Source organism: Falco punctatus, assembly GCF_963210335.1.
Source record: "Falco punctatus genome assembly, chromosome: 4".
In the NCBI taxonomy this organism is placed as follows: domain Eukaryota; kingdom Metazoa; phylum Chordata; class Aves; order Falconiformes; family Falconidae; genus Falco; species Falco punctatus.
This window is the reverse complement of record NC_137583.1, coordinates 53,323,170-53,384,117: the sequence shown is the minus strand read 5'-3', so window position 1 is coordinate 53,384,117 and position 60,948 is coordinate 53,323,170. Positions and strand designations below refer to the sequence as shown.

Sequence of the window (60,948 nt, the reverse complement as noted above, 5' to 3'; positions counted from 1 at the left end):
CATGCAGGTATGTACCTGTAGGTGACCTGCGATTTGGCTGTGACACTGAACTTGTGATTTCCACTGCAGTATCAGTTACTGAAGGAAACAGAGCAGAAAAAAAGACAAGAAAAATAGTGGCTTAACTGAGTCTAGCAAAAGATTGTATTAAGAACTGGAAAAGTGAATCACGTCTGTTTCTTCTGATAAAATGTGTAAAATGGGTTGAACAGAACAGCAAATGGCTGCTCTGCTATTCAACGTGTGTTGCTGCAAAACTTTTATTCACTTCACTAACCTAGAAATCTCGTGAAACCTGAAGTTTAACACAAGGCTTGAGTGAAATTACCTTATTTTTCTCTGTTCTCTGTCATCTGTCATCACCTGGAGTGTGGTACCTCTTCAGAGAAGCTTTCATCTCACAGGGATGACATTGGTGAGAGATGGCACTGGGAGCTATGAGACCCCTTTTTCTTTCTCTCCTATCTGGGTCTGGACAGCTGGTAATCCAGCACCACCACAGGCTTTCCTCCTAGCCCTGCACTGGCACTGTCATGGGCAGGAGGAGGGGCGGTGCTGTCTGAGGAGGTTCACAGCTCATGATGCAGGTAGCATTAGCTCCAGGGAATGGAATGATGCCTCAACAGCACTGCCAGGTGATGCAGGTTCACTCAGGATAGCTACACCACTGAATTCTTTTGATGATGTAAGTCATTAGTAGGGCAATTTGTCTGGAGGAAGAAGACTTGGTGTTTTCACATGTGAGTGCTGTCTACCTAAGTACAGATGCTTAATTGCCAGCCTTTGAGTTCGCTCATCTGCCTCTGATACCAAAACCAGGCTGGAACTAGAGGGAAAATAGGGTGGACTGAAAGTGGCTGCTTCCCAGAGCCCATTTTATTATGGAAATACACCTTTTGCCTATCAAAGTCAAATCTGTTAATGCCTTTACTCACCAAACTGAAACTGTTAGCTGCAAACTTACTGGCTCATTTATTCTGTCTAATTCTGGGTCCCTTGGTCTTCGCCTACCTCTTTGCTTACCTCCAGGCATGCCCCTCGGCTCAGGTGGCCATGGCTTGTCCTTCCAGAAAGGTGCTCTTCGGTTCCAAGCCCTGTGAGGCTCCGCACAGGCAGGAAGGCATCGCAGCATGTTACATATTTGGTTCCTCTCATCTTTGTTCTACTTGTTTTCTGGACATGAAGACTGCAGTCCTGGCTCAAACTAGAGATCCAGAACCTGTTCTGACTCTCGAGCAGGGACAAGTGCCATCTACTACAGAAAAAAACACAAAACCCTCCTAACCAACAATTATGGAAAGCTACCACTGGAAAGTTTCTCCCTGACTTTCATTAGCAAGAAATCAATTTATTCTGAGCGTTTCCATCCCCTCGCAAAAGGCATGTTAAAATTCCTCATTAATCTTCCTACAAGGTCATTATTGATCAATATATATTTTAAGTACATAAGGACGACAGTAGGATTTGGGGAATTATTAGACTTTTTCCCCCCCTTGGTAACTTTTCACAGCTCCTCACAGAATTTGTTGAGCAACCCCTGAGATTAGAGGCTATTTTGGACTTGGTCCTAGAAAACAAGCCAAGTATGATAAATAAAATAAAACATCTGGAGGTCTAGCCATCAGAATATCATCAGATACCCACTGATTCTGAGGGAATGTAGTGTATGAAAGGTAATAATCTGAAGTATTGGGCTTTTCATAAAACATAACTCTCTGAAAGAATGTAGAGTGAGACAAAAAATAATGTTGATCCGAGTTGATCGTCTAGAAAATTTACTATGGAAAATCATGAGGTCTGTAATGAATAGTTGGATCGCTTTAACAAGCATCTGTGCCAATAAAATCTAAGCATATATTTAAAAAACAAAGATAACAGGAGTCAATCTTGCTAAGCAGAGATGCAAGGAACAATGCGAAGGGTAAACACTGTTGAAAGGGGGAAAAAGGCAAATAAGGTTCTAATTAGTGGGAGGGACTGAACAGATTACACAAAGAAGATAAAAGCAAGGAAACCTAATTGGAAACACAGCGACGCAGTATCAAACAATCCAGTGTGTGTTATCTAGTACAAATGGGTTGTCAACTCTTTCCACAGGCAAGTGGTGAGTAAAAAGGTTGATGCTCTTGAGGTTAGGAGACAGGAAGCAGAGAGAAGAAGAAATATTAGTCATGACTAAAATGCCCAATTCCCAAATTGAGTAACAGCACATGCAACCTTTCTCCCACTGTGAAGACTGCAATTTCACTCTCAGTGCTCATGGAAACACACGAGCACTGACTAATATTGAATGTTCAAGGCATTCATCAAAAACATGCTGTTTCTTCATGTCTTTCAGTGCTGGTGGAAATCGACAGCTAAGTTCAGCCTGACCGCTGCTACCATGTCATCCCTCTGTGGTGGCTGACGCAGAAAAAGTATTTCTCCGAATTTGGCCATCCCATTGAAGATACTAACCGTAGACCTTGTCAAGTGGAAGCAAGAAACATTGGTGGGGCCTCTCACTCCCTACCTAGAAAATGGTGTGGTAGGTGCTTCTTCCAGGGTTAAAATGGTTGGAGAAAGACCTTATGTTCAGTTAGGCATGGTGTGTATGAACAGACATCTAATCAAAGGTTTTGGTGCTCCTTTTGGGAGTCAGCCCTAAATCCAGATTCTGAGGAAGGGTGGACAATTAAAGGAGCAGGAAATTGCTCTCCTGAGTTTATGGTTCCTGTGTCTATCTTGGCTACGTTTCATCACTTTCTGTCTCCATGGGTTATGATTTTCTTGAATTGATACCCCAACTTTGACTCTCAATACAGAGAGTGAGTACTCGCTAGTGAGAGGTTGGTTTTACAGAGTTCAGCAGTCCCTGCGGGTGAGCTGCTTTGGTGGGGTGCCCGAGTTACACAGCAGCAGTTTCTGTTCTTTGAAGTGACATGCACAGCTTTTTGCAAGTTGCTTTGTAAAAGGAAGGTCATCTTCTCAAATGGCTTTCTGCAGCGCTGGCTTGGATGCCGGGCACTGCCCGGAGAATCCCCCCTTGCGGAGAACACAAGGGCGCCTTGCTGCACTTCTGTAGGTTTGGCTGCTCCCTTTCCAACCAGCAGACTACCAGGCAGTGCCAGCTCCTCTAGAATTTAAAACACGGCATATTTGTGATCATTTCTACTTCTTATTTCATAGGGCTTTACTCAGCAGTACTCGGAACATGTTGGCCTCATAGATTTCTGGCAGAGGGTTGTAGTGCTGTGATCCCTTCTATGAACGAAGTGTCTGTCTGTATATCTATCCATCCGTCAAGCTATTCTATCTCTACTCTGAGCAAGCTCAGTTATGCCTGGGGTTGGAAATCTGCCTTTCCTTCTCAAGGATCAGCATACAAAGGCCCAGCCCCTATTTCAGAGGCAGCTGCCCTGATTTTCCAGATTTTGCTGTTTATTTTAGTAAACTAGACCACGGAACCATCTTGCTGCGAGTCCCCTTCAACCTGCTGCTACAGACAGCTTACTTTGCTTTTGGATAGAAGCTGCCTTGCATTTTTAATCTTTCAAAAAGGAAAATATATTAAAAAAATTGAATTTGGCCTTTTCCTCTGCTGTGCTATTCCTAACAAAAGTGTCAACAATGCTTTTCACTCCTTTGCCCCTCTTCATTTTTTTTCCTAAATCTTGATGAGTGAACAGATATAAAAAGAGGACAGTTCCAGCCTTCCCTAATGACCAGTGTTTTTAAGGGCCTGTGCATAAATAAAACTTGGCAGCACTGTTCACAGCACCTTTGCTGTTGTAAAGACATGCATCTCTGATTAACAATGTGTAAATAAGGTTTCACAGCCTTGACCGCTTGCCCTGTGAGCCTGGTGACACTAGGTGACCTGACCACTCGAGTACTGACCAAGAAAGCAACAAGCCAACAGTGAAGTATCTCTCTAGATAAGGACAGGAAAGATGGCTTCAGAAAATGAATGCCGTCTCGTCTTAGCATGTGGTAAACTTTTGAGGTTATTGCTATTGGCCATATATAAAAGGCAGGTCTGCCATATGTTTTCTTGATAAATTCCAAGCAGGAGACCATGCTGTGGTTGAGGTTTGCATCTCAGATATGAAGTGATAGAGTAGGAGAAAAATTTGGCACAGCAGCTAAAGGTCAAGAATGGCGGTGCAGACACTGGCGGAAAGTTTCGAGGCAGGACAAAGGTTACGAAGTTAGCAATGGGATCAGATAGCTGCAGTAGCAAGACTCAAATGCAACAGTTAGAGTGACTCATTCATGCACAGTTGTTCCCCACAGGAACCAGGATGTAGTTTGTCCCCTCTGCATTCAGTCTCCTCAAGCTGAACTTTAGTGGGTTGCTGATGGAGCTTGCTTGGTTTGTCAGGCTCCCTGCCAAGTCACTGCATGTGTGAGCTCAGACTCCTGTGGTGATGGTCTCCCTTTCCTCCTCACTGCCAAACCAACCTTTACCTTGAAAGCCATACCGTATCATGGGCAAATTCAGGTCAGAGGAGACTGGAGGTCACCTTGTCCAACCTCTTGCTCAGAGCAGGGTCAGGGCTGAGGACAACCCACTGCTAGTGAGAGGTTGGGTGAGATGAGCTGTCACCTTAAGCTCAGTGTTTGGGAAAAGGCAATGAAGCTTCTGCAGCAGCTGACAAGGACAGGCTTTCATGAATCAAGCAGGATGGCATTTTGCTTTTCATCCCCAACCCTGTGACAAATGACGATGCCCATCTGGCAGCATTCCTGTTCTGACCAGCAGACCCTTTCAACCACTGAAAAAGCGACCGATTTCAGAATGACCCAGAGTGGTGAAGAACAGCCCTTGTTTGTCAGATTTCAGGGATTCATCCAATTTGGGTGTCATTCTGCATTTACAGAGAACAAAATAAAAAGATGGACCTCTGCGAGCAGAATGAAGGATCTAGAGCTCAAGTAAAGAGCAGACGCAGCACTGAAGACAGCACTGCTTAAGCCTGGCTGCTATAGAAAGAATTTTCAAGGTCTCCACTGCCACTGTATTGGTTTTTATGGCTGGTGAGCTTTCGGTACACCAGCTGAAGTGTGGCAGTCCTAATATCCCCGCTCTGCAAGTGGGAGCTGGGTTGGTATAAAAGAAAGAGTAGCATTCATTTCGGTCACTATGAGTGATCTACCATTTGATACCTTGTCTAAGTTGTTTTTCTACTTTTTCTGGAGTAGCTGAAGCTCGCTATGCATATTTAGAGGTCAAATTAACTGATTTCACAGGAACCTATTTTAATGAATCCTTGTCAGCAGACCGTACTGATGGTTAGATATGAAATGGAAGAGAGATGATGCAGTGAACTCAATACTTGGTTTCAGAACATTGCCTCTGGTTTGAAAGACCTGTTTTGATTGGAATTCCCTTTTCAACACTGAAGAAATAACACATTCAGTAATAACAACTACATAAACCTTCAAATTATTGTATTAGTTCATTAGTCCTTGGACACTCTAGGTTCTGATACAACCGAATTTTCCAATAAAAATCTTTAAAACCTACGATTTCTGTTCACCGCTCTTGATGACAAGCTTCTCACTTGGGGCAGGTGAGACTGCAGAACCGTTTATCACGCTGTGTGTGTGATGGGTGCCCTTAATGACTCATGCTCAGTGATTCTTCTAACTTCCTTCCCTCTGCCTGATGTCCTGACCTCATTGTACCAGATCTACAAAACTGCCACATCTTCAGGATGACTTTGCAGACAGCTCCTCTAAGCATTTCTCTGAGGCTTGCTTATCAGCCGTTTTCCATCTCATCTAGCTTTTTTTAAATTATTTTTTTTAGTATTATTAATATATTTTTTTTCCAGTGCCTTTGTTTAGATCCAGAAAAATCAATAAATATCCCAGCAAAAAGCATTCCCGGAAGGTTGGAAGGTTAGGGTGCATGGAGCCACGTTAGCCATTAAAAGTGTCTGCAGGGCACAGTTCCCAGTCAGTAGATGTGGGGGTGGGATTTCTTTCATTTTAATATCAGATGTCTGCAAATTATTTAAGTCTGTGTTAGTCACTCAATTCTCCCTTTATAGTGAAGGCAGCCTCCAGACACCCGTTCACTCCTTGGCCTCCTGGTTCAATTTCATGAAAGGCCTCTATAATCCTGTTTAAAAGAAAAGAAAGCAAACCAACCACACAAACTAGCCCCCCACATGGGTACTCCTTTGCATCAGGACAGGTAGAATTTGAAGACTGCTAGCCAGTACTGTCTCTGAGCATCTCAGGGATTTTTAAGTCTATTTTACTTCCAGCTCCTCTCTCCTCTCACAGTTTTTTCTTACCAGAGACTCTCTTAACCCCAAACCATTGCAGCTGACTTAAAACCCTGCAAGTCAAATAAAGAGCAGCTAAATTTTCAGCAAAGTAGGGTCAGTTCCGCTTTCACTCAAAATGTAAAGCCAGGTGCTTTAAATGCACTTTGCAAGAGAGGGTTAAGTTACAATAATAAACTTGCACTGGCACTAGCTCGTGTAGAAGGAGAAAAAGAAAAATTATGCTCATCCAATTCTATACGGCTTGGCAGGAGATGGGAAAAGCAGAGCAGGGTTTCTAGGAAAGCGTAAGGAAAGTCACTGCTTAGAAAGCTGATCTGGTGAAATTTGCTTTTTTAATATTTTTTTTTCCTGGATTCTCACAAAACCACACAGGCCAGGAGGGATTTACTTCAGTGTGTGCCACAGTGCACAGCAATGAACACTGGTCCAAAAAGAAGCTTTTTACAGATGATGTTATATGTGCTGAGCATTTCTGTGGCCCTGTTCAATTAGATGAGAAAGTCCTGCAGCGCAAAGAGCACCAAAATGCTTTTATAAGCTCCAACCATGTAGAAAGCCAGACTGCAGTTCATGCATATCTGTATCTATACTGGTAGATAAACATATATTTAAGTTATGACCTTAAAATAAGAGTCAAGACTCTACACATCCCTTGTCAAGTCAGTCGGAGACTAACAGCTCTGTTTGATTTGGAGATGTGAAACCCGTCCCGTTCTCCTTTGCCTCTCAGGCTCTTCTCCTGTGATATGCCTGGATTTTCTCCAGGTACACATGGTCCTGGTCCTGGTTATCCAGAAGTGCTCATCCAGTTCCCTGCCCCTGCTTGGCAAAGGGTTTTGGTGCACACTAGTATAAGAGGGCTGGGATCCTGGCAGGGTTTTGCTTCCCTTCCCAGAGTGCTGGCTGATAAGCCTGTGACTTTTCCTCTGGTACAGGCATCTACAAACTGTGGTCCTCTGGAATAGGTGAAACCAGAGGGGACAAGGATTTCTTGAGGTTTTTTCCTTCATGACCCCATCAGCAAAATGGAAACTCATGGAGAATTCATTTATGGATATTTAGAAATAAGTACAACACGAATAGAAAAGTCAATGCTGATGTTCAGAATTAAAGATCGCTTTACAGAAAAGTAAAGTGTGATTGGTGTTTTAGGGATGAAAAATCCTCTGTAACTTTAGCTCAGTAACTAGGTACAAAGAAAGCTTTGGGGAGACTGTAGATGAAATTTTGTCGTGAGCACAGGTTCAGGGCTTTAGGAGCACTGTGGTGGAATGGAGACTTTCTCTCACTATCTCATCACAAATACAAAATGCCAGGATAGTATTGCTACTAACTTATATAATTTGTATTAGATAAGCATCTACATCTACTGCAAAAATAACTCTGCTTATTTGGTATAAAAGAAAATATATATTTCTCTGCTGCTTTGAACAAGCTGGCTTTCTGATCTCTGCAAGGGAAATACTCAATATTTTCCTTAAAGATGCATTTGCAGGCCAATTATTTATATAATTTAATTTAATTTTTTTGTATTTTATTTAACACGTTTATCTTACATTTCCTATTACCATATCTAAAGGAAAAATAAGCATGCACATCTATTATTTTTATTCATGTTCTGATTGCTTTCTTGCATTATTTTCAATGATGTTTTACGCTATTTAATACACAAAAATCTACTAAATTAGTTCAGATTAATGGATACTTCTGCAGCCTTGTCAGACAAGTTTGGCAGTGAGCTAAACATATAATCTACTCCAAAGAAGTCTGAGAAAAAAATTCAGGATATATTCTTGTCATTGAAAAGGAATGGTCCAGCTCACCATGTGATGGACCCCGCTGATGGGTGTTGTTTTCACAATGGTTAATGGGAAATCTGTGGCAAACTGACTGAACAGCCACCAATCTGAACAGCCCCTGAGATACTCTAATTAACATGGGGGTGAAGAAAAGGAAAAAAAAAAAAAAAAAGGCTGTATTGGTCAGGGTTTGGTTTGCAGAAGAAAACCAGCACATCTTGGGTTCTGCCACCAGGAGAATATGGCTATACAATGTGCTCCCTCTGCTCAGAAACTTATGGTTTAAGTAGGGGTCTAACACAAGCTACACTGGCAGCGGCAGAGGAAAGCTCCCAAACCTGTCCAAAGGGGCTTTGCAGTGTTGTCATAAATAAGAGAGAGACATCTCCCTTGTCTTGACAGGTGGGAGTGGGGGAGACAACCGTGTCACAGAAGTTTCACGGATTTGGAGAGAAATGGTTATTTGGCCAAAGCTCCACTCCAGCAAACACGTTTGTCTGGGGACTGTGGGTGGAGGATGGTGAATGGTTTAGTAGAAACGTAGAACCATTTAGGTTGAAAAAGACCTTAAAGATCATCCATTGACCTAACACTGCCAAGCCCACCACTAAACCATGTCCCTAAGCACTGCATCTATATAGCATTTAAGTCCCTTCAGGGCTGGTGACTCCACCACCTCCCTGGGCAGCCTTTTCCAGTGTTTTACAGCCCTTTTGGTGAAGGAATTTTTCCTAATACCCAATCTACACCTCCCCTGGTGCAACTTGAGGCTGTTTCCCTAGGGAGCCAGGACTGCTGAGAAATGATTGAAAGTGGCTGAGTGAGCACTGCTGCCAGCTCCCTCAGAGCCCTGGGGTGATCCCGTCCAGCCCCATAGACTTGTGTGTATCTAAGTGGTACAACAGGTCGCTGACCATTTCTCCTTGCATTATGGGGGCTTCATTCTGCTCCCTGTCCCTGACTCCCCCCAGCTCAGGGGGCTGGGTACCTAGAGAACAACTGGTCTTACTATTAAAAAGTGAGGCAAAGAAGACATGAAGTACCTCAGACTTTTTCTCATCCTTAGTCACTATGTTTCTCCTTGCATCCAGTAAAGCTTTAGCCCTCCTTTTGTTGCTAATGTATTTATAGAAACATTTTTTACTGTGTTTTATGGCAGTAGATAGATAAAGTTCTAGTTGGCCTTTGGCCCTTCTAATTTTCTCCCTGCATAACCTCATGACATCCTTGCAGTCCTCCTGAGCTGCCTGCCCCTTCCTCCAAAGGTCATAAATTCTCTTTTTTCCCCCCCCTCAGTTCCAAGCAAAGCTCTCTGTTCAGCCAGAATGGTCCTCTTACTCTCTAATTCGTCTTTCTGCACATGGGGACAGCCTACTCCTGCATCTTTAAGACTTGCTTATTGAAGAAGGATGTTCTCATGCTGTTGGATGAACTGTAACTTGACCACAAGTCCATGGCAATGCAAAGTTCTAATTACTTTAAGTCATTTTCAGAGCCCATTTACATAGATCTCAAAGCACTGGGGAAAGGGCACACAGCTCCCTAAAAATAGATGTCTAGTGCTATTCGAGGCTCTTGGGAGTCTAAAACATCCACATGGGGCTGATGGGTACCAGACAGGTCTTGCAGAAGACTCATGGTCATTCAAATGCTGGAGATCAGCTGGAATACCCTAGAGCATCTCAGATAGCATTGGAACCTATGTTTAGGCAAGTGAATAATGGTCCTTAATCACCATGAGCAGCTTTGAGGAAGGACAAATGATTGCCTTTAAAACGGCTGAAAGCTTTCAATTTGCTCCAACATACATTTATGAGGGTCTGGCCATGTCCTCAATACAACTGCCATCCCAGCTGGGAGGATGAAACAGTAACCACAGCATTTGCTTACTTGCATATTCCACATACGGAAGAAAAAACAGGTAAGACCACATGGGCACAATCAGAATGGGGAAATCCAAGGACTGTGTGTGCTCTTCCCCTTGTCTTTACTGGGACAGTTTTTTATGCACCCCTCACTCTGAAAGACAAGTAATTATGAGGAAATCTCAGGCTTTTTTTAAAAAAAAGAAAATAAAGTAATAATCCTCAGAAGTGCAGAAGAAACCTTAAAAAGGCAAAATGGAAAAAAAATCCAGTATGAGAAGGAAAATAAAAAGAGCCTACATTTATTTTTGTAAAAGTCTGATGAAGTTTGCATCGGTAATATGGGATGGGAGGGGGGAAGGTAGAGAGAGGGCTGACTCATGTTTTTTGAATGTTTGGGGTTAACACCAGTGTGTTTGGCAAATTCTTGTGTGTACTTAATATGTGTGAAGGAAATTATAATTGGTCCATAGATGATTTGTTAACTAAAAATAGGGCTAAAGCTGTAAAAATATTTGTAACATAAAATTTCACCAACTCTTCATCATTCTTTAGTGCTTTTCTCAAAACACATGGCTAACTATGGGGTCTTTAAACACCTCTCCATAGTAATTTATTTGAGAGCTGATGGCAAAGCTGAAGATGCATTTCAGCACGTTGGGAGAGATCTGCAAAGGCAGTTAAACCAGATGAGGACCCACCAAGCTAATGGAGCAACTCTTCAATCACAACAGTGAATTGCCTCACTGATTTCAGTGCCTCTACCCTCCCAGTGCCTCTTGTCAGACTGGAAGCTTGCTCTGGTCCTGTATTTGTGAGTGAAGGGGCAGCAGCTGAGATCTGAGTGCCTGGCTGTCTGAGCAGTCTGTCCTTGGTGGTTGAAAATGTCCCTAAAGCAAGGAACTCATCCCAGGATTTGCTAATCACCATATTACCTTTCCAGCCCTAATTTTGCATATTGTCTCCATGTTTCAAACATCTTCCTGCCTGTGAGATTGTCTTGGCCACTTCTTCTGAGGCAACAGCAAAAAGCCTTCTAGGACACCCCCTTTCCATGCACCCCAAACAGGAATGTTCCCAGATGTCCTCAGCAAACTTGCCATGAGCGAGGAACCCCAAGTGAGTCACCCCAGTGTGGTCCCACTCATTACATGGCACATCACCTCATTTTCTTGGGTACATGCAAGGAAAATCTCAGGCTGAACATGGAATTGATTGAAAGTCCAGTTGAAGTTGGTGGAAAAAAATCCTCCCTTGACCTTCCTGAGCTTTGGCTGGCATCCAGGCTCATGATGTTCACACCTACTTAATGCAACCTCCGGCACTTGAGTCATGTAAAGCTGGGTTGGGGAAAATGTCAGGTAATGCAGTGTAAGCAGCCACCCTGGAGGAGAGGAGCTGGTCGGCTTTTCCCAGCCCTGCCGCAGTTGAGCGCAGGGTTTATGAAGTGCTCCTTCCCTGAGCGCATCCAACGTGAGCAGCAGCTTTTGCTGTGCCTGAGACCAGAGACCACAGAACATGAGCTGCCACCAACACCTCGCCATTGACCTCAGCCTTGCTCGCCTCCCTCTTCTCTCCGCAAGCTCTGCCCCCTCCCAGCCCCACCCCCCCTTCCTTTCCTCAGTCCCATGACAGCACCGTGACCGGCTCCAAAAATCTGTCAGCTGGAGTTCTTACTCCCTGAAATTATAGGCGATGGTTAGTGAAATGGTGGAGGCCTGCTCAGTGTTATCTCCCTGTCACTCCTCATTTGCCCTTTATTAATAGGTGGATGAACTTGAACAAATCCCACAAATTCCTCTGCTTTCCTCTTTTTGCCTTCCCATTCATCTCACTTCTGCTGCTCTGCACCATTCTACTCTCAACCCACTCCCTTCTCCCCTTTCCAGCCGAAGTCAAAAAGCAGGAGGAAAACCAATGTCCTTTCCCCAGGCTTCTAACCAGCTGTATAAGCTTAAGTCTTGTTGGCAGCATGCAGCTAGAAATGAGAAAGGGGATGTGCGCACACACATGTGCAAAATCATGTGCGTGTGTGTGAAAACACAGTCTGCACACCAAGGTCTGCATCTTCTTGCAGAAAGGGTGGAGAGCTTGGGAGGAAATCTGTCTGGGAATGGGAGCAAACTGCAAATTTTCAGTTCATTTGATTTTTTGTTTCAGTCTCCACCCCAACCCTCTGCATTCAATGTATTTTTTTCCCTCAGGGAGCCGAGTTCTGTTGCTCACAGGCACTAGATTGAATTACAGGTCACATCTCTTCTTGGTGTGAAATCAACAGTTACATGGGTCTGTATGAGCTGACAAGCCAACTTTCACTTATTCAGGTAATTATATGCCCGTTTCCTCCTCCTATTACCAGGGGATGCCTAGCATGGTCTGGTTTGAATCAACCTAGGTGACTGACGTCAAAAACCAAATGCATAATTTGGAGGAGAGAAGTTGGGGTCGTAGCTGAACCACGAGTTAGTTGCCGCGTGGAAGGCTTGGCACAGCAGTATGAGAAGCTAGCATCTGGCAGTGCTGGAGTCATTGCTTTCTTCAGGTTGGATATCACAGTAAGCAACAAAGTCTCTCTTAGATGGATCTAGTAGATTTTTGTTATGACCCTCAGATCACATTGATGCTGATGCCGTAGCACAGGGACAAGTTGTGAGGGAACAACTTCTGCGTAGACTGATAAACACTCTTACCCTTCAAAACTGCTTGGCTGCATGGAAACAGGTTCCTGGAAGGTTTCCTTTCCATGCCACCTCCTGAATAGCACCCAAGAGTTACTCGTGAGTTTGCTGGTTCATCTGGGTTAATATGGTCAGTGTTAACAAATGAGCAACACCAATGACCAAGTCCCAGCATCCAGAGACAGTCCTACAACTCTTTCTTTGACTGCTAGTGGAGGTCTGAGATACTAGTAAGCAAAGGTAAAGCTTTGTGTAAGTGATAGCTCCCTCAGTTAAAGTTGTGACTTTTTGATATTCAGTGCTAATTGAACAGGCTTGGAGATACAGGCTTTAGGCTGAGAGTAAATGGACAGTTTATCAGATAAAAAATGTCAGCTTGGGCTTCCTCACACTAGGGTCTTATGTGTGGCCCATTTTTTCGAGAAGCAAGGTCACTGCTAGCTACCCTCTGTGCATTTGACTTACATAAAATAAGATTCTGTCTTTTTCTTTAGGAAAGAAACATGAGCTGTCCATCAGCATCAGCACCAGCACCAGCACACTGGTGGCAGGACCCCAGCGGACTGTGCTCCTCTCTGCAATGGCTAGGCAAAGCTGGATTTCTTTTGACATATCCCTGTGAGTAGAACTAAAAAATCAAGTTTCACTGGAGGTGACCAGAGCTGTTGCTCACTTTTCCTGCTGGAGGAGCTTTGCCTCCCAGTCTAACAGCCAGATTCATCCAGATCTTGGCTATCAGGATTCTCCTGGATTGTTGGGCTGGTGGTGGAGTCTGGTCAACTTTAAAATAAATATTGCACTTGCTCTCTGGAGATGGTCCCTGGAGGGAGACCCTGATGTCTCTAGTTGTAGCACTGTAAATGAAGGGGCCCCACCTTTCGGAGGGTCTTGGGAGACAAGCTACTGTCAGCTGCGCTAGTGGAAAGCAAGAGGCATGCCTTTCTCTGGAAAAAAACCATACAGCAAACACTCTGGCTATTTTTTCCTATTTCTTTCCAACTTTGCGAGTGTGCGAGTGCTGGATTTGTGCCAATTCAGGTCACTGCACACAGCACAGCAGAAAAAACAAAACCAAACCCCGAAGGAACTCAGCACAGCGGAGCAGCTCGGGCTTCAGTAGCTGCAGCAGCAGGTGGGTGACGTTAACTGGGCTTGGCCGTCTTCAGCTGTTTTGAACATTTGCTGGTAGAAGGAGATGATCAGAGGTCATGTCTGTGTTACAAGGGAGCACTGTTTCCGGTTTGGGATATTAGTCATTAATTAAGAGCAGGTGTTGGTTGTCTAGACAACTATGTGGGCTAGGCAGTAAAAAAAAAAAAAAAAAAGAAAAGAAAAGAAAAAAAAAGAAGTGTATTTTCAGGTGATTATTGGCAAAAGGTTGGGAATTAACCACTTAATAACCTTCATTTTATTTTGTTTTTGTTTGCAACATTTAACCATCGAATGCCACTTCTTTTCCCAGTGAGTCAATGAATAATTTTATAAATCTGGAACATTAGCTTCAGGATTGACTCTGATTCTCCATCATGAAATGCAGATCAGACCAGTACCTGGTAGGATTTAACTCCATTTGAGCTTTCAATCAGAATTATTACATGTTAGAGTGATCTTGCCTGCCTAGTTATGAGTTTTTCTGGGAAGGAAATGACTGACATTGATGGGCTTAGAATGAGGCCAGTGAGCCCATGCTCACCTTCCCATACAGAGTTGCACAGAGGTATCACTAACAGCCACAGGCAGTTAAGAGATGAGCACCACCTAATTCCATTCTGCTTGGATATTGGTTCATATACCTGCTAAATCTTCATCCTCTTGGAGCTTTAATACATTCCAAGTCTTTACACCTTCTCAGCTGGGTTGTGTGTCTTCATATATGTGTGAAAGTATGGTTATAGCTGGGCAGGTGCATGCATATGGGTACATGTATACCTCTATTTTGCCCTGTATTATTCTAAGCTAGCTACTATTTGAGAGGAAGAGACTACATAGCTTGCTGCTTTGGCCATTTTATGCTAATTTCTATGTTCCTGCATTTTGCTTTGTTGAATGTTTTTGCTCATGTGGTACTTGAAAAGAAATTTGTTTGGAATCTGTAACATGCACTTTCCAATAAGTTACAGTAATGTCAGTGCTCTGGATTAAGCTCATTTTAAATTCAGTTTCCCTTTAGTGGTATTTGCGTGCTGTCTGCATAGCCTCCTTAAATGGCTTCATAAGGGACGTAGAAACCCTTTGGCGTGAAAGGTACTTGGTTCCAGCTTTTTGCAGCCTTGGCTCATGCACAGCTCCTACTCCATCAGGTGGTAACATCCCTTTCCATTCACCAAGGAAGGGGGAAATCCAGACCACGAAGTTTGCCCTGTTCAGCCTGTGAGAGCTGGTTGTGTTCTTGGCATGAACCTGAGCTCACTGGATGTGTGCGATGGGGGGCAGCAGAAAATCCATTTGATACTCATGGTTAAATTTATAAGGGGTTAATAACTCATCTGGATAGAGAACAAATTTTACGCTGTGTTTGCGAAGCACTGGCTGAGTCTGAAACCGACTGTTTAACGACCCTCTCTTGGATTTGTGTCTTCTAATCTTAGATGCTTGAAAGACAGCTGCCTCAGCCCAGCCTGACCACAAAGGCTGCCTTTACACCACCTCGCCAGAAGACACTTCCCACTGCACAATACATGCAAGAGCCACCAGCAAAGATGAAAAGCTACAATAAGAACATGACTGTGAGAGCAGGAGAGAGCACCAACATCCTGTGACTTTTTACTAGATTCAAGCTGGGTTCTCCAGGGAAGGAGCTGAAGCTTCTGGCTCACATGCTTTCTCAGTGGGAGTTGTCATTAGTTTGGGCATCCTGGCAGTCTCAGAGCTCTTGAAACCTTTGAGGTACCAATATCTGTGAAGTGGGAGATCATCTTTGAGCTACATCACTCAGTGCTTGCCCTGGGCTCAGGCTTTACAACCCTGGCAGCTGTAGGAGACACAATGTCAGGGAGAGCAGATATTGGAGCTGGTCAGGTATGGCTGTCCCTTAAGACATTTTCCTATTTCTTTTTTCTATTACATGATATGTTAACACCATCTAAGTGTATATTGTTTTTCCTGAATGTTTAGACACCTTTCAACCACATGGAAGCTGCTAAAAAAATACCCCCAAAACCTGTTTTCTTAATAAGAACAACAATTATGTCAGTTCTTTTGGAATAAACATGAAGCTTTCTTCTGTAATTAAGGATCACACTTGACTTGTATGTGTTTTTTTCCAGGACGTAAGCATATGCTAAACATGCAGCACATTTTCAGATTCTTTGCCTAAACAAAGACTTTGATCTCAATTGTTTTCTTGCTTCCCCCTCATCATTTCTCATCCCTTTTCTCATCTGCTACTTCTAATCTAAGCTTGCCTTGTATAAATAAATCCTAAATTGACGTCATTTATCTGTGCTATGGAACACTGTTTGTGTTGAACCAGGTTTGCTGTTTTGTTAGCGTGGAAGGCAACCTGAATGGTCCAGGTGCAGAGGCCCAAAGCTTAGTGACTTAAAACGAGCATGTGAATTGATCTGGTCAAATTCTTACATTAATTAACTGTACTTCTTCACTGTTCTCCCTCTTTTTTGTGAGTGTGTCCCTACCCCCTGCTCTTTTGTTAAATGAAAACATCTTGATTCATGCAGTATAGATTTGCTTTTGGTCTGACATAGGACTGAAGTGGGTTTTGCTTGGCAAAGTGAGGTATGGTGAGGGTTGCTGAAAAGAGTGTGTGATCTCCATGTGATTTTTATTTCTCTTTTGTCTCTTGCCCTTACAGGTGAAATCAACATAGATCTATAAATGAGGTGTGTCTAATTTAAACTACTGACTGCTTTATTGGTGACAAATTTGTTGTAACTATTTCCTGAAAATATTTGGCTTCTTTTCCCCGCTTATGCTGAGAGTTGGGACATTATTTTTCTCTAGTAAGGCCATTTAAAAAGTCCACTTCCAGCTGAAACAGCTCTAGTCTTTGCTAAAATATGTATTTGTTTAAATGACTTCTACAGGAAAAAAAAAATTAATAAAAATAACCCCTGAAAAGTACAGGTCCTTGATCAGAACTCGGTTGTTTGGCCTTCATTAACAGCTTTGCCACAAGTTTCCTCTGTAACTTGGCCATGTTCTGTTACCTCTTTACCTTATTTCTGAATTGGTGAAAAATATGAAAAACGCTCTCTTTGTCTTATCTCTTGACACTGGCCATTCTGCATAGCAGATTTAGTACACACTTTATAACTATCTGTAATTAAGTGTCAATTAAGGGTCCCTTTACAATGCCAGAATAGTGTATACATTTATAGATATATATAAGAATCAAGCCTTTAATCTCTTGATGCCTTGATCTGTAACGACTCTGATAATACCTGCTTTGTCTCTAAGCTCTTTGATGCAGCGTGGTTTCTAGCTCCGTCGCTTTTGGTAGTCCCTTGCTGAGTGAGGACTTTGTTCTTTGTTGGACCTACTACAACATTCCCTATTTCCTAAATCACAGCATATGTCTAAACTCTAACTGGTATTGCAAAACCATGTACTTGCCTGTAAGGTAGGGCTAGAAGAACTCCTGGCCCATTCAGTGTCCAAAAATGAATAGGTCCCTCTTAGAAACTGGCTATTCAGTGTTCTATATTATTGACACAGTCTGGGGTTTTGCCCTTGGCTAATTTTCTGAAAGCTGCTTGAGCCCTGATCTGGGAACAGAACACTCGCTTTCCTTTTGACTTCTTTGTGACACTCATATTTCACAACAGCAACGCAGTTGCTTTCAACCTTTTTGCACATGTGGACATATGGAAAATTTCCAAAGCCAGAGCATGCCTTGAGCAGAAAATTCAGCTCTGTTAACTTGGATCTTTTTTGTGCATGTAAAGCAGAAACCACATCTGACTTTTTACAGAATTAACATGCGTGTTTGGGAAAAAGGAAGACGGTCCCTAATGGAGAAACAAAGGGCTGGTTCTTAGTGCCTGTCACCACAGGGCATCATTACAAAATAATAGTAAAAATATAATAATAACAATTCTGCATTTCTTTAAATCAGACTAACAGCAGGATTGTTTCTCACTTTATATCTGTGGAGTAGACTGCTTCAGCTGAGCTACCCTTTCTCAACTCCAGAATCATACTGCAAGCTTCATTCGCTCCCCTGCCTGCGCTCAGTCCCTGCTGCCATCAAACCCCAAGGGTACTCAGATGAGGTGCCCTGGTGCAGGTCCATCACTCTTGCACTTACTGGAGCACGCTGTGAGACTCTACAAGCAATTCCTACAGAAACCAGGATGCTGGAAAAATCCCTTCTAAAGCACAGTTGTTAGTGGCAGAGGGGTTGTGATGGAGAGCAAATATTTGACCCAAGGGTGGACAAATCTGTTCAACAGTATAACAGTGCTGATTGCTTTTTGAAGGCACAAGTGAAATGGGTGGGTGGCTCAGAGAAGACCTGACTTTTTGTGAGGTTCTTGGTGCCCTCCATGCTCAGTGAGGCTGGTGGGAATGGCTCAGTGCAATGATGGAGCAGTTGGTAACAGCCCCTCTATATGAATTATGGACATTTATATTATTAGGTGAATAAAATTCTGCTCTGATGTACCATTCCCTGAGATGTTTTTTTTTTTTTTTTTTTTTTTTCCAGTGACCAAGAACCTGCCCTCCTGACTAGTTTGGGACTATCAGCTCTAAGGGACCTCAGATGATTTCTAAGCCAAGTTACTCGAACTGGTGCCATGTGGACTTTCTGCTGTTCCGCATCCCCACAACCCAGACCCTGCTTGAGCTGTGAGGGGTTGGTCCACCGGCCATCTCACAGTCCTTCTCTGTGGCACTGTGGTCTGTGCAGCCACCCTAATCTTGCCGTATAGCCTAATCCTAATTGGAGATACTCACACATGGGAAGACAGTGATTGTACAGCAGGGAGCACAGTGACTGGTTCCTTGGAATTAGCTCGGTGCTAATGGTGCTAATGACGGCACCTTGATGCTGCTGCAGTGAATGTGAATTGGCCAGTCAAAGATGGGAAAATCACAAGCTTCCTTCTAAACTTTTTTCTCTATTTTTCCCCTTCACCTAAATATCAGAATATGAAATATTAATTAAAATATATCAAAACAAGGAAAAGAAAAGCAGCTGAATAGAAATTACATTTTTGCTTCCTATGGTTGTTGCTGTTGAAATTAGAATGCTGTCTTGGGAGAGAAGGAAAGGAAGGAAGGAGATAATTTTTTCTATGAGTTTTCATCAACTTTTTTTTTTCTTTTTTTTTTTGAGTAGTTGGCACTATGTGACACAGCTGAAAGCTACTATGATGAGGAAGATAGTAAACATCATATTGCTATGCAGATGATAGAGATTTGGCCTGTGGACATGGCTAAATCCCAGTAGCCTAATGCAAAACCCAAATAATTATATGCTAGAGCATACCTGAAAACTAGCCACAGACAAATTCCTATCTCCTTGGCTTAGTGACACAAGGGAAAACAGTCTTGTCTACTGCCCCAGATTTCTACCTCTTTGTGATTTACTGTCCTCACTGGGATGTTACCACGCCAGCTCTAGCCCCTCCCAGATTTCTGCTGACAGCAGTCCCTTTTCTTCTAGTGCTTAGCAGCTTTTCTGGGGAGCATCTCACCGGGACAGTCTCTGTGCTGTAAGCTGATCCAGGCAGGAGGTTTTAGCCTGCCTGAAGAATTTGAAGGAAAGTTTCTAAACTTCTCCATGCATAAGCCAGGCAAGCATATGGCCATAAATCCTATAAGCTTGGGCACTTAGTGGTGATACAATAGCACTTGGTGGACTACTCTGGGTAATACTGCTGTAATGTCAGGTGGATGCAACAGGGAGAGACTGGAGCCTCAGGGTCGGCTCTGTGGGCTTTGCTGTCTTAGGCAATGTGGCAAATGTCCCCCGTGCACAGAGAGCTCCAGCGTGCAGCAAAACCTCTGGGCAACTGCTTGTTGAACCCCCAACACAGAGGCATAGCACTCTGCAGAGCCTGCCGGGAGGAGTTTTTGGGAGAGGAGGGCTGATGTCCTTGCAGCACAGCTGAGAGCTTCGCCTTTGCCTCCCCCTCTTACTCCCTGGCTGAGGATGAAGATCATCCATCCTTTCAGCCTTCTTATCCCTTCCCTGCTCGCCTGAAGCACAGCTCATGTTAAGGCTCTGGGTTTTGTGTTAGGTGCCATGAGCATCACCGTCCTGAAATGCCAGCCCTGGTGCCAACAAGAAGATATTTTAAAGTTTGAAGGTTTTGGGGTTTTTTGGTGTGTTTTTTTTTTTTTTTTTTTTTTTTTTTTTTTCCTGGTTTCCTTCTATCTGATTACAAGCTGATCGTGCTGTTTTCTACTGGGGCTTACTGAGTAGCACCACCCCCTTCTTCCCCTCTCATATGTCCCAGGGATGAAGGGGCTAATCCTTTACATTAACCAGCCCATTAACTATTGTGCCTGTAAAAACACCCAGCCTGCCACAATTACTTCTGGCTCTGTTCCCTCCTGCCCATCAACTTGATCGAAGATAATGTGTAATGGGATAGCGCAGTGCTGCATGCTGTTGACACTAGGAAGAAAGATCCCAGGGCTGAAGTGCCACTCAGGTTACAGATGAGCTGGAAAATCCACCCACTCATGAGAGTGGTGACAGCTTTGTATACAAACTCTTGCTGCCCATGATACCGAGATTGCAGAGGCTGAAAGTCTGCAAGTGCTTGACAGACAGGGCTTTGATGAGAGCCAACAGGGAGAGGGGCTGGGTGGATGCTGCTGGAGGTCAGCTGGGTCATCTCTTTTTAAACCTTGATGCTGTAGCATAAGTGGAATAAGTTATCGGCTTAAGATAAATCAAATGAGGATATCTGCTTACTGCCCAGCTCATCCTTTTTGTCAGTCAGTGCGAAGAGTGGACGGAGGAGCTGAACGCACAGCTACGCTCCTGTGCCTGCAGGTTGCCCTTGCATACTTGTGCTCATCAGGCTGCAGCTGGATGAATTCCTGTGAATCAAGGCGGAGATGTGTGACAGGCTGCTGCACTACTACGGCATCGAAACCAGAGCATCGGGCATCAGCAGAATCACCCCTGGGAGACCTGCCTTGTCCCCTTGGTTCTGACAGGGCGTTACAGACTCCACTGCTTTGTCTCATATCAGTAGTTTTATAAACGCTTCAGGGCAGGGCTTGAATATTGACTTATTTTTTTAAACTTTTTTTTCCTCCCCCCCAAAAGTATGTGGCTTTTATTTTATTTTATTTTTTTTTTTCATGGGGAAAGGTTAGAATGTCAGCTTCCAACCCGGTGTGCCTCAGCCCAAAGCAGAACATTTCAGCTTTATCAGATGGCACAGAGGTCTGTTCCAAATCATTTTTGACAGCATATTAATTTCTATCTCAGCTTGAAATTGGCCTGCCCATTGGGCCATTCCCTTTCTCTAGAAAGCAGCATGCTTTTCTCCGTCTGCAAACCAGGTAAAATATGTGAGTGGGTGAATCACTGGGACCTGAACTTGTCTCAGAGGAGAGAAATAGGGACTAGGATTTTCAAAACATAGCACCAACAAGGGAGCAGTTTGATTTTCACTTGATCTGAAAATAGCTATTGCAGCCAGGTTTGATAACCTGAAATGCAATATTGCAGAAACCCTGCAGTTCACTTACCTGACATTTATTTACCATTTGCAGGCATAGCAAGACTTCATTATTGACTGGGACTTTGCACGGAAGTGTAGCAGTAATATAAAATAGGGGCTTCTGGCATCCTGTGGGCTGAGTTTTCTTTCCCAGGAAGGATGCAATATCCTGGGACTAGATGCCGTTTTTAGAATAGAAGCTCACATAGAAAGATATCTATACTGTGATGGAAGAAGTTGATCAAAACTGCCTTTATATTTTCTCATACCTAGCTCTTCATAGCTGAAGTTACATAAGGCAGCTCCTCTTACTAAGACAGAGAATGGAGTAACAGAAAATTGTTTGTCGCTGGGTTTCTGGGGACTTGGCACCCACCATGAAGGTTTGATTGGGCATTTCCATTCCTTTCTGGGGTCCCCTAAACCTTTGAGACATCTTTTTTAATGTGACAATCCTTTTGAACTCAAAGATTAAAGAAAATTCTGTAAAGTAGCAGTCATAATACCAGCATGAATGATGTTAGTGGTTTCATTATGAATTAATAGTCATAATAATTGTTGGGCTGAGGCAGGATGAAAAGTAGGGTTCAGCAGGGCAAAGTGAGTTTCTGTTGTCATGAATGCTGCTTGACCTCAGAGGGGTGATTCTGTCACAATCTCCTGTTTCTGGGGTCAGTTTAGGAAGAGAGTAAAGCTCAGGGCACATTTTGAAAAGAACAGCTCTTCACTTGCGTGTCATGGTCAAGAATTCCTGACTCAACAAAGGCAGGTTCAAATGGCTATGCTTAAACAAGGTGAATACCCAACAGATTGCATTTGATATCTTTTCTGCACAGCTTTCTCGGTTCACAGTGACAGGCATATTCTGGATGAAGATCCTCAGAAGCATTTGCAAACAAGGCAGCAAAAGCAATGAGACAACCTAATAACCCAACAGAGGCAAGCAACTCTTTGCATAAAAAGAACATCTTTTTTTTGGGGAGATGGGGGTACAATTTGTGTTGAGAGCTAAGCTTCTCCAGAGTTCAGAAATGGCTTTGTATAATGTGTACTCCCACTGATAATTGTGTTAATTCCTTTTTAAAAATAATGCATATATAAATAAAAGGGACTGACAGTAGATGCATGACTACCTAAAACAAGATGCCTCTGTTTAGTTACTCCTAACCTGATGTCAGGAGCAGGAGCAGTGTGTTCTTGCTCCTGCCCCATCACCCGTGAACAGCTAATGGTTCATGATATGATACCAAACACTTCTTTTCAGCAGTTTGGATGCAAACCAGCTGCTCAGGTGAAGTATACTTTAGAACCCAAGTACAAACTTGCTGGTCCTGTTTCACTCTCGAAGAAAGGCTTGCCTACCAAGGAATTTGTCTGTTATTTGCCTTCCTAGTTTTAGTTTTTCCTAAGCTCCGTGTATCCAATCTAATAAAAACCACTGCTTCTCTCTGCATTCTTTGCTGTTGCAGCAAGATTGTCTTGCCATAAAAGAGCCCAGATGTTGCCACACTCCATGATGAAACATCTGGAAGTTAGTCAGCAACCACCACAAGCGAGAAGCACATGGCTGATGTTAGCACCTTGCTTCCCTCTGTAATGGGTGCTGAGAATAACCTGCTAGAATGAACTGCCCAAAGCCAGAACTGCAGGTGATAGCTACCCTTATCCGATGGAAATAATAAAGGGAGGGATGCTGGAGGTCATAGCTGCTGTTTTAGGGCTATAACTAGTGAAAAAATCAAGTAATAAAATAGTTTCCTGCCCTGAGTAGCTTTCTGGGACATTTCTGCAAAGGGAATTTATATTTTATTTTAGGCATCCGAAGCCTTGACCAGAGACCACTAACCACTAGATTATATAGCCAGATTTCCCTTTGCTGCCTGTCCTTCATGCCCTGCGAATCTTGCAAGCTTGATGCAACTTTCTAGACTACGGCTGAAATTTTAGGGTGCTTTCCTAGCTTGTGCAGATGTCAGTCCATATGTTTGACATTGCTCATGGAAGTTTGTTGACAACTACAGTGGTCTTTGAAAATAGCTTGTTACAAGTGCGTTGGCCCTACCTGGGGAGGTAGCTTTAGGGACGTAAGTGCAGATAGGTCTCTTTTCTTGCCTTAAGGAGGAAAATAGGTGCTGATCAGCCTGTTAATATTTGCTGTTAACATGAAATTCAGCAAACTGAGGACATTGAGTAGTACATGCATAGGTACAAGCCAATTTAGCTTCAGAGACCTAAGTGTGCAAGGTTAGGAGAAGGAAGAGTGTGTGTGTGTGTGATGGTGGGGATGGATTTGGAAAAATGAAATAACACAGAATGGAACAGCATTGCGTTACAAGCCCTTCAGCCTGGAGTTACCAGAAACATGGAGCCTTGTGCTTTTTAACTGCTGGAATTTTACTTTATCGTTGTTCTCTTCTATTCCTTTAATAAAGAATCCTGAGTTGAACTCCTTGCATGCTTACTGCACTCTGCCTTTGGCTGGCTTACCCAGGCTTTCCCTTGCAAACCCTGGAGTGAATCATTTAATCCCCTGGACCGGAGTTAGAGCAACTCTGGAGCAGCTCGTTCGTTCACTGGCGAGGCTGTGCTTCTGCACTGCGGAGGCTGGGACAGCCTATGCATGTTCCTGGACTCAGCAAGCTATCCATTTCACTGGCTGGTTCGAGCTGCGTGCTCCCTGCATTCCTTTGGTCACAGGGGCGTAGGAAACGATCTTACCGCTCAACTTATATAATGAAATGCCCTGGAAAAGCCAGCCACGATTTTGTCATTAAACTTCAGTGCCTCCTCTCTTGGCCCTCTCCTCCTCCCCTTTTCTGCCTTGAGTCTAAGCTTGTAAAACTAGCAACGAGCCTACCACAGAAATCATTAATCCGGCGAGGTAGGGAGGTCTGTACACATATGTTGCTGACACAGGCTTTCATCAGTGTGTTTGCATGGCTTTGCTAGCCTGGGCTTTCCCCTCAAGGGCTTGAGACTGAGCGGTGCTGGGTGCAGGCGAGGACTTGGCCCGACGCAATGTAGGACTTGGTGGTTCCAGTAACCACTGGCTCTAAGCGAAGACAGAAAGCTGGGGGGGGATGCATCAAAGTGAGGAAGGAATTTCCACCACAGCATGATGTTGGCTTTGTGATTCAATACAATCAACATGTGGGATTTTTTCTTTCTTTCTTTTTTCTTTTTTTTTCTGTTGTGGAAGAAAATGGAGGTGGTCACCCTGCAACAGAGAGCACAATCGCTCTGCAGAGCCAAGGGCAAATGGCAACAAAGCTCTAACCTGCCACAGCAGGGAAAGCAGCAGCTCAGAGGCTTAGGGCATGACTGCAGCCGAGCTCAGGATTGCTCAAAAACCATATCCCTCTTGTACAGTAAAGCCAACAAAACCGTGGGCTTAAGGAACAGGTAGGCTCCCTTTTCTCTAAAGCCAAGGTACTGGAGATGGATGCATATGGAACAGCTATGGGGAAGCTGTAGCCTTACTCATTACTTTAACTGTCCATTCTTATCCCAGAATATCTAGAGTTCGGGGGTAATTTACACCATCTAGATCATTACCTCAAATTATGGTGGCTTTATAAAGCAATCAGGTTTACTTTTCTACAAGTGTATTTGCTTGTGGCTGCAAGCTTTCTGAAGAGATTGTTTCTGTGTTGAAAATAGGCTTGTTAATTTTAAATATTTTTGTCACAAATTAAACTTTCAGAAAAAAATGTCTGTTAGCAGGCTGCATTTTACAAACATATGTGTGTGTCTGTGCATATGCAAATGTAGCATTTTGTAGGATGGAAACATTCTGTTTATCTTGTCAGAAAAGAGAATTACCAATTTTCATGTCATCGTGACTTTTCATTTTGAAGATCAATTTTTATGCTGTAATAACCCTTATCATTTCTTAAATTATTTTAATAGGCTATGTCTATTTCATACATCTGAAAGTTTTGGATTTTAATCCAAATTGTTTTTGTCCTCTTCCCTCAAAAAGGGGATACTGTTGACAGTGATTTTCTTTTTGCATATTTTGAAGTATTTCAGAAAATAGAAGTTCATATTTTTATGCAGACCTAAAAGCATCTCAGATGCAGAGAAGATATATGCCACTTTTCTGCTTATGGTGATCATCAAAGCCTCATTAACAATTAAGTACATATTGCTCCACATGATGTAAGAATGTGCACTTTTGCTACGCGTGCACAACAAAAGCCTTACGTGAATAGTGCTGCTATCAAACCTCTGAGTTATGAGGTCTTTCTGTCAGCAGCACAAAGTAGTAGAGTTGATGGCCAGCAATTGCTCCATTCTACAGAAAAAAATATGCAATAGGAAGTAAGGTTTTACTTAATGGTAGAACATTACCAGAGCTGTAGGATCTACTGAGTAAGGTCGCAGGCCATGGAGAAGGAGCAGAGTCACACAAGGTTGTGGCATATGGATATCCTGGTCCAGTTAAGGGACCAGAAGCAAGATGATTATCTAAACGTGCCTTTCTGTCACAGCAAACTTCTTCTGCTTGGTGTCATGAAGTCGTCTCCCAGATTCCATCCTGAGGAACAACAGAATAAGGACTCAGGGTCAGTGAGGGACTGTGAGAATGAAGGACCTGAAAACTAAATTCCACCTGATCATGCTTGAAAACCGTTTTGTGCCTTCTGGGACATGCCACACTGTGGAAAAAAGGCTGTGTGTGATGGCTCTGGAACACTGGATTGTGTATCTTAAGGAAGGGAAATTGCCATGGATGTCAGGAGTGCGGTGATGCAACAGAAGATGTGTGCTGTACATAGCTGAATGGTAGAAAGGGCATAAGAAATATGGTGGGAAGGGAACAAAGGACTTCTCAGTGCATGAGGATGCTTGAAGAGAGGTGAAGATCATCTATAATGTAGATGTGCATGTCTGAGCAAGATACAACAAGAGAACTAGTCAATACAACAGATAGCATCTAGTGTGCAATTCATCCCTAAATATAGATCAACTTAATCATGCTCTGAAAGTACCTTTTTCTCTCCAAGACTATAAAAACAGTTGAGGGTGACCAATTCAGATGGAGATGTAAACACTGCAAGTGAAGGGAGGCAAGTTCTTATTCTCATATTTCTCCTGGATCAAACAGAAAGATAATTCGGCAGCAGATAGACACAGGAATAAATAATGAGGAGTAATCCAGAGCAGAGGTGACATCTGGGAGAGAGGGAAATGTAAGGGAGATAAGAAATCAGGACACACAAACAGTGACATTGGTAGACCTCTAGGTGAAATACTGAAAATTCACAGAGCGCTTTACAGTGCTGGTAAAGACTAAAGAGGGCAGGGAATCCGAGGCTTCAGTCTGTCACGTGTTTAACACCATATCCCTGGTGGGATTCAGGTCAATACCTATAACCCCTCTGATGTGAGGCTGTACTCACTCTCCTTAAGGTTCTCTGAGGAAAGTTTAAACATCCCTTATGATCTGAGACACTGCAGAAAAACAAAATAAAACTTTTTGTCTTGGCTGGCAGATGCAGGAAAACAGCTCTTAATAACCTCTCTGATGAACCCTGGTAACTCATTTCACTGACAGTTTCTGTCTGGGACACAAATACAGGGTTTTTGCAGGCAAATAAAATCCCATCCAGCATCTTTTACTACTCATGGAGACTTTGACCCTGGAAGCTCCCACAAAAAACGACATGATGGGCCAGATTAGTGACTGGTATAAATTGAAATCTCCAGAGAGATGCTGATTCACTCAAAACTAAGGATATATCCTTCTATTTTCTGCTTGGAATACTAGACAAACACCGATGTGCGTGGAGGCGCAGCCCTATCTGGAAATGCCATCTGGAAAGGGTACGGTGGCGCACGTGGCCACAGTTCGGTGGGTAGTGGCAACCACACAGTGATTACCGAAGGGAAAAGGATGGCCTTCGCTTTGCAAGGATCTTCTGTTGAGTTTTGAAACTGCTGCTCTCTTGTGTGTCTCAAGAGGAAAATGACTGAAAGAAAACATTCATGGGTACATCTGTTTGCCGCTCTTTTCAGGTAAACAAGGATCTCCCATTTTTCAATCTGCAGCACATTTCCAAGTAATCTAACAGTAGCCAAGCCTGTCTGTGCAAACTGCTTGTTTTTCTACCACTTCTCCCCAGAAGCACTGGCAAATCCTGATTTCCCAAACTGCCGTGGCCGTGATCCTGGATTGCAGCATTGCTAAGCCTCCCGTTCATATCAGCACCTGACTGGGAGCCCAGGCAGCCACAAAGCTTTCCTCTGGCTGCAGATCTGAGCACACGATGGGTATGGGCTCAGCAGTGGCAGGGTCCTCCTAGCATCCCCTTTCCTACCCTCTGACCACCATTGGTACAGGATTTGCCTCTTTTCCTCCTAACAGCAATGTACAGGGTTGCACCGTCCTGCGGTGAGCTATCCCGTAAACAACAACAAAATGAGCTTATAACTTTAAGCCTCCAAATGAAATAAGAAGCTAATTTGCCCCATCACAGTGCTTGCCATCTGTAAGAATTAGTCCCAGGGGGAAATGAATAGAGCCATTATTCCTACTGTGCTCTTGGCTGTGTAATTCCTACAGTGGTGAAACAGTAGACAGCGAGAGGAAAAACATAATACTTGTGTGACCAGCCTACTGTTGGCTGAACGAGGTTGTGTGTATCTTGTTCGTGAAATGAAGAGTCGGGCAGACAGCTTAAGGGGTGACAGACTTCAATGTCCAAAATGCTTCTTAGGCACCAAGTAATTAAAGCACTGTGTGGAATGGATAATGGAGCTAGAAGGCAAGTTAAAGGTTCATTTATTGATGTCTGAGGCTTGTGAATGACTGCTGCAAACCATGGAAAATATTGGCCTCTGACTGCAATTATATTTATGCTCCCCCAGAAAATCTCTCACTCCCTTTCTATGTCTCCTGTGTTCTCCTTTTGTCAGAGATGATGTTAAAAGCGAAGCATGATGTCCCGTTAACCCTCGCTGGTCAATCTGAGCAGCATTGCTCTTGCCAGGGGAGACTGGATTCTTCCCTGGTGGAAACTGGCCTGGTTCCCGTTTTATACTATGTGAAGATGTGGCCTCTAATTTTTCAGCTGAGCCGAGCCCAAGCCATGAAGTAAAAGGTTCATAAAGTAAGATTTTCCAGTCTTAAGTAAACGTTACTTTATCTGAGAGGAATGAACAAGAATGAGCGCAAGCACAAGAAGCAGGAGAGCAATGTGTGAGACTTCTCTCCAGGGTGAAAAATGGTCCCCAGGAAAAAAAAAAAAAGAATAAATAAAAAAAAAAGAGGTAAAAGTATGCTGTTGCTGAGCACAACCAAGCAAATTCTGCTTCCTGGCAAGGTCAACATTACATCCAGGACAGCAATCAATGCTTGCTACCCAACAAATAGAAATGCCTTTACCCCTTATGACTAAGTCAAGGAGGGAGGCACAGTTAGAGTAACTCACTACAGTGTTAAAGACCCAACCAACATCATACAAGAAGTCCCAGTTCAGGGACTTTGCTTCCCAACCACTTGGTTTTCTTTGTCCCACTTACTTCAATGCTTTTCAGACTTGGCCAATGAAGAAATAAGTGAGTCTACTCATGACATGACCTTCCCAATTTGGATTAGATGCACCAGTTCTGTGTTCAAAATGCAGAATCGTTGAGCCTGGTGGAAAAAAAAATGAAAAAAATGCATCATGGCAATGTCACTTTTTCAGCTGAGAGAAAGGCTGCTACAGCAGGAGTGAGGGAGTCAAATTTTAGGGCTGAGTAAGTGATTCTGCTTGATAAGCAGCTTTTCTTGTGCAGCCCAGCACCACTCAGTGCAGGCACTGGTTCTTGCCAGCTTTTTGCTGCTTACATGACTTTCATCATATATGATCTTTTTTTCTGCTTAGAGGCACCCTGCCTCTATTCAAAGACAATAACATCTCCATTGCTGCTGCTGACCTGTCCTACTGCTCCAGTTTGTCCCTTTCCTTGCTGTTCCATTTGGCTTTATAACTTATTCTGTGCTGCAACTGAATTGTCCCTCTCTCTTCCCTTCCTGTCTCCCTAAATCAAAGTCTTTCAGCATCCTGTGTTTAGCACAATCTTTCTTTCCCAATAGAAATCCTGAACCTTTGTGCCTCCTGCCCTTGGTATATGCTGTGATGCTGGCCTTTTATCCTTTTAAGAAAACCACCAGGAGGATTGAATCATCTCAGCTACCTTTAAGGGTCTGAGCAAGAAGATGCAATAAAGACTATATGTCCCTAAACAAATTACTTCAGCATGCCTCATTTCATGCGCCCCCTTTTCTCCTAGTTTATCTGTTTGCATTGTCTTTAGAATTTCCTCATCTTGGAGACTTTGTTTTATTAGTTTGGGGTTGGTTTTTTTCTTTCTTTTTTTTTTTTTTGCCGAATGGGGCTTCATTTTACACAGGTCCTCTCGGTACTTCTTTAATACAAATTGCAATACACCTGAGGGATTGCAAAACATAGGGAAAGTGTGTCTGAATGAAGGCATGCCAGCTACCAAGCCTCCAGTGGCTTCTGGTGGAGCAAGCAGGTTGAGCACCAGTATGTCCTGAATCTACAGTGGAGTTGGAATATTATTTTGAGACTCAACACCCTGGACTCTGAATTGAAGAAGATCCCAGCATTTGCACTGAGAACGTAGAATAGGAGCACCCGGCAGGAAATTAGCAACCCCTGCTGTGTTTTACTGAGTCATAGCATATTTTGACACTTTCTTTTTAATCTGTGGTGAGAAAGATGGTTTGAATCATAGTGGAAATGGATCCGCAGGGTTATGGCTCCTCGGAAAAGGGCATTTTAGGGTAGGGTCCAAATCACCTGCCTCCCCAAATCTTTTCCTGCTCTGAAGATCAGCAGAAGAAATGCCTTTGACACAGAAAAGGCTTCTCCTGCACGGCTAGTGGGTTCGATGGGCTCTGCAAGCTCAACAGCTGCTTTCACATCACTTGGATCTCAGTGTCCCAGAGGTGAGGTGGTGGTGTTCTGCAGGAATGGTCTGGTAGGGGAGAAAGCAGATTTCACATCTCCCTCAAGACCAGTAACTCTAACAGCTTTAGCTCCTAAAAAAGGAAGCCTTTACCAAATTAATTGCTTATCACATTGGGAACTGGTATGGTGTGTTCGGGGGGATGCAAGTGTATGTTAGATGTCTGGAGAAAGAAAAAGTATTGTGTTACTGACTGAAGAAAAGCATTTTGCAGCCAGTTTGCACAGTTTGAGCTCGTTACCATGGTGTTCCGGCAGGAGTGGGAGTAGATAGGAACTTGCTGTGGGATTTGCAAGTGCTGAAGCCCTGAGGTCTCTTTCTCCATCCACCCCACAACCTCATCCAGCTGTTAATGGTACAGGAGAAGCTTACCAGATCCACTAATGGTAAGCCAATAGTTTACTGGGAAGAGACCGAGACAAAGCGTGGATTTTATAAAAGGCAACAACAGCCATATTGATTCTGTGCCTGCAGGCGAAACCACATGGATGTGCCTATGCACACACTGTGGAAAAGCAGAGGCTGGATTGCTCAGAGCTGCTATTACATTCCCAAGATGGCTCCCCACAAACCTGTGACCCAAAGTCATATGTTCCAACTGGGAATATCACAGCACAGAACATTACGTCAGCCCCACGCAGTTCTCTAAGAACAGCACTGCCTTTCCGCTCAGCGCTATATATTCCTCCCTTTCGTCTCTTGGAGAATTACCAGAACCGCTAGTTCTAGGCACGGAAATCTGCCTCCAGATCCTAAAGCCAGCTAACACATCCCACAGAACACTTGCGTTCCAATGGGTGGACAACGTCATAGGTCAAGGATGTCTGTCTTGTATTGCCTCCTCTGTGTCCACCTGGCATGGTGACAGTGACCTTCTCATGTCCCTGGACATGGTCCAGGCACCTCAGAAGGTCACCATCTCCACAGTAATGAGATGAAAAGGAGGTTAAGGCAAGTGAAAGCTAGGTGTGGAGAAAGATTCCTACAAGAGAATTTCAATTAAGGTGGCAGAAACATCCCCAGAGGCGTGATGTAGGCAGGGCTGTATTATTTAAAAATAGACTGGTCACAGCATGCAGAATCATAAGGTTAATGGTGTCAAAGAAAGGGAACCTTCTACCAGTCCTTTGGAGAGACAATATCCATACTGAAGAAGGTCTTACCTGATCTGTATGATGTTCCCAGGTGGATGGTGTGGGTGCATCCAGCCCACGTGTGTCTCAGGATCAGTCTCCTGGGCTACATTGCTGCTGAGTGACAGCATATTTTTCTTGTCTCAGACCTCTTCTGGCAAGCCACTGCCAAGCACTTAGTTATGACCCAGCAACCACAGTCAGATTCAAAATGTATGATAAAATGCTTTGCTGAATCAGGACCTGGATCTTTTTTTAATCAACATCCAGAAGCTGTTTGCAGTTGCCATTAGGTCTAGATGCAGAAATTGCGAACCTCTGTTTATAAATGATGATCTTGACAACACCCTGAAGTTGGTATTTCCCCTGAAGACTGAAGTCAGGGGACAATCAAAAGGTGTCCACTTCCACCCCTCAGGAGAAAGTTCCCCTTTCCATAGTGGTCACCTGTATCCCATGCGTGAAGAATGGGTTATATTCAGACCACCTATTAAGGTGCTTAAAATGGATGAAGATGCTCCAGATGGTATTTCATTACATGACAGTGATGAATATTTCAGACCACCCACTCCATAGGCCCCTAGATACTGCTCCTGGGTCTGTGGAATGAAGCAGTCACGACAAAAGGATTGGGCTTGGGTAGGTTGTCGAAAGACAGTCTCATCTTCTCTCCGTTCACTGGGAAAGGAGCCAGCCTCCGGTAGCCCTGGTTGCTGGGTAGTTTGGGTTCTCATCACACTTCTTATTGCCAGATTAGGAGCCTGTATCTATGAAGGGCACCAGAGTGAGCTGAAAGGGTATTGCCCTTGAGGGAAGCTTATCTGCCACCTCTGAGTTTCTCTCTCAGGCTGGTGAGGGTGGTGAAGCCCATCAGCCAGCGCAGATAGAAAATCAGCAGTTAGACACCCCGTGATTAGGGCCCCTCTCATTATTTTAATTTTGGTTCTGCAGTGAGACAAGCTGGCAGCCTTGCGCTGTGCTTGGCACTGCAGAATAGTTTAATAATCACCTAATAAAACTTTTCATCTGGCTTCCCATATCCCCTCCCTTCCCCAGATCCCTGCCCTTTCCTGCACTCTCTATCAAGGATACAGGGTCTGGCATAACACACATCACTGCTGTAGCAACCTTCTCTTCACTGGCTGCTGCTGCAGGTATTTAGGTGTTTGCAGATATCATCATTTCACTCTCACCCAAAGCTGCCATTTGTAGCCTGTCCCCATGAGTCTCCCCATACCTATTCCATGGGGTTCCTGGTTGTGTCAAAGGGTAGAGCAGATTCGGGATCTTTATTTTATGTTTGTTTGGTCTACAGCACTGCGGAGTAGTTCAATATGAGTGGTCCTTATACTGAGGATGCTCAAGGTCTCTTCATGATCTTGACTGTTCCTGGTGGTGATGCCCCAATGAAACCTTGAACTTCACAGCCTGTATTCTTCAAGGAAAGCATAAAAGCAAGATTTCAGGCATCAGATATTAAAGAATGCCTAGGTAAATACATCACCTTCCAATAGGATTCTGGATCTTTTTTGTAAATATTTTTCAACTAGCAGGGTTCTGATTGAAATTAATGTAGATTCTGGCCTTGGGCAAAATCACAGATTTATAGTTTGGAATGCAGGTCAGCAACAGCATGGGCTGACCCAAGGTGACCGCAATCATGTCTTTTACAGCCCACAGGTTCTCTTCTCTTTCTTTCACTGTTAATGTCCGACAGCAGCCTAAAGATAATTCTATACAAGGAAACAAGCCAGATGAGAAATTACTTTTTTTTTAAAAAGGGGGGAAATGGAACTATATGTTCAATGTACTATAACTGACAGTCCTCTGCAAAAAAATGCAGCTGAGCAGCAGGAGACAAGGCTGCTTGTTTGTCTTGTATCGGATGCTACCCTTTGGACCAAATAGAGGAAATGGAAATTATATCCCTTCTGAAAGCAGCAAGGGAAAAAGACATTTATGGAGGGCAGGGAGAGGGTGAGATACAGACATGGACAGAATGGAGTCCATAGAAAAAGCTAAGACCTGCTAAGACTGGTGAGGACAAGAGTGCAGTTTCCAGTGTGACAAATTCCCCAGGGTGCCAAAGGGAACTGTGTGGACTGGTTTGCAATCCAGGATGCTGCTGACAGAAGCTTTCACCTTCTCCTTTCTAACAAAGACTTTCTGGATGAACTCCTGTGTCTTCTTTTTTTGTTTGTTTTTTTTTTTGTTTGTTTGTTTTTGTTGGTTTTTTTTTTTCCATTTTTGGGGTGTTTGTTTGTTTTTAACAATCTATTCCCTTCTGATTCCTTGCCACAACAATCTGGGGATTGTTCATTTCATTATCACCGTCGGTAGCAACAAGGTTGTCTGAACTAAATGAGCTCAGTAGCAAGGCCAAAAATAGGTTCAAAACTGAGAGAATGTAGCTGTGTAATAAATACATACATATAGGAAGTGATGGACTTGGCAATGCTAAGTTAATGGTTGGACTCGATGATCTTAGAGGTCTTTTCCAACCTAAATGATTCTATGATTCTGTGAAAAAGAAGTTCGTTGCCAGCTGATGGAATAGCACCATTTTTGATGGACAGCGGGTGTTTCACTAAGGGGAATCTTACCCAACCTCTGCCCTGAGCTGACCTTGCTCAGTTTGTGAAATCAGAGAGGATCCCAGACCTAGGTGGCCCAGCATGTGTTCAAGTGCACTTAAGGAGTGCCAGCAGGCAGATAAGCTGGGTAAATGTCTAATAAGGCAAAGTTTCCTGCTCTGTTATTGTTAAAAACATATCCATAGGATCCTTTTTTCAAGAGGTCATTTTGAGTTGTTTCCCATGTGCTTTTTTAAAAGTCAGTGTTTGGCATCTGATATCTTGTGCAATGTATAATCCCCATGGTCCAAAGAGCTTTAGAGCGCCAGGAAATCCAGAATCTTGGCATGAATATGGGGCCAGCTCCCATAGCACATGGCTGCATGACTTTTCTCTGTTTGTGGTATCTTTGTGACACCGTGGTACGTGGTGTACTCAGAAATCAGCTGTGGAGTTTGCCTCAGAGACCCTGTGAGAGAATCCCCCCACCCCTCCCGTCTAGTGCAACTTGTAGGAGCCCCAAACAAAGAAGGCTTGTTCTTTCAAAAGAAATAAATGATGAGTGGAAAGAATAAAACACAGAACGTTGCCCCCCTGAGGGATGGGCAAGAGAGGTGGTGGCCAAAGGAGTGATTGATTGACTGCAACCCTTTGACACCTAAATGCATTCTCTACAGTGGTATGTGTGTGCCTTGATGCACTGTGCAGGGAGACAGGCAGCCCTGGAGGGTCAGCCTCATGCATGCTGTGGATCCAGGATAAATTGCCTTTATTATGCAACTTTACTTACATGAGCTCACTAATCCATCTTCTCTAGAATGACAAGCCCTCTTACATCTCAGCCTCCAAACAGCACATTGGCTGGGGAAATATTTAAGTTACTGCTTTTTCCTCTCAACTTTCCCAGATAAAGTCCTCACCACCTTTCCCTCCCCAGAGTGACCTGAAGCTCGGGATGGGATCTACAGTCTTTGTACATATGATATCCATCTGTGAGTAACAGCTGCACCACACAGGTAGCACTAAGCAGGATCGCTTTTGTTTTAAGAAATACAGACAAAGTGCTTACATTTAAATTGTTTAAATTAATGTCCCATTTTGAGAGAGGATTAAATGCTGTGATTTTTTGAGGAAATGCTGCCTACTGTTCTAAAACAGTAATAAATTCAACTGCCAATATTCAGTGATCTGGTAGGACCAGGCAATGGAAAATGGGTTTTGGACAGGTGGCAGAACTTCTGGTTCCCATCAGCTGAGGATCTGAGCCCTGGAAGTTTCTACTGAATAGTAACTGTGAAGGAATCTACCTCAGCACAGTCCACTGTGGATACCACTGTCCATCCCCACATACACTCCTTGATGGACCATGAATGCCTCCAAATACTGAAAGGCATCATACTGCAGTCCATTTGAACACACATATCAGCATTTCACAAAAGTAGCACAAAAACGTCATTAGCTTTTGTGCTTGAGATTTTTTTTTCTTACTCTAGACCCCCCCCCCCCGCCCCACCTTCTACATGTTACCCCCACACACCACCACCTCTTCTTCCTTCATGAGACTTACAGAGCTGGAATCCCACACTGGAGTGAATTTATTTTCCCAGTGGAATAATAGCAATAAATAGATAAATAAAAATAATTCCAAATTATTAATTATATCCTTCCTCTAGAAAATTTCCTTGTAACCATGTATGAAGAACACTCAAAGGAACAATGTGTCTGAAAAAAGTAAATATTGGTGCATATGGAGAATACACAGTTTAGTAGGTCTCTGAGTAATATGCTCATCAGAATTTCTCACAGATAAATTTTGCCACTCTGTGTATCTCTCTAACCAGAACTAGAGAGGCAGCTTTCACAGAACAGGACAGGTGTAAAAGATGGGTGAGGTTGGCAGCTGCCAATCCTGACAAGAAGCTGGTAAGCGATAGGAAAGCAAATCAATGACTAAGAAACAAGAATTCTTCACTAGTCAGTTAAAACTGGCAACTTGGGAATCACAGAATGGTCAGGGTTGGAAGGGACCTCTGAAGATCATCTAGTCCAACACCCTGCTATGAGTCTAAAAACTTTCCCATTTTGGGAGAGTTAAGAGGTTATTGTAGAATGATGAAAATAATTTTCACTTAAGCTAGAATATGGTCAAAAGCCAGTATTTCTGCAAATGTTCATCCCAATATATGACATTTAAAATGAAACATATCCTTGATTTCTGTTGGGAATTGGATCCTAAATGTGGGATTCATCTCATCTAACTTAACTATTCATCTTAGCTGGTCAACCAAGGTTCAATTGGTAGTCTGTGGGGTGGGGGGATACATCTCTAAAGGGTTTTCTTCCTCCTTTCTGGGGATGCTTGTTTCCTTCCATGGATTAAAAAGAAAGCCAAGCATGGATTAAAAAGAATGCCGAGAGTGACTAGCTAAGACTTACATGTCCCATCTAGATTGCATGGTTAACAGCCAAAGTGATGAGTGGAAAGAATAAAACACAGAATGTTGTTTTAGAAATGGCTACTAGAATGGCAGGGCAATAGCCTGTCTTTACGCAAAAAGTGGAGAGAAACTGGTAAGAAGATAAGGCAGGATCTGGGATGCAATTACAAGTAATCAAAATATTGTAGCAAAGCAAGTTACTTTTTGTACCAACACAATTCAGGTTTCTAGACCATCCTGACGAAGTATTGGTGATTTATGTTAATATGCGTTACTTCTTAGCAAAAGAATGTGTCATCTCAGTTCAGCGGCTCACGCATAGGTACATCACATCAGTTAAGATGCCCTGAAGTGTCTTAGATGTGGCACAGGGTTACTGGGAGACCTGCAGCTTCTGGAGTGACAAGTAGAGGTTGGTTTGGATAATGTGCAGCACCCAAAATGTCATCAAATGCCTGCATGCTGGCAACTGAATCCTGTCCCTGCAGTGAGATGTGTCAGATACAGCAAGGCATGGATATTCCCAGCCCTTTTTTATTGTCATATTGCCAGGGACATCCTGTGTCATGTAATGAGATATGGAGAGGCTTCATGCTAGAGAGGCTGCTTGAGCATACCAGTCAAAGGGGGCAGGAGAAGCATTTAATTAAGCTGGGGAATTAAAAGTGAGGTCCCTGACAAAGTCTTATGTTAGGGGGACCACTTCTACTATCAATTTTCTTGTGTCATGTTTGTTTTGAAATACGACAAAATGAAGCAATAAGGCAGAGTGAGGAGTAATCAACAAAAAGGAGGGAGGTCTTTTATGAATAAGCATCTTCTGCTTTAGCAAAAATCCAAAATAACTTCCTTTGAAAAAACACCACTGGCTCCGAACTCTCACCTGCCTTAATTCTGTAAGACTGCTGTAAAATTGACTCTTTAGCAAGCCCCTTGCTCCTTGTTGCAGGCCTTTCCCCTGATTTTTCACATTGCATTTTAATTAGAAGTGCACCTGTGGCCAGAGACCACCCAACTGCAACAGTCCCAGCTTAAAGTAGCCCTCAGAGAGGACTTATAGTGCACCCTTAAAACCCAAATGTAATTACAAGTATTCCAGATGTGTCCATTGCATTGCTAAGGTAAGACTTGCATATGGCAACCAACCCAGGATACACCTCATTTGTGCTGTTGGGAAACTTTCTTTAGGCCATGAGTGGGTATTCTTTCTCCTGTATGAGAAACAGCTATGAGCTGTTTTCACATGCTGATGGATGTTCAGAAACAATGAGCCCAAGTCCTCAGCCCCGAAATCTGGAGGAACCCCACTGAATCCACCAAAGCCCATTTCTCCTGCCCTCAAGGACAAACACCATGCTTTCCAGAACTTGATACCCCTACTTCATGCTGTGGTGAGACTAGTTTTGTCCTGCTGAGTGTCTATACTCTCATTGAGGACTTGATTCCAGGTTCCTCTCTCCTAGGCAGTATCTGTTCCAGAGCCAACCTCCAAGCTTTTCCTGTTCTTCTCAAATGTCCGAGCCCTCTCACTGGCAGCAGTTGCAATGAGTTGCTTTTAGCACAGGGGCAGGATGCTAACATTTTTAGTGCCAAGTGTTCAGAAGTTCCAGTGTCAGATTCCAGTCTCCTGCACTACATCCATTGTTTGCAGGATGTGGCTTTGTTACCTGCTGTGAAGGGAAACACAGAAGCAAAATACCTTGGGAAAGGCCATCCCAACATTTCCTGCATCCTGGGAAGGCAAGACCTGTCCATCTAGGTTCTTCAGTGGTTGCCAGTAACCACCGCAGAAGATTCTTAGACCATTTCCAGATGAGTGTATTTTCATGATATTCCAAGCTTTTGCAGCTCTGAGTTTTGTTTGGACCTCTGAATTCTCCAGAGCCCAAAACACGAATAATAGCTCTGGCTTTCTCATGGTGTCCCATTGTTGCTACAGTATGAGACTTGTGACATTCCCCAACCTGGAAATGCCCTAATTCCAACAGCTGGAGTAGCTATTTTAGGCAGCCCCAAGCTAAATATGTCCCTTACTTTTCTTGCCCAGCCAGTGTCTGTAGGGTCATCTAACTTTGTGACATCTTTCAGCTTCCAGCAAGAGAATACAAAAACCATGAGGAACCCAAGAGGTGAAAATTTTACCTCAGGGCAAAAGAACCACAGCCTGTCCTTTTAATACAAGTCTCATTGTTTACATAATCAGGAGAGCTGAATTGCATGTCCCACAAATTAACATGCTGAGACAAGGGGAGACAAAATTGGATTGATCCCATATTCCATCTGAAAAATCCCAAAGAGGGATATGAGTGTGACTGCCATGCTGTACACATGCAGTGACCCCAGGATGACCAGGACAGACAACCATGATTGCATGTGCCCCATGCTGACAGATTTTACCTGTTCAACCCTTTCACGACATGTCAGGTTCTGTGCATATAGAAATCATGGGTACTATATATTGTGCCGTGAAACCACCATGTCCAGGTAATGTCAGCCTTCCTTTGCCAGTGCAGCGGAGCTGGGGCTTGTTTGTGCCAGGACTGGACATTTTGAAGCTGCTGCTGTGGTGGGAAACCCTGGCTAAATGGCCAGGGTTTTTTTATTTTCTGCTTGATGAAATTCTGTGGCAGCAGAAGACACCTTCATGGGAAGTAGAGCTGTCAGAGCCTTACAAAACTGACTTGTTTATCAGGAGGCAAGGAGGCGAATAGACAAGATAGAGGAGTACCTCTTCCTCAGCTGTAGAACTGCTACATGGGGTGAAGATTACGGCTTCTGACACACCTTCATCCCTGGTGTGGATACTCTTTCAGGATGTGTGTCTGACTACCTGTGTCTTTAGATCATGAGATAGCAAGACTGACCCCTTTAAAATACTCCAGAATGGCCAGGAATGCAAATCCTAATCTAGCCAAGGCATGGCAGCATGGTATCTAAGGGTGTCTGCATCACATAGCACTAACCTCCTGTGCCTGTGGGTGTAATTTTAACAACAGACAAATTGATCTACCTTGACCTGATGGGTTCAGGAAAGAACTGGGAAATCTTTGCAGCATAGCTCTCCCTCTGTACTATGATTCATATGGCTATGAATCTCCCCATGCATGCTAGGACAAGGCAGCTCTGACAGCAATGTCAGAATTAGTAGCAGTTGCAGGAAGAAGGGATAAATGTGCTTTAGCTCAACCACAAGCCATTGGTAACATTCCTCCAGAGGAACACAGGAACCAGCCCATGACATCCAGTGCTCTGCTATCACAGGCAATATGATACCCATCATCAGTTTATTAAGCTGCATCTTAGAAATGTACTCACATAGTGGGGATAATTCCTGCCATTCCAGGAATCACTGGGTAAAGTTTCTAGACTGAGTTAAGAAAGGTCAGGTTAGATGATCATAGGGTGTCTGCTGGCTTCAATGTCTCAAAATCTCTGTAGGGATTTAGAAGGAGCCAACACATTTTCACTTGTAAGTTAGGATTTAAATAGAGATTTGTTAATGTGCTCCTCTCTCTTTCTCTCTCTTTCCTCTGCATATCAGTTAATCAATATCAATACAGAAATATTTATCTTCTTTCCCTTTCTTTCCTTCATGTTGCCCCACTCCTCATTTCTCCTTCCTTGGTCTTTCTGAGCTAAAGCAGCAAGAAAATGAAAACAAAACCCCATCTACACTAGGGAAAGGAATTAAATTCCACTGCCTCCCTCCCTCCCCCCAAATCCACACCTACCAAACAATTGAACTTGAAATGTTTTGTTATGCAGCAGAGTAGGAAAGCGTGCTGTTCCCTACTACTTCCAAGTGCAGTCTGTACCACACCACGGTTCTACAGAGTTAGCATCCCCCCAGGAGGCACCAAAACCACGGCAAGGCTGGGCAGGGGCAGGGGCAGGGGCAGCACTACCTTTTTTCCTGCACCTTCAAAGCAGAATGCCTTGAAGGTGCTTTGCTATTTCCCTTCTCTATTGAGAACAGCATCTGGCTATGGAAAATATGGATAAATTTTCCGTTGGCTTCAATTATTAAAGAACTGGAAGGTTCACAAGTACCTTCATGTACAGCCACTGGGGACTGAGAAAGGGCAAAGCTGCACAAACCTCATTTATCTCATGCAGCAGCAGCATGCTCAGTCAGGGACGTATGCTCTGAGGACATAAATGGGGGATATTGGTGAGGCTCGTGCACTTCTCGTTGACAAGATAAATACTAAGCTGTCCCTTCTGAAAACCAAGTGCCTTTAAAGGAGTGGGCTTTCATATTTTTTTTTTTCTTGAAATGAGCCAAATTTCTAGCTCATGCTCACATCAGGAAAATCTTAATAGCTTCAGTTTGATGCCAGTGACAGTATTGAGCAACTTGGCAAAGACTCATGGAAAAAAGCCAAAGCCTTAAAAATAATAACAACAACAACAATAATGCAAGATTCCCATTAAATTGCTGTGCCACTGCTTGAGAGTAATGCGTTGGCCATGGGCTACTGTGAATTTATGAAGCAACTGGTTGGTCTTGTCTGATTTATTCACCAGATTAGCCACAGTCACTCTATGACTGAACACCAAGTTCTTTGCTTGCCCTCAAGTTAAATCATTATTGAGGTCAGCAGAGGTATACTGATCCAGGCCAAGTGAGAGTCTGGCATAACCGTACCTAGTACTACAGCTACATTTTCCATGATTTTTTTTTTTATTTTTTTCAACAGAGAGTGCAAGTTTCAAAAAGAAAATACTTTCCATGAAAAACTAATGATTCAGCATATTACAGGCAGATGGACAGCTAGAAAGACAGATAACAGAGTTGAAAGAAGGTATGTCAGCTTCAGTTGACATATATTGGAATATTTCTCTGTCTTAAATCAGCCAATTTTTGGTCGGTATGACACAAACGTGATGAGCTGACACTAATGAGCTGTTTACTGTGGAAGGCAAGGAGACTCCAGCTCTTTCCATGCTCTAGATTTTCAGGTGAATTTTCTAAGCATTAGGCTAAAGACTGAGCCTCCGTTTGCCTGCTCCAGGTAAACTTTCCTTCTTTTCCCTGCCCAGCTGTATCCTGAACAGATGGGACAAAGATGCAGTTTGTTCATCTTCCTTTTGTCCAAGCTTGGTGCTAGGACTACAGTTCTGAATCCTCGGGGCTGGTGTGGGAATTGAAGCCAGATTTCCTGCTTTTTTTCCTGTGATGTACCCAATGACTGTGCTTTGGCATACCCAGATCACCTCCTTCAGTCAGTCTCTTGGATGTAGTCATCCTTGCCACTAAATTTCACTGGTGTATCAGTCAAGGTATGAGTACATACCTTTGATCAAGTCCTCCAAGGGTTTTGTTCAGAGGACCAGCTACACTCTAGCTGTTGGGTGGGCCAAGACATGACTTCTGTGTCGGCAAGGAAGATGTTTGTCGAAGTAGGAGTAAGTATCTAATAATATAAGAATTCAACAATATAATATTCAAAACTAACAAATTTTAGTACTATAATTTTTCATGTGGGTATCTGAAAGATTTGACCCACTCAAAGGAAAGTTCTTCCTTGGAGGGACAACCGTTTAGTTATTATTCATGGTCACATACTGGTCCTGCATATGGATGTAATTAAATTTTGTTATGTGGTTCCCTGCTGCTCTCAGTTACAAGGGGAGAGGTAAAGCTGAATTTCTTGGTTTTCTCTGGGTTGTTGGGGATGGAGGAACTGAGGATGGCAAAACAACCTGTGTTTGAGTTTACCCTCTTTTCTATGCCCAAGTCTGATATATTCACCTGAGACATGTGCAGTCAGTGGGGAGCAATGCATAGCCTCGGGAAGTCAATCACTTGCTTTAAGCTGCGATTTCTCTGTTCTGCTGGTTACATTGGTGGAGGCTGACTAGCTCCGATTCAGATGTCTAACGTTTGGGTGTATAAAAATAGAGCAGATGAATCCCAGTCTGTATGCCCGATATGTGCGTGGGGATTAGCAAGGTAATGAAATGTGCCATCTGCTTTTTGTCTTTCTGCCTGGTGGTGGCTTTAATGGAGGGTTTTTACCCCCATCTTCAAGATAATTTTGCAGCACATAGGTGTAGCTATTGGCAGAAGGAAGGTGTGTGAGGAATCTTGGGAAAAACTTACTTTAGTAAAAATGTTATAACATTATTATTGAAAATGTTATGCAAGTAGTTATCAAGGTGTTCGGCTTCCTGAAATTCGGATTTATTGAGATTTTGTGGCAAAAATAGTTTTCCGAAGTGAAATTAATAGCTACTTTTATTTTAAAAAACCTCAACCAAATAGGATAATTGTCTGAAAATTTAGAAAAGAAGAAAAACTAATCTGTATTGAGGCCTGGGAAATGAAATCAATGGGGAAATGTCAGTATCACTTCAAGAATCATTTTTCAAACCTCCTTAGAATACAAGATTTTGCTAGAAGTTAAACTAAATCACCTTTTGATTTCGGTCTTCTCAAAACTTTCACCACTGCAGGTTTTCTGGGGGATCTGGAAACAGGACAATTCTGCAGGAGGAGCTGCTTTTACAGTACATTTGTACTTGGGAAATAGAAATCTTCAAATAATCTGAGCTCATGTGGATTTCTCATGTGGGTTCCTGACCCACCTTTCAGTGTAACTAAATCAAATTTTCATCTGGTCTTTATCACTGTCACAGGGGTACCTCCAACTTACACCCACCGAGAACCTGAATCGAAACAGTCATGCTCTAGAATGCAGATTGATCATCTAGAGGCACATTAGTTGGATACCGGTATTTCCCAAGAAGTTCTGTACATATGGAAGTTGAACAAGATCTATTGCCTTAAGTTCCAAGTCCTCTTTCTTTCCATTATCTCCGTGTGTCGCCCAAGTGACCCTCTGATGATAATACACATAAATACATCAGAGACATGCCCAGTCTGTGATTAAATACCCTGATAATTTCGAGGCCCTCCAACAGATAGTGTTTCACACTATCGTGGACACTAATGCAGTCAACCAGTAGCCATAATCCATTACTTGGAGCGGCTGTGCTCGTGTTCCTTCTCCAGAGCTTCTTGATGAGGTGCCAACTGTGTTAAAGGCCTATCATTTTCCAACGCAAGGGGGGGGGGGGGGGGGGAAGAAAAAGAAAACTCCTACAGCGATAGCCTCTAAAATAGATATAAACACACTGCCTGCATGACTAGCAGTGAAACAGCCCCTGACCAAACTCTTGTGTCCAGGGCTGCTCACAAATAGTTAACCCTCTAACTCGTCCTGCATCCCACTGACGGACTGAGAGAACAAACTTGGATAAAGCAACCCAGTGACTGGGAGCCACAACCAGTTCCAAGAACACTCCGGGACCAGAAAGCTCTGGCTGGGTAGGATTTCAAGGTCTTGTCCACAAGGATCCACAATTAAAATTTCTTGTGCTAAAGTTTCATGGTGAAATAAAAACCCTGAGATTCCAATGCTTCCTCACTCCCCCCGCCTTCCAAACACCACTCACAATACAGCACGGTGGAAGGAACAGAAAACCTCCAGTATTTTGGCAATCAGCGCTGCCCTCTTTTACGTATTTCAATTCCATCTTTTGGAAGAGCTGTAAATCTTTCCTCCTATTTTTTTCTCTTGTTCTGTCTTCAGCTAGCTTGGCTATATAATTGCAGTGTTCATGTTACTTGCACGCATAGGAAATGATGCTTAAAGGGAAATAAAGGCCTTTCTCTTCCTTTCTCTGCTCAGCTTTAGGGATGTACTCATGTAAGAACATAGCAAGACTTGTTTTCTTCTCTCTACCCTAGTTTCTTTTTTATTATGTTTTCTTTGTGGCCTTCAGCTGTCACGGGGTGTTATCTGACAGGCAAGAGCTGGTGATTCTGGATGCTGTGAATTCAAGTACCACTCCCATCTTGACAGCCTGTGCCTCCTCCAAAGGTTGCCAACGCTCCAAATAGAGTGGGCAGAAGGAACGCCTTGGTCTCATCCTCTCCAGCTCCTGGCTTGGATATGACGGAGGTGGTTTCTGGTGGAAGGGCTGAGGCCTGCCACTCTCCCTGTGGCCATCTTTGCTAGCAGACAGAAAGGATATGGTAATTTTTATTTATTCAAAATACACATTATAATTCCAGAATAATTCAGGATCAGTGGGCAGAAAAAATAAAAATAAACCAACCAAAACCAAAAACCAAACCAAACCAAACCATTTTAAACTTTTAGGAATAAAATACTTTTTTCCTTCCCATTTATAGAGTGAGTAAACTTGAACCCTCTCAAAACACAGTGGGATTTAATGCTGATTTTGGCCTGGTCTTGGCTCATACATGACAGTGAGACAGGAGCTGTTGATCAAATTCCTTGTTCTGTTTCATTTAAATGTCAAAAACCAGAAGATTTTTCACCCCCAAGAAATGTTCCAGCTTCCACAAAATTTTCAATGGGAAACTCTTCAGCAGTGGAGGATGAAGTGACCAAAGAGAATGAATGAGTCATGTCCCCTCCAATTTAGACAATGGGCTCAGGACAATCCCATGGGATATGGAAGAATGAATTTCAAATCTCTCCTTAGCACAGTTTGGACTTGTGTCCCCAAAAATTGCTTCCTGCACCCACAGTGTTGCAAATGCCTGGCTATTGTAGTACAAGTGCTCCCCAAACGCTTCTCAACCTCCTGTGGTGATACTTACATGTTTTGACGAAGGTACAAGCAGCATCCTTCTGTAAGCAGACTGTTTCACTCCCACATTAGCTGCCCGTGGGAAGCTCATTCCATAGCCTCATCCTTCTTTGGCAAGATCAAGAAGGTTTCTGGCCAGCTCAGTTACTAAGTCGTGGATCCAAGGTGTTTGGATTTGCCCTTGGCCTTCGTTTCACTCTGACGTTCTCTCTGCTTCCCTTATTAACTGTGTAATTAGGGAGGGCAGGAGTGCATACAGCTGTCAGTGTCTTTGGAGATGTGATAATTATTTTCAAGAAAATCATGACAACACATAGCTGGAAACTGTGTCTTTGATGGCAAGAAAAATCATTGTTGCCTGCTTCACGTAGCATCTAAACATGCACTTTTCTGATGCCCTTCAGGACTGTCCTGGTTTTAACCATGTTTAGCTTTGAAACTTGCTTTCAACTTTTGCTCGGAACAGAAGCCTGTGGCGCAACACGGGGAAACATGCCAACGTGTTCTGTTGAATCAAACATTAAAGACATGGAATAAGGAGGAAACAAGAAGGAAGGAGGAAAGAGATGAAAATGGGTTAGGCCATGGTAAAACAAGACATTATCTGTGACGATCAGAGAGCTCCTGTACTGGGGAAATAAATGGGACTGTGCTTCTGCCAAAAAAAAAAAGGAAAAAAAAAGGACTTTTTGACTGCAGCATTGCTGTCACTCCCTGTTCATACACATGGTCTGATGAGCTTGAGAAACAGATCCATTTCGAGCCTGTTTTCTGGAAGAACTGAATGGGTATGCTGGATGCCAGATATTCAAATAGGCAATTGGCTCTTTCCCCTCCTTTTGAATCAAAAGGTTAATAATACTCTTCGTTAATTGAGGGGTACAAAACCTAATGATACCGAAGCTTGATTAAATTAGTTAGCCCAGGAGAGGAGAGAGGTTTGCTGTTAATGCCTCCACTGAGGCAATGGCTGCAGTTTGAATTCAGCCTGTTGTTAGAGACCAGAGAGCTCAAATGTGGTGGCAGAAGGACAGGCAGAAAGCCTTGGAGGTCCCAGGCAGAGCCAGCAGCCTTTTAGACACAACATCAACCAACCTGGTATTACACACCTTACAAAGTGGCTGGGGTTCATCTGATTTCTGCACCAGCTGTCTTCAAAGTCACTGTCACCAAAGGCAACCAGCATAAAATTTATCTCATCTTTTAGCAGAACCCTGAAATAGGTCCAAGGAATCATATTCTAAAAACCCTGATGGGTATAAAGGAAATATAAAGGGAGCTTGAATGATAGAACTTTAACGTGATGCAAGATACACTTCTTGTGCTCAGGAATGTACCTGTTGCCCCTTCTCTTTCATCTCTCACATCCTTTGTCAAGGGTATCTGTACGTAGGCAGAGCTTCAAAACTAAAGGGAAGAGCTGACGTTACCAACCTTACCCTTGGTGGCAGACAAGACGTCCACACGTCAGAGCAGAGCTTTACCTAATCTGGCTCCTCTCACACCAGCCACATCTGCCACAGCTGGTGTTTTCCACCCTGCTTCCCTCTGGGTGGGGTTTATTCCCAGAAGAGGATAATCAAGACTTTCCAGCTTCCTTTACCAGCTGCATTTGGGCCTTTCAGTTTATAATGGCTCAAAACTCTTTCCAGGTCTTTATCAGAGCTTCTTCTTGTTTACAGCTACAGCCCAAGGTAACAGGTCTTTCGAGACATCCTAGCAAGGATTTCACTGCCCAGAATTCCTGCTGCCCTTCCCATAATTGCTCTCTCTTAACTTACAGCAATCATTTGGACTGAATTTACAAACACCCCTTTATATGAATGATGTCAAGTGCAAGGATCCCATACATAGGGGAACCCGTGCATCCTCTTGCAGAACAAAAGCATGCAGGTGCAGTGATCCTATTGCCTTAAAGATTAATTTTACTTAATTCTTACAACTCAGCAGTAAAGTGTTGATGAGCTTTGCTGATGGTCCCATAAAATGAAGAGGTTAAATACGCTATAAATGGTAAATATTTTCAAAATCAAACACACATACACAGGCAGAAGTTAGATTGTAACACTTGTAAGGGATGTGTTGCTCTGGTATAAAACTGAGTTTTTTGCAAGGAGTTTTACTCATACATCCAGGACTGCATGAGGGACCACAACATTTGCAAGCATTTCAATTCTGTACAAAATAAAATGGCATGGGGTATCTACGTGCCTAAGAATATCTATGCGAACTAAGCATCGTAAGGAAAGATTTCTGCTCAGGATTTGTGGCTTGGCTGTTTTTCAGTCCATGCAGCATGATGAGGAATCCTAGGCACTGGTCTGAAGTGTTCCTTAAGCTTCCTCAAGGACCCCAACTCAAATGCTAGACTCAAGGTTACAGAGGAGCACTGATGTGTGGTCACTATTGTGCGTGTTAGGGCACTTTCTGCAGGCTGAGGAAAGCCAAGCAGCCATGGAGGCATCGGTTATACTCCCAGCAGACCTGATTTCTTAATCTCCTTCTCCAGTTAATGTGACTCCAGGACTTCTTTGCTTTACCTAGGGAGGCAACTACACCTGAGCCAGGTCTAACTGTGCTGCAAGCTCCTTAAAGAGCAAGCTCAGTCCAAGACAGCAATCACATCTCTCTTCTAGGGTTACGGTCTTTGTATCGCTGGCATGGAGAGCCTATTAGGAATGTAGCCAATTGTGGTATTACATGTGCTATTTGTCCAAGAAGAATTTTCTTTGCTTTCTCTTGTTTCTCTAGGAAGTAGCCACAAATGTCCAGTGTAAGGTTACTGGGCCCACACAAAATTTTATCAGATTTTAGCAGCTATTCCTGGAATTACATATTGTTTTGTCTTTTTGAACTGAAATGACAGCAGTTCAGGTGTCAATTTTCATATCGAGGTCTGTTTTTTCCCTTAGGGCTTCTTGAGGAGTTCAAATTTTGCTAAGAGGCCAAAATTAGAAGTAAAGGCTTGGAAACTGGGGGACCTTTTTTTTTTCTTTTTTTTTTTTCTTTTTTTTTTTCTGGTGATACAGCAAAATATTTTTTTCTACAGTTCAAAGCTAAATAATGACTACAGTCCTTTGGGGAGAAAACATATAGAATCTGCTATAACACCATACTGGAGGAAGAGAGCAAGACAGACTGAAGACACTGGCAGGACCAGTGAGTTGTTGGTGCTCTCTGGAGCAGATCTATCCCAGCAATGTGGAATTGTCATTGATCGTTTCCCCTTTGCTCCTCCCTGTCAAAGTGTCTGTGTGAGGACCCAGCTCACACTGACTTTACTAGCCAAGCCTCTTTGCAACTGCTAGAAGGAGAGGACTAGACATCACCCTATATTGGAAGGACCTCAACTGTCCTTTTGTGAGATTGATGCAACTCACTCCCACCCCATATCTCCTCACACCCAGGTCTGGATCTCCTGTCCTTGTAGTAGAGCACCCTGCTCTCTTCTTTACCGTGACCCCAATATGCCAAGTGCACCTTTTTGGCCTGACCTGTGGTTCAGGTATATCTGTGTCCAAGGCCAGGTTGGACAGGGCTTTGAGCAAACTGATTCAGTGGAAGATGCCCCTGCCCATGGTGGGTTAGAACTAGATGGTATTTAAGATCCCTTCCAACCCAAATGATTCTGCCCATTCTATGACCATCTCACAATCTATGATCTGGAGAGTGGAGGTATGGAGCAGTCGGGCACTAACTTTTAGATCTCAGCTAGCAACTTCAGGAAGAGAGCTTGTCTACAGAGTGCCAGCAGACATCCCACATTGCCGTGAGCCCTTTCTTGTCATGTGAGGTGCAGCAAGTGTGGGGCATCTTGTGTATAATTCTGTGATTCTACATGACCACAGAAAATCAAATCTTTAAGCTTCCCCTCCTTTGTCCATCTCTGTAAAGAACATGAAATATGAGGTATTGGTCTTAATGAGGCTCACCCTTAAATTTCAGGTCAAAAGAAGATGGCACTAATTTGATGGTGGAAATGTTGAGCTAGCTTGAGGCATGGTGTGGTACTCATTTCACCTAGTTTTAGCCACTTAGCCATTAAACACAGAGTGTCAGCTAGACTGAACACCTAGTCTTCAGTTAAACTGAACTAAATAAAGCCATCACATTAGAAATGTGATAAATCATAATCTAGAAGTGTTTGTATGTTGACAGAGAGGGATTATGGATGAATTATGTTAGGACAGATGCCTACTTTCAGGTGCCTGAGATGTATCCTGCTGAAGTGGTAGTTCATTTTCTTGCATTGTTTTTAATATTAATCTTAGAAAAGCAGCCTACTGAAGGGGTGACTTGATGTATGTGAATTAAAACTCTTGTGAAACAACTCAGGAATATTTCTGAGGTGAAGTCTTTGCTTTTGGTTTAATTACTCTGATTCTTACATTTTCACCAACAAGTCAATCATTGATTTTTAAGAAATTTTATGTTAAAGAGGGTCAATTAGCCAAGTGCCTGACATTGTATGTTTTGATAAACAACTGTCATTCTCAGACAAATGAATTATCATGTTTGGTTGGGACACATTGTCACATGAGTAGGACTTGAGTAACCCATTTAACTTTTGTCACAAAGCTGGGATGTTCTAATGAGGATGGCAGCTTAGACTTTCTGCATAGCAGAAAGAACAGGAGAAACACCTCCAACGCATTTGAGAGTTGCCTCTGCAGAGGCCTCTTCCATGTCAAAGAGATTAAAGCAGGACCTGAAAATGGATAACCCTCAGTTTAAAGCCTGGCGAAGCTGGCCCATTTGCCATGCAGCAGTCTGTACGTTGGGAAAAGTGGGTGAGCCTGGGCAGAAACAATGCCCTTCGGTTAAGTGCGTAATTCCACTACTCCAAAGCTGGGATGGACTCCAACTGTTTGAGCTGCCTTGGTTTGTTGATTGCTGGTTTCAGCTTTTTTCTCTCTTTAAACATTTTTTTCTTCTTTTTATTTCCCTTCTCAAAGTGAATCTCAGCAAATTTGACAAGACACATCCCCGCCCTCGCTAGCCTCCCTGATATGATTTCAATGCCTGCCACTGCTGCTGGTACCAGTGCTGTAAAAAGAACTGGCTCCTGTTCAAGTCCATCTCCTCTCCAAATGTTTAGGGATTTGGAGACCATACATACAATTACTGAGTGTTTCTCAGGAAGAGAAAATAGCCAGCAGCTGTTCAGTGTCTGATCAATTATGAGTTGAGGAAGAGGAGTGAACGAGCGGGGAGTTATTGGTTAGAAATCTGCACACAATTAGGAAACAATGCTGAGAATGGGTGCCTGGGAGGTGTGGGGAGGACAGACACCCTGGCGGTGTCTCGTTAGGCTAATAGGTCTGCAAATGGTCTCCGCAGTGTGAGGAGAAAATTGCCCCTAATCTCATGTGCACATTTTTTTCTGAGTGTTTAGTGAGATGATGGAGAAAGAGGAGTTAGTCCTAGTCTGAGAACATGAGCACTTGAGAGGAAGCCTGGTAAGTGGGTGGTGTCTTGGAGTAGATCTCCCTGTCCCAGTCAAGCACTGCGCTGACTTTGATGACAGCTTAGACATCCACTCCACATGGAGATGCATAAATGTAGGCAACTTGGTCTGCAAGACGAATCCTGCCTTAGGGGTTCAGTTCAGTTGCCCCACACGCAGGTGTTGAGTGTCATCTGAGAAGCCCAAGGCTACAGGGGAAAGCCACAAAGGGCTGGCAAATACTGCAAACTATCTTAAAATATTTGCTCCTTAGAAGTCTTTGAAAGGGACTTTCACTTCCCTCTGGAGTGAAATCCAGACACTAGAAGGCTTCCCAAAAAGCAGTAGGCTCCCACCTTTGTACAAAGGAATTTAGACCAAAACCTCCATTGCATTTGGTGTACAGAAAACATTTTTTCCATACTTAGTATCTTGTCTCACATTTCACCTAAGGTGACTGGAGATGGTATGGGGCGACAGGTCCTTCCTTTGTTAGCACTACCTAGCACCATATGCCCTCTTCAACTCACAAGACATGACCTGTGCAGCCTCCATTTACTTACATTGTGACTGAAAGTGGATTTGGGTGACAGTTATGTTTACCTGAGATCCAGGCAGCGCCTCCTTCCCAGCTAGTCTGCATTTGGTAGTCAAAGGATGCTTGAGCACTGTCTTATATCATGGCTTGGAAGTTGGGGATAGAGCTGAAGGGAAGTTTGTTTGTTAGTGGCTAAATGAACCCATAAACTCATTGTTTACAAATACAACATGTTATAGAGCACATGCATCAACCTTGAAGATGTCACATCCAAAATTTTGAGCTTTTTCCTGCACGCTGTTGGCTTCGAATCACAGCAGTCTCAGGAAATGAAAGCTGTTTTCCTTCAAAGTCTGCTCAGTAATCTGTGATGAAATAGGCATAGGAGTTTACATTCAGTTTCAGTGCATAAGAATAAATGGAAAAAATTGATTTACAATGTACCTCAGAGCAAAAATGAAAATGTTTTCAAAATTAGTCATTTGTGGGGAAAAGGCTTAGTAAAACCTGACAGTTGAAAACGTGTCGGTTTGTGGTTATGTGGACAGAGGTCTTTATAGCTGATGTATTTAATGACATCCAGCATCCAGTAACTTGATTCTATAGTCACTACATGAAACTGCATAAATAGTGTCTGTCTGTCCTCCTCAGCAAGAGAAGCATTTAGCAAATTCTGTTCAACAGTGTCGTCACCACGGATACATTTACTGTTTGTGTTGTGACATGTGGAATTTTACCTAAACTCTCAGTTCCCTTGCAATTACATAAGACTATTTATCATCATGAAGATTATTTATCTTCATTATGTATAAAGTACTTTTGACCAGGAACACCTGAAAATGTGACTGAAAAACTTTCAAGGTTTAAGAAAAAGAGGTTTACATGGCCCTAAAATGGATTTATTATTTCACTTAACTACATTAATTAAAAATTTGGATGTCTAGTCAACATAGCTGTCTTCTTCACATATGTATTCAGTGGAAAAAGCTAAAACATATTCATTTGAACCTAAATTATATAGGCTGAGACTTACTTTGGACATCCCAGTCTTTCCATTGCCTAGAGAACTGCAGGTGATTAGCTTTGAATAGGCATCTAACTCTTAGATGGCTAGAGTTAGGTGAGAAACCAGTTTAATGTCAATGTAATTTCTTTTCAGCCTCTTTAATGATGGTGTTCACCCATAAGACGACAGAGTAAATCTGCTGAAACAGATGTCTCGTTTAGCTACGTGATAGCTCAAACGCATTTTTCTCTGGAGCCATTGAGAGATGCTGACCTCAGAGCAATAAAACTGCATGTTCACAGCACAGTGGTTTTTCAGATTAGAACTGCAATTTAATTAAAGCTTATTTCCCGGCACACTGATAGAGTCCTTCTTGTTCTGCCAAGTCAAATTCAAAGGTCATGTTCTTCAACTGGCTCTTTGGTGCCATTCAGATTAAACCTACAATGTTCTAACAAGTCAGGTGTCCTCAAACACTCAGAGTGCTCTTGCCATATACAGCAATTTATGTAAGTTCAGTTGTGACAATGCAAAGGGGGAGTTGAAGATGAAAAATTGCCTTCTCGGATGTCCCAGAAGAGATTTTCCATCATGCAGTTGCACTTTCCACTGTTCCCAACTGACTTGACACTACCCGTGCCTTCCCTCTTCCTTGTCTCAAATAACAGGGCTCCCAGACTTTTTCATTCCACCTCTGAAGTGACCTGGGCCTCCTTCCACTCCTTCTTATAAGTGACCTGGGCTGCTCTTCTCTGTTCCCCTGGACCTCCCACAGAACCATTACAAACGTCCTGGCCCGCAGATTTTTCCTGCTGGTCCCTCAGCCTTCAGCCCTAGTTTTACCTCTGTAAGAATGAGCCTCGAGCTCAGAGAAACGTTGTCACATTCCCTTCTGCAGTCCTTGACCTATGAACCTGTTTTCAGAGATTCACAGATGTTAACACCTGAAAGTCCTAGTGCATGGCTGTTTTCTGACCTCCAGGATTAGCACAGCCTGAAGATACTCAACCAGGCACTCCTGCAGCAAGTAAAATATCTGCCAGTCGAGCCACCATACCTGCTGAGAGGTTCAGGACAGCTCTTCCCTATACAATGGTTTCTGACTATTTTTCCCATACCACTTCCCCCTTTTTGTTTTCAATACAGATATAAATTTTGTGGGTTTTGCCTAAATGTGACTATCATAGTTGATTGGGCTCAAAACTTTATATTTTTTAGTAAACAGAGACCAAAACATTTATTTGCTAGATTATGAATAATTTTGGCTGGAGACCTGCTAGTAGAGACAATCAAGCTGACAAAAAGTACTATTTTCTCTGTCTGTTTCTCAGAAAAAAAATGTTGGGTTTGGGCAAAAGGCAAGAGAGCAGAATGGCTTTGAACTCTTGATTATTGAACTTGCAAATAGAGTATTTTAGCAACTTTATTTAGAGACCTGTGATGACCATTTCTTGCACTCTTGTTGTGAAAGCTAGTTCATATGATCTACTTCTGACCATCAACAAACGGTCAAAATCCATGCCAGGTTTGTTGTATAGACTCCCTGGATAGTCAATGGAGAGATAAGCACCTCCAGAAGATAAGTCTTCTCAGCTTCCAGTAGATATCTAAAGTGACTAAAAGGAAGCATCCTTTGGAGGTGTGTTTTTTTCTAGTGATGGTCCAGTAAGCCTACGTAACCAGTTAATTCCACACATTTATGAAGTCCTTTCACATTCATTACATGCTCTATGAGAAGAGTCTTTAGGATCATTCACTTAACGTGACTAAAATATTTTTCTTCCTTGACTTATAAAGCGTGTTATGCTCCCATTAACATCACTTGCCTGTCACTATCTTCAGTAAGAACAAGCCTTGGGGTGACTCACAGCAGTTTAGAAAGCTGGACATTCTGCAATCTGAGCCCCTTGCTTTCCCATGCTTGGTGAACACTTCCTCTATGGTGTTGAATTTAAGTATACTGTGATTGCTGCTTGCACATCTCTTACTTTCTGCATAGTTGCAAAAGAATGGCAAGAAATGTTCTCCTCTGGTTGGCAAGATCCCAGATTTCATGCCAGTCATCTTCTGGTTAGGCTGCCATTTTCCTGAGATATGGGAATCTCAGTCTTTGACAGCTGACATCTTGGATACTTCTGGCTTGAACATCTAAGTTGCTTATTAGCCAAGCCAGATTGTATAGGTCAGGCAGAAAAAAACCCTAAGCTTTCAAATTCAGACCCATTCCTTCTCTGGCTGATCACTTTCTTCCCACAGAAGAGGTTTTGCATATGTTTGGCTGCTTTTGCTATTCAAAACCATTTGATTAATTAAAGTCTCCCCTGTTGCTTAATTTACTTTGCACACTACTTCAGGAATTTTTCCATTCCCTCCTCCTGTCCTTGTGCTCTCCAGAAGATACTTTCACCAAGTTCTTCTTTGTTTTCCGCTATTTCCATCTTTAACCAGAGAATTCCTAAACCAAGCCAATGAATCAAATGAAAAGGCAAGAGAATCTGTGTACCTGGGATAGCAGCTGGTATTGCAGGCAAGGCCTCTCCAAAGGTTTTTTTGGACTGTTTCTTTCAAAGCATAGTGGCTTCATGTTCCTAGAGTGAGAACTCTTGAGGCTTCCATCAGCTAAGACCCACAGTGCATCAATGCAGCGATGCAGCTGGCATCGTTCTTCTCTTCATGGTTCTTCATTGAACCCTCCCCATCACTTCTTGCTATAACTGCTTGAAAAAATTTTTTACAGTTTGTTTCTTCTGAAAAATATCTTTCTCTTGTAAAATAAATTAAAGTCTTAGCAGCAATGAGATCACAACGTTGTAGGAGGTGCCCAAGTGGGATTAATTTTTTTGTTTCAATATTTTATGTGAAACTTATTAAGCAATGAAAATAAATATAATTTACTCGGTTTACAGGAAATCCTCTGTGTTTTGAGGCAGGAACATTTCTTTCAGAATATGCTGAGATCTGGAAAACAGCAAATGTTGATCTGCCTTCGCTGCAAAAGAGAGGCAGCTTCAGCCTTTTTTCCCCCTAAAAAATCTTTTCTCATTTCTCCTCATTTCCACTCTCTCAATGGCATTGATCTGAACCTCCCACTACCAGAGGAACTCCCAGCACGGTCATGCTCATTTGAATAGCTGTGTGGAGTTGGTCAGACCTCAGGGAGAATATGCCATTGGAGTCTGGTCTTTCAGAGACCAATATAGGCACTTTTTTCCTAAGGAACTCATGAAAGGAACAGCTTCAAAAACATCCATGTGAAAATATGAATTGAGAATGTGCTCCTCTAGATAAATCCATGCAGATAAATCCAGATAAATCTGCTTCCAATATGCCCTCCTTTGATCACCTGAGGCATTGCAGGAGAAAGCAGAGTAATTGTCAATGCACTGCTTGTCCTGTGGAAAAAATAAAAATATGAGAGCATTGGTTGTGGTCCTCTGACCTTCTTTGGAAATGATCCTTCATTCCTTCTCCCCACCAGACTGCCTGGGCTACAGGGCAGTTCAACATTGAGTGACTTCCCAGCTGTGGAGACCTCAGCACTGATGTGTCCAGGCAATAGCAGGGTACTTGAGGGGAAAAATAAAGTAGCACAGACACAGGGACTGGAAAAAGCAACACCTCCTGAATTACCACCACCACTTCCCGGAGCAGTAGTGGTTGGGTCCATTAGGGAAAAGGTCTACCTCCCAGCCAACTACTGACTCAGCCTGTCCCCATTTTCATGTCCAAGACCTAATAAGATCAAACTGAAATTGCTTGCATTGGGGTAGCGTATAGCGTTTCCAGACAGGAACACCAGCTCCTTAAAATCGGTGCACTCTGGATAGCCATAGCACACCCTGTTAGCAGAGATTTACAGTCAAGGTGTGTTGAGACATAGCGGTGGGTTCGGAGTTGACATGGCATGGCTGCTATTAGGCAGAAAGTCAGTGTGGAACGTGGAATAAAGTTTTGTTGAAGCTGCGTTTCTGTTTTCACATCTGGATTAGTACCTTCAGACCGAGCGCCAGTCTGAAGTCTCCCCAAAACCAGAACCCCAGCGCTGGGTTTAGACATGCCCATAAGATTTGCTTACTTTAAGCGCAAAGTGTTTGGCTCCCTGTACAGATCGGCAGTTTCAGTGTAGGTAGAACTCAGGTGAAAAGTAAAATTCTCCCAGGGAGTAATAATCAATTTATATCATAAATGCTAATGAACCAAGGCTGTAGTTATCACCTTTTAATGTGACCCATGCTGGTAAGCCAGTGTCCAGATTCCCACTGAACCTGTATTCAAAGACCTGCATTCAGTTTTAGAGATGTTGTATTTCACCCTGTGCACAGCAGCTTTGCACATTGTTTCCCTACTTGTAATAAGAAAACTCCCTTTTCTCACTCTTTTTCAGCCTCTGTAGCAAAGTATGTCTTTTACAAGTTTTTTGCAACGTGTGAAAGCACCATTAGGATCTTGCTTGAGCGCTCCCTGGCACTGCTGTTATATTGGTAATCAGGTGGCAATTTTTAGCAGGCTTATCCTGCCTAAGAAAGTTAAATTTGTCTTTCAATGTGCAGTCAGAAGATCTAGGTGAAGGCTGAGCAGATGAATACTGGGACCTTTCTAGTTTGTGATTTAAGATAAACTTGGAACTGTAATAACATAAGCCCGGAGACTTTTTGCTAGTGGAATTGTAATCTGAAAAGAAAATTGACGTATGAAAATTATATTACCCCCGTCTTTCACATGCACATTCTCAATACTCCTTTACTTAAGAGTTCTTAACTCTTGACCTCATGACAAATTTATTCCTCATTTAATACTTTAGATGTTTAGACCATTAGGTAAAAACAGTATTGTTATTTAGGTTACGTGTTGAAAGTCATAGTGCCTGGAAAGAATTCTGCTTTGTGGTTTCCAGGCTGACTCCAGAAAATTAGAATTGCAGTGAGGCTATCCATGCAGTTAAATTTAAAATAAAAATCTCAGACCCAAATACAGACTGAAGCGAATCTTAACAGCATGAAGAATTATTGAAAAGGTTTAAAATTTTTCACTTCATCAATACATGCCATTTCCTAAAGTAAGCCAGACAGGTTAATCATGTGCAATATATGTATACACATACATTTCACACATACACATATATATATCTGTGTGCGCATGTGTGCATGAGGGTGTATATATTATTTTTTTTCTTCCCTTTCTTCTTCATATCAGACTTCACCGTATGGCACTAAACCCATCATTTAATGTGGAATTATGAAGCTAATGGAATGTGGAGAATGAGGTCTTGCTTTCCTATTGGTCACCAGGCTCCACTTTAACTGCTGGGGGAAGACCAAACTTATAAACAGAGGTCTGTGACCATAGAAACACCCAGATCAACCTTTACATTTCATCACATTAAAATAATTTGCTTAATATTTTTTTCTATACATTGTGCAGGAAAAATGTCTGGTATGTGTGTGTTCAAATATATATATTGTTCAATATATATATATATATATATATATATATATATATAGTGCTTCAAAATAGTGACGGTGACTTACAAGTCAGGTAATTCATCCCAGTGAGAGATGCCAGTTTTTGCTTCATACAGTCGTTAGTAGCTCACTGAAATACAAGTAGAATTCAGAGCAAAAAGCTCTGCTTTCAGTGGAAGCATTCAACTTATTCCTGCTTAAGGGCTCTGTACACAGGGTCAACAACTTGTTACTCACTCTTACGGTATTTTTCCCATCTGCTTTTCCAGCTGTCTATACACATTTATGTGTTTGAATCACTATGGGTATGCTTTCAACAAACCCTCTTACCCCAGTGAACAAATGGATTTGCACAAATCAGAAATCAAGTTGATCCTGTAGAGTTGAAAATTGCTTAGTTAGAAGCTTTGAAAGTCTTACTGGTTTTTCATGTCACGAAGTCTCAGACATGTCTAGTCTAAAACAGACCTCTGGAGGTCTCTAGTCCAACCTCTAGCTCAAAAGAAAAGGGCTATATCCAATGTGCCCTTGTCCAACTGAGTTCTGAGGAAATTTTTCATTATATCCAACCATAGTTTCTCTTTCTGCAACTTGTGACTCTTCATCCTTCTGTGCTGCATGTCCTTCACCAGCCCCATTTACGTAGTGGAAGTCTGCAATTTGTCCTCCCCTTTTCCCATGGTCGAGTGTCATTGAAGGTGCTCACTGCCAGGGACAGTAAGAGCTACTGATGTGGATGCTTTTTGTAGGGTCCCAAGCTTTCTCCAAACAAAGTGCACATAACGTGTTACTTCTCAGTGTGTATACATGGTCCTGAGCAGTGCTTGTGCCTAAGTTTGGGCCTTACCCTCTACATATTTCTGTCTGTCATTTTCCTTGAACCCTGGCATGATCATATCTTTCACTTCCCTTATCCTATGCCTTCACCTGGGTTACTCCTTCTCAAAACTTATTCTTTACTCAAATAAAGCTAAAATTGGTAAACAAAAGCTATTTGTTTTATCAATTGTAAAATCATTTAGGCTAGAAAAAAACTTTGAGATCATCAAGTCCAACCATTAACCCAGCTCTGCCAAGTCCATCACTAAACCATGTCCCTCAGCACTGCATCTATGCTTTTTTCTAACACCCCTGGGGACAGTGATCCCACCACCTCCGTGGGCAGCCTGTCCCAGTGCCTGACCAGCCTTTCAGGGAAGATGTTCCCCAGCCCCCAATCTAAACCTGCCCTGGGGCAAGGTGAGGCCGTTTCCCCTTGTCCTGTCACTTGTTCCTGGGAGCAGAGACCGACCCCCCCTCGCTGCACCCCCCTGTCAGGCAGCTGCAGGGAGCGAGAAGGTCCCCCCTGAGCCCCCTTCTCTCCAGGCTGAACCCCCAGCTCCCCCCTGAGCCCCCCCCAGGCTGGTGCCCCAGCCCCTTCCCCAGCCCCCTGCCCGGCTCTGGACATGCTCCAGCCCCTCAGGGTCTGGCTGGTGCTGAGGGGCCCAAACTGAGCCCAGCATCCGAGGGGCGGCCCCCCCAGTGCCCAGCGCAGGGGGACGGGCACTGCCCCGGCCCTGCTGGCCACGCCGTGTCTGACACCAGCCAGGGCGCTGCTGGCCCCCTTGGCCACCTGGGCATGCGGTCAATCAGCACCCCCGGGTCCTTTTTCATCAGGCATATTTTATATAAATATATAAATATTAATTTATATTTTATAAAAAATATATTTATTTATATTTTACATATTTTTTTCATTTCCTTTCAGTACTTCTGTCATAGCTACCATAGACTTTCTATATGCCTTGACACTTTTTCCTTCAAACAACCCTTCTTGTTTGATACATCACAAGAAATGCACCAAGGAAAAATGCAAATGCTGTCCTCTCTTTCCATCAGAAACCTCAAATATGACTTTCTATTGCTGTCCCTAGAACTAATCGTTTCTACTAGCATTCATTATGTCCCCAGCTGTCATCCAGCTTTTTAACACTCATCCAATCCTCCATCTTTCCAAAACTTGAGTATTTTATGTCCCAGCTTCTGCGGTTTGCTCAAAGGGAGTCTTCCTACTGAACACAGAAACCTAACTGCCCATGTTTTGTAACTTCATCCTCTGGCTTTATGAAGCTCTTGACAATTCTGCCTCTTTGCCCAATTTCCATGCCTATTGATAACATAGATGTCTCCTTTTTTCCATATTTGAAAATGACGTGTCTCCTATTAGCTCTCCTGCTTTGAAACCAGCCTTACCTTTGATGTCTGTGAAAAAAAATAAAAGTCTTAATGCTGGTTATGCAAGGTCAGTGGAAGCTGGTTCAAATGCCCTGAAAAGCTCCATGACATTTCTACTGATTTCTGCAGGCTCTGGGTTGAAGTTCACATTTAGAACTATTATGATAACGTATTAACCAATATTTCTTTAACCTCACTATCATCACAGTCCCGATCAGTTATTTATTGTTATGATTAATGTTTGGTACAGCACTGGTGCTACGTGACCACAGCCAAGATTCAGCTCCTGATGTGACCTACAGAAATGCACAGTAAGAAACAAACTTTGCCCTAGACAAGTTATGAACTGAGTAGAGAACTCAGACAATGAAATAGAGAGCCTTTCCGAAGTTGACAATGTCAACGTTACAGCCAGGGACTTGCCTAACACCCTGTGTACCTTGATTATGCCCTGGAACACCAGAACACTTAGCTGCTGTTCCAAGAGAAATGTTCATTCACCCAACCTTAGTTTTTGCATAAAGAAAAAGAAGCCAAAGGAGGCAAAGTGGCAGTTGGAAAGCTTGATGCCGATAGGATTTCCATGTGTATTTCAATATATATACCGCTACCATTTCTACATCAGCTGAGGAGCTAGTACTTGGATTTTTTATAGCTGGTGGAAGTTATGCCTAAGCACAGCATGATTAGGGAATGTCAGCTGACTTGATAGTTCTCTACTTTTGAATGGGACAAATTCCACCCAATACTCGATCGATATTTTTGGCTAGAACTCTACCGACTACAAAGGGAGCCCAGAATGATCAGTTACATTGGAGATGTCCACATTAAATGCCAGCACTCCTTGATGATCACTGCTTCCCCCGTCTAGGTATCTGTGAAGAGTCTACACTTTTCCAGCTGTAGTGGCTTGCCACCAAAAATCCGAAGTTACCTAGAAAAGCAGCACCAGCGTGGCCTTCTCCAAGAGGAGGCTTTGCTCTGTAGACAAACTTTCCTCCCTGGTGATCGTGTTGCAAACAAGTTCTGCCTCAGAGAGTCAGGGCACAAAGAACAAAAAGGGATTTGAGCAGCCGGGTGGTAGGAGAAGGGAAGTGGAGGGAGGAGGGGGCTGGAATGGGAAAGCACAGAAACAGTTTTAAATATTTGGAATCTGCAATTGTATTTCCCACCCTTCCCCTCCCAGAGCTTCATTTTTTTTTTAATCCCAGATTAACTATTCCCCCTACAATGCTTTTTCATAAAGGGATCAAG

General features: G+C 43.1%; 1 long non-coding RNA gene across 2 annotated transcripts; it reads left to right on the top strand.

Annotated features, from left to right (window-relative positions):
- Positions 1-514: 514 nt before the first annotated feature.
- LOC308063361 lies at positions 515-43,526 on the top strand. 2 transcript variants are annotated; one of them, XR_013927936.1, is made up of 2 exons: positions 515-13,241; positions 15,212-43,526. It is a non-coding gene; the product is annotated as an uncharacterized lncRNA (long non-coding RNA). The 2 variants fall into 2 exon arrangements; XR_013927937.1 differs by having other exon boundaries at positions 515-13,755.
- The last annotated feature ends 17,422 nt before the right edge of the window (positions 43,527-60,948 follow it).